Here is a 72089-nt window from a genome sequence, read left to right as displayed (position 1 = left end):
ACATGTGTATGAAGTTCGAAAGGTGCCGAATAGGAGCAGCATCCGGATCACAGTGTTAGAACTGTACAGGAAGTGTAAGCGAAATATGCCTAAATACACTACAAAATCCTTGTTTGGCAAGCGAACCGTAGATGTGGCAAACATTCAGTCGTTCATCACAACTAGGACAGTCAATGGAAAAATCTGTGATGATATTTTAGTAAAATCCCAAAAAAAGTTGAGTAGTGTGATTGAAATCGTTTACGCAAATCGACCCTTTCTTTAAATCTTTAAACCTGAATAAAGGAATCAAGAAAATTGTTCGTGCCTTCAAGGATATTCGAAATTTGGTGGGATAAACTGTGTGTACAAGTTTTTGTTCGATTGGTCCCAACATTTTTGCCACGAAATGTTTCTGAGGATATTCTTATATTATGGAGTGTTCCCACTCAAAGCATGGTCAATTAGAATGTGAGAGAAAAAAGGTTTTTGCGGTTAAAAAAATTGTTTTCGCGATTTATTTTTGCAATGCCATGTGAATCAGTCAATTTCCATAAAATAATGCAATATTTGTATAACATTATCCTAAATTTTCATGGCGAAATAATTAAAATTGGGCGAGTTACACTGAATTTCAGAAGACACATCGGAAAGATGCCGTACACCGCATCATATGTCAAAATCTATTATTGTGTTTTCTATTTCGACTGTTTTACCTGACTGGTAATAGAATTGATTTTACCGTTCCCATATATAGGCTCGAATAATTTCATTGTTTCACTATGAAAGCATTTTAAACTAACTTTACCTAACCATTAAGGTATTGATCTTTTGTACTTTCGAATTCACAGTGTTTCAAAACGCGGTTTTCACGATCAAAATTAATTAACTCCATTGGTTTTGGAGATTGGACTTCTTCGAATAAGTTTCTAGGTATATATAGACGTATATTTTAATATAATGAATTGAGTGATTAATTCCCCTAAAAGTGAGAAAGAAAATTTATTTCCCAAACTAGTTTAGCTAGAAGCTCGCGGTCTTCAGCAAAGTTCTAGAAAATATTATTGTGAAGAACTTTGCTAAAGATACCAAAGTTCTACATGGCAACAGTTGTGAAATATGTAGGGTTACTTGCGATAGACCCCTTAAAAACAATTTTTATTATGTAACTTTTTATGATAATTTTTTTTTCTTCTATAAAGTTGTACAGGACGATAAAATACACATTTTGTTTACAGGTTTAATGAAAACTGCAATATCACAAATATCGTTGTGCAAGACCATTTTAATATAAAAATAATTGTAAAAAGTTTTATGAGAAAAACTGTTTTTAAGAGGTCTATCGAAGTAACCCTACATATCTCACTACTGTTGCTATGTAGAACTTTGATATCTTTAGCAAAGTTCTTTACAATAATATTTTCTAGAACTTTACTGAAAACCGTGAGCTTCTAGCTAAATTATTTGGGGAAATAAATTTTCTATCTCACTTTTAGGGGAATTAAATATGCGTCTATTTATATCTAGAAATTTCTTCGAAGAAGTCCAATCTCTACTATTGATTTATTTCATAGGCTGTAACATTTAGCCATATGTAAACGAAGTGGAATATTGATTGGAAGAACAAATGTGGCTTATTTCAAAGCTGGAAATCGACTGTTTCCCAATTTTATCATATCAGAACATTAAGAAATTGGAAACAATACCGTAAATATTGCATGTCCCATGATTGAAATTCATAGGTTTCAGGGCATTATCATGTTTGGATCGCAAACAAAACATCTTGCTACTTGTTTTTTGTAGATTGCATAATACCAGGATGGATTTAGTGGTTTAGTTAACAGAACCCTCGACATTGTTGTGGTTTGTAACGCTAAAGAAATCGGCGCCAAACACGATCGGGGCTGATAAAATCGGATCGTTACTATATTGACAACATAAATGGTTCAAAGAAAGGATTCTCATGTTTGAAATAATTATCATCAACTGAAATTCGGTCTCCCAGACCCGAAATAAGAAAATAATTAAACAGATTGTTTTAACATACTCCTTTAGAAAATTGGAATTTTTCTATGGAGGAGTGGATAGGCACTATCCATGGTTTATCTATTGCGTTATAGGCAGCTCGTCTGGATTCGACTTAAACCCCCTCACATAGAGAGGTTTAAGTTTTTTCAAACTCGAAAAACAAATGAATTATTCCAACGATAAAACTTCAAGAAACGTTTTTAATCCACCTAACAGTGTGATGAGACATTTCTTATAACTCTTATCACTCTCTTCTGATATTATATCGATTGAGAATATTTAGAACTTTGTTTCGCGATGTTTTTGATAACACATGCAGAGAGCTAAAAACTGAAATTGTAGCTAACCTCTGAAGTGCATGCGTGCATAGTTCAAATTTTACTTCGATTTCGACTTTTTCTAAAAGTGACTTCCCAGTAGTATCTTTAATTTGAATTATTATGCCAAAAAACAAATAAAAAACTCTCGAAACCCGTTAAAGAAAATCATCATCACTGGAATTTTCGTTTCCACGAAACTTTTCAATAACCTTCCGTCACTTGGTGCACGCTGCTTTGAAAATCTAACGAAATCGTCTTAGGGCACCAGCGGGTCTCATTCCGAGGAATTTGCGTGATTTTCGGCGGGTTAAATCTGTAAAGAATTCTAAAAACTATCCTCTATTCCATAATTTTCAGATCAGTAAATCGAGAAATCGTGCTCACCGCAATTCATGAAAAATAAACAGCGTTGTGGAGCGACGGCCACTACCCCGTTTACTAAAGCTATTAATAATTCTCAAATTCTTTTTAATTTTTACAACCTTATTAGGGAAAGTTGTTTAATAAGCTTTTGTAATATAGTGTAGGGAAAAAAAGCTGAAAATTTCTGTATTTTCTCAATCCGCAACATATAAGACCTTAAGTATACCAATTAATTTAGGGAGCCATTTTAACATAAACTATCGCACTAATAAGAATAGGTTCACCAAAATGTTGGAAGAAATCGATCAAATAACCCCTTCAAAACTACCAAAAAATTGGTGTAGTTTGATACAATTGAAATAAAATAACCTCAGAAAAAGGGATGTACCTATTAATGTGGGACACAGTGCATAATAAATACAGTAAAGACCCGTTTTTATCAGCTTCATTGTGTGTTTTAAGCTGACATTGATTCAATCGGGACATATTTCATTCCTTCTTTATAATAAACTGAAGCTGTTATAATATTCTTCCCTTCCCTTGGTCTAGTTTGATAGCTATTTCTGATTATGTAATATAAATTTCTCTTTAAGGGGCCTTCTAGTGCAAATTTAAAAAAATATGAATTTTTTATTTTTTCATATTTGCATCTTCAAGGTAAGAAAAAATGCTCAAGAAAGCGTTTACTCAAATTCAGCCTTGTTCGTCTGCTAGAGCCTATCAAACATATTTTCATATGAGACTGACAAAATCGGGGGCTAATCAAATGGGGTCTTCACTGTTTTGTAATAAATAGGCAGTATTCGATGAAGTTTCTTGTGGACGAATGTAGAACGACTTTGTTTCTACTTACTTAGGGTCAGGGGCAGAGCTAAAAATTTGGTTTGGTGGGGGTGTGGTGAAAATCTAACTTAATCTCGAAATGGCATAATAATAGTAACAGAGTTCGTTTCTTTAGCGAATTTGTTGAGACTATTTACGAAATGTTCCTTTATCTATTTTTTTATCTTAAGTAATTATTTATTGTGAGCTTCACAAACTCAAGCTTTGGATAAAATGAAAAATTTATTGTTTATCAGTGGCGGATCCAGGGGGAGGGTCCTGGGGATCAGGACCCCCTCCGAAATTATTTTACTTGCTGAGAAATTTTAAATGAGTTTCAATTTTATATTAGTTTCAAACTCAAAATTATTCGAAACCATATTTGCCCGACAAAACTGATATTCATTACATAAGATTATTATGTTTTACGAATTGTACAATCTTCATTTTAAAATCGAAATTTCGGACCCCTCCCCGAAATTTTTTTCTGGATCCACCCCTGTTGTTTATAAATAGATGAGGATCTTAAACAGTAAAATCATAATAATTTATTTTAAAGGTACAAATAGCCTAACACATGTTGATACCCTGAACACACGGAGCCTTTATGTCTTCAACAAAGTAGTTTGTAATACCATTCCCAAAATTTTGCTAAGGACATTAAGTCTCGAACTAGATTTGTTTGAATAGTAAATTCTCCATAAATACTTCTTAAAGGATATAACGCCAAAGTTATTTTATCAGATGATGTGCTGTTTAACGTTTGTACAATTCATCGAAGATACTAAACCTCCGGAATTGGCGGTTGCAAAATAATGTAATCTTGACCTTAAATTACTGTCTGCAAACATTTATTTTACCTATTCATATAATTGGTAATATAACAAAAATTAAAAGCTCATCAAAATTGATCTAGAGTCGAACGGAAAACGCCATTTATCATAAGTTTTACTCATTTTACACATTACATATAATTTTAATATAATTTTGTTATTATATATTGAAACTAAAGGAATTTTACAGCCAACTTATACATATACAAGAGGGGATAATATAAATTTCGTAAGATTAGGGGGGGGGGGTCATTTTGTGTGTTCTTTGTATAGCAATGCACTTTATGATTTTTAGAAGGGAGATTGTTGGAGCAATTAACTATTAACTAAGCGGGACATTTTACAAGCTTTTTAACTAGGAGTGGTTCAAATTTATTAAGATTGGGGGGATTAATTATGGCTATTTTTAAGTATTGGTACTGTTGGGCGTTTCTTAACGAGATTAAATATTGATCAACTGAAACTAGGAGATAGGGGGGCACCTAAGTTTTGGGAAGATATTCAAGGGTGAAGTCCTACATATGTGTATCAGAGACATGGGAGAGAGGGTGGACAAGGCTGACAGAGGGGGGGAATATAAACTTTCAGTTGCCTATCAAATAAACGAAATGAATAAAAAAAAATAAACTTTCAGTTTCCGGCATCTTGAATCAACGGCCAGGATTACAGATTCGGACGGATGCATCATGTATTGGGACGCCGGGCGGTCTTCCTCGAGCCGGCAGGGGTTCCTCCAGACGATTTCGTAGTACGGCTCAGATTGGCAACACACCGAATATTCCACGCTCTCGTTAGTACTGTTTCGGTTTCGTAAACGCCGGGCCGTACTCCAAAGAGTGCTCATCGATGTTTCTCTCGATAGTCCGTCGACGAACCGGCGCCAGTAGCTACGTTTTTTGGCTTTCATCAAACTCTTCATGCGCGTTTCCGCCCTCGCGTACTGTCGGTAGCTAGCTGGCAGCCCGTCGTCCCGGAAGGTCTTATACGCAGCGGCCTTCTCCGCGTACACGTCTGAGCACTCTTTGTCCCATCATGGATTGGGAGGACGCCCGCGTGAGTTCGCGTCTGGTACGCGTTTAGTCTGAGCTTGAATCGCGGTATCGATTATCGTCATGAAGACAACCCCATGCCGTACCGTGGGAGTTGAAGTCACCTAAAACTAGCCTCGGTGCGGGGAGGAGTTCCGCAATATCGCAAAGCCGTCGGTGGCTAACTGAGGCTCTAGAGGGGATGTAGGTGGAAGCAATGCAAAGGTCTTTGCCTTTAATTCTGGTTTGGCAAGCGACAACTTCAATGCCTGGTGCCGAGGGTAGGTCGATTCGATTGAAAGAATAGCACTTTTTGATCCCCAAAAGTACTCCTCCATAAGAATCTTCTCGATCTAAGCGAATAATATTAAAATCGTGGAAGTCTAGGGTTATTTCTGAAGTGAGCCATGTCTCGCATAGGGCAAATGCATCGCATTTCAAATTATTTAGTAAAATTTTAAACGAATCGATTTTCGGGATAATGCTTCTGCAATTCCACTGTAGAACAGTGATTAAATCCGTGACCTCGTTCGATGAATTAGCCATCGAAGGATACAATCGCTGAAAGAAGGGGCCATTTCGCAGTGAACTGCATCAAGAATGTTTTTACTGCGGGGAGAAAGCTTATCAGGATACTTTTAAGGGATTCAGAAATATTTAAAGCTGTAAGAATCCGGTCCAAATGTCAGAGAAATTTATTAAGCCAGCGCTGTTTTCTTTCTCTGGCTGAGATATGGGAACACTTGGGGTTTTTGATGTTCCTGGAAGTGCTGGGAACTCCTTTTCTGAGCACAGGTTACTGAGACCGGGAGCGACTTGCTTCGGTTTTGCACCAGTACTTCCTTGAGTAGTTATTTTAGGGGGCCATGAAGAAACACCTTCTGGCCTTTACGACGAAGCTTGGGAGAGGAAATGTTCCTCCTTTTTCTATTGCTTCTAGGCATAGCAGAAGATGTTCCCTCCTGGGGTTCATCACAGTCGCCTTCGTCAGTAGACAAGTTGGTATAGATGTTCGTAGAGACAGGTTGCGTAGCTATCTTAAGCATTTCCGCAAAAAATCGCTTAGAGCGTCCCTGAAGGGAATGCGTAAGATTCTCCTCGCGCTGTTTGTACGCGGGACATGAAGCAAGATCATGTGGTTTCCCCCACAGTAGAGAAACTTTTCGAGATCTCTTCCACAGGAATCATCCGCATGATTCCCACCACATTTCCCACAACGGGTTTTATTGCTACAATGGGAGGCTGTGTGTCCCAGTTGTTTGCAATTGATACAGTTCATGACCCGCGGCACAAAGCGGCGAACAGGTTGACGAACCTTGTCAAAGAGGAGGTAGTTGGGTAGGGCAGAGCCGGCGAAGGTCATCCGATAAGAGTCTGAGTTGACGTATATTTTCTTGGCGTCAGCTGCGACTGATGCTGAATGCAAACGTTTGCATTCCACTATCTTCACTGCCTGAAGCAAGGGGTCTTTGAAACAGCCATTCCCATATTTTAGCTGGTCCTCGCAATTCAGACTCGGAAACGACCCCGCTGACTTCAACCTTGCTAGCTGGAATATACACCCTGTACTCCTTCGTAAAGGGCCCGTAGCCAGCAATATCGTTTGCCTGAGTCAAACTGTTAACAACCACCCGATGCTTATCAGGGCGAATTTTCGATATTTCTGTCACGGCCGAATACCGATCCGTCAGAACTCGAGAAATCTGCAACTGATTCAAACACTTTTTATCTTTGGTCCGAAAGAAGATCACGAATGGCCCGGTGGCCGAGCTTGGATATACTTTGAGCCGGGGAGCCGATTTTGTTTCGACGTCCATCTCACCTTAAGATGAACCACCGTCAGGGGAAGTCATTTTTGCACGGACCTAATTTTTGCACGTTGGTATAAGAACCAAGAAGGGGAAACGTAACGGTATCCAGACGGCTTACTAGAAGAACGCTGCTTCACTGGTCACTAACTGGTTAACGGTACTCAGAAACAGAAACACAAATGAAAGGAAAAAGTACTGAAACCTCGACTAGGCGTAGAGTGTGTGAAATAACCGTGATCGCGGATTAGCACAATTTGTCGCTATAGAGTGTACGGACCGACAATAAAAGACTTCTATCTCGACTGAGTGCTCGATAACGAATGGAGTTATTTTTATAGCTTTTCATTTTCTAAGATATGTTTCGGATCAATCCGATATTGGTAACTTAGAAACTTTGCAGTCATCAGGTTCGCGCAAATGAAAATGTTTGCATCGATAAGTGATCGAGTTCCATGTAGACAACTTGGAATTGTTTGGCGGTTGTTTCTAGCGACTGAAGATAGAAAAAGGAAATACGAAATTCGTTTTAACGAAATAATAATTGACTAATTTAAATGCTTTACTACTGTACTGAACAATAAGTAGGCGACAAAGGGTAATCCACAAACAACAAGCTCTAACTTTTAAAGTATTCAAAATAGATATTTGATGTCTTCAGTAAAGTTATTCGCAAAAGTAGGAGCTACAAATTTGCTGAAGACATTATTTCAATACAATCACTTCCAAGAAAATTTATGAAAATATCTCACTCGTAGGTGGATAAATCAGCAAAAAAATAATATCAAACGAAAGGCCATATTACATCCATCTAATTCTCCGGAGATACTATTAACCTAAAATTAGCCGTTTTGACGTTAAAAATAGATTGCCTGTTTTGATCTTATTTGTTGTCTATGGGAAATGATAAAAATCTTTCGTCCATATTTAATGATAAAAATCTCTTTTGATAATACACCGATTTCAACAATCTATAGCTCGTTCGAAAGGTATTCGTATAGGCTGTCCAAAGATAAGTGTTTATCTATGTCGACAATTTCGGCAGATAATTTCAAAAAACTGCAAAAAACACCAAACACTTTCAAACATTCATATCTTGGAAAGTAAACATCAGACTCAAAAACCATTTAATAGCATTCTGTATGGGTCATAGGCCTTTGATTTAAAATTGGTTTGGCTAAGATCGGTTCAGCCATTGCTAAGAAACATGAATGAGAGTTTGTCCGTTACATACACACACAGACACACACACAGACATTTTCCCAAATCGTCGAGCTGAGTCGATTGGTATATAAGACTCGGCCCTCCGGGCCTCGAAATTTTTTTTGAAAGTTTGAGCGAATTCTATACATTTCTTTTCTAAGAAATGTAAAAAGTTTTGGGTCGTATAATGCTGCGTTGCCTAATACGAAACAAATTGTGTTTTTTTACATTATTGTCGTTGAGCGATACTGACAGCAATCTCTTTAATTTTCATGTAACAAGACAATCACTTTCTTACTACTGCACTGATTTATCAAAATATTTTAAGTTCCTTGCATGCAAATGTTCTGGAAATGAAAATTGATTATATTTTAGTCATGGCTAAAGTACATGCACTCGCATTAATTTATATCATCTTTCATTGGATGTTGTTGTACCAAGACAGATTGTCACATTATGCTGTTGAGACGCTGAACACTCCATCAGCGCAGACGTTTATCGTCAAATGAGACAACGTAGGTTTCCAGAGTAAATCTTTTCCCATCTTCATCCGTATCGTGAGGGGTTCTTTAAAGTATACTTTGTATGCCATATTTAATATAATTCGCCTTGCTGAAGAATACATTAACGAAGAAAAAAAAACCCGCAACGAAAGGTTAAGAAATCTCATAAGCTTTCTACGTTCGTGCAAGTGTGCATGGTCGACACTGCCGTGGAAGGGCAAAATGGTGAAAGTAAGGATGGGAAAAGTCAAACAATAATCGCTGAAGAATAGATGCGAAACATTTCCCAGTGAAGCGAAAACCACATGCAATGCTTTTGAAAGAGATTTTCCCATCAAAAATTTTTGCTAGAGAAATCCGGCGGCTTTGTCGATGTTTGACTAATTTCCGACAAGTTGTTTCATTGGGCTTATCTTACGAATTAAGAATACATTTCTAGAGATTCGTGCTCTCGGAAGATTTGAGTTTTGCCATTGTTTCCTTGAGTTTCCCTTCAAGCGGTTGCCATTAGGCAGAGCAGATTAGTCTCGTTCTATTGTAATTGAACGATAGCATCGAGAAATTTTGTGCCCGACTTTTTATTCAATTAAAAGTACAGTGCTACTGCAATGATTCTTCTGACATTATGTATCCTGAAAGGACCATGCCTTACCGCCAAAGTAAAACGATGAGATAAAATGCTTATTTAAAAATTCATCAAACTTACTTTGCTGTGTTATGTGTGTTTTGAAAAAAATAGCTGGCATTTCAAGAAAAATTTGAAAACTTCCATTGAAAATAAATTCCAACCAGTTTACATTTAACCAATTCCTATCTTAAACGAACATCCAGAAAGTTCCTGCAACTTTTCATACAAATATTTTACACTTGGAAAAAAACATTCTCCAAGTACTACGATTAAACGTTCAAAATTAGTAGCTAGTATCTTATTCTAAGAAGCAACCTTTGAAGGCAAATGGCATAGCAATCTAATTAAGCTACTTAATCTTTAATTTTTGGAAATCCGCTCCGAGCTCGCCCGCTCTGTCAGTGCCATTTCTACGACACGAACCGCTCACAGTCTATAGAAAATAAAAAAAAGCTAATTTGAATAAAGTTAATGAGAAAATTCTCCAACTTTCTTGCTCTTTTCACCACCCACCACCACCCCACTCAACAGTCAAAGCTCACTTTCGCCAAACGGGGCTGAGATTGCAGATGGATATTTCAATCTTTATGGCGGAATGCGTGCTCCGCCGGTAGAACCAGCAGTATGTTAATAACACACGCAGGTGTGATTTATTTCGGTGTTTTCCGTGACAAGATGAACCTACGGAAAATGCGGAAATCGTGTGTAGCGATGGCACGTCGCGATCATAGCATCATCAGGAGTTTTATTAGTTTTTGTTGGTGTTTCCGTAGGGCTGTACTGGGTGATATAATCAAAGTCATGAGACATTTTCAGTTGGGTTTTACTATGACGTTGGTATGTACCGATATCGTATATTTTTTTTTTTCAATTCGTTTATTTGATAAGGCAGGTTTGCGTTAGCTTAAAGGTGCCAATTTTGTTTTGTTTTACATTTTAAATTACTTAAAACTAGGGGCTTACATATTGATTTTTGAAATTAAACTAAGGCTAATTTATAGCTATACATATACACAAGGGGGTAGTATAATTTTCGTAAGATTAGAGGGGTCATTTAGTTTTTATGGCAATATGGTTTGACATTTTTAGCAATGAGATTATTGGAGCAAATAATGTTTAACTAAGGGGGAAAATTTTTACGACTATCTTAAAAGTAGAAATAATTAGAGGGCGTGATTAAATTTTGTAAAGATTCGGAGACATTAATTAGAGTTATTTTATGTGGTAGTAGAGTTGGGCATTTTCAACGAGATCATATAATATAATAGTTAAAACTAGAAAAGGCAAGAAGAGCTAAATGCTTCATGAAGATATTTGGGGGGGGGGGGGGGGGGAAGGGGTGTTACTTCTGTGTATAAGAGTCAGGGGAAGTAGGGTGGACAAACATGGCAGGGGGAGAACATTATTTCAGTTTCAGACTTCGGGAGATCAACGGATGGATTACAGAATCAGGGTGGTCTTCATCAGGAAGAATCATGTACTGGGACGCCGGGTGGTCGTTCTCGAGATGGCAGGGGTTTCTCCAGACGATTTCGTAGTGCGGCTCAGATGTTGATCGGCTACATTTCGAGTTGTGCGTGTGATGTTCGTGCTTTATGTCCCGTGTTTGTTGGCTCATTCGACAGGGATGTTTTGTGTCGCCTTGGAGTCGCATCAAACCATCGTGGGTGTATGGTACAGGTGGAAGAGAGCGCTTCTGAGAATGATAAGGAAAAAGGGGCAGTTAAAGTTGGATATTGATGGTTTTTATGAAGGTGTATATAAGGGACATATAGAGGACATCGCGGTTTGCCAACACATCTCGAACCGGGACGTTGGGTGGTCTTCCTCGGGCCCGGAGGGTGTCCATAAGCCGAGACCTGGCGGAACTGTACTCGGTGCACGCCCAGACTATGTGCTCTATATCGTGATAACCGTCGCCACAAGCGCAGATACCACTCTCCACGAGCCCAATACGTCGGAGATGTGCATCCAGCGTGTAATGGTTCGCCATGAGTCGGGACATCACACGAATGAAGTCACGACCCACATCCATCCCCTTGAACCAAGGTTTCGTCGATACCTTAGGGACTATCGAATGTAGCCACCTTCCTAGCTCCCCATTGCTCCACGAGGTTTGCCAACTTTCGAGGGTTCTCTGATGAGTAATACTGAAAAATTCGTGGAAGCAAATTGGTCTTTCAAAAACGTCACCTTCAATGGCACCCACCTTAGCTAAGGAGTCCGCCTTCTCATTGCCCGGAATGGAGCAATGAGAAGGGACCCACACCAAGGTAATCTGGAAAGATTTGTCAGATAAAGCACTCAGTAGCTCCCGTATTTTCCCCAAAAAATACGAGGAATGCTTTCCATGTTTCATCGAGCGAATAGCGTCAATAGAACTCAGACTATCCGAAACGATGAAGTAATGGTCTGCGGGTAATGTGTCAATGACTCCAAGGGTATACTGAATAGCAGCTAGTTCTGCGGCGTAAACTGAAGCAGGGTCACTGAGTTTGTAGGAGGCGGTGAACTTTTGATTGAAAATACCGAAGCCAGTGGACCCTTCGAGGTTTGATCCGTCAGTATAAAACATCTTAGAACAGTCGACTTCTCGGAATTTATTATAAAAAATATTTCGAACCACTTGTGGGCGTATATGGTCCGGAATTCCAATAATCTCATCTTTCATGGATGTGTCGAAGAAAACAGTAGATTCAGAAGTATCTATGAAATGCACACGGTTGGGATTGTAAGAAGAAGGATTAATATTTTGCGCCATGTAGTCAAAGTACAGGGACATAAAACGGGTCTGAGAATTGAGCTCAACAAGCCTTTCGAAATTTTCAATCACCAACGGGTTCAAGATATCGCATCGAATGAGCAATCGATATGAGAGTTCCCAAAATCGATTTTTCAGCGGGAGAACGCCCGACAGGACTTCGAGACTCATCGTATGGGTCGACTGCATGCACCCTACGGCGATACGCAAACAACGATACTGAATTCTTTCGAGTTTGATGAAATGTATGTTCGCGGCGGATCGAAAGCAGAAGCATCCGTATTCCAGTACCGACAGTATCGTTGTTTGATACAACCTAATTAGGTCTCCTGGGTGGGCACCCCACCACGTTCCGGTTATTGTACGAAGAAAGTTGATCCTTTGCTGGCATTTCTGTTTCAGATACCGAATATGGCATCCCCAAGTACCTTTCGAGTCGAACCAGACCCCTAGATATTTTACTGTGAAGACCTGAGCTATAGTTTGACCCATTAATAGAAGCTGTAGTTGTGCTGGTTCACGCTTCCTAGAAAATACAACTAGCTCCGTTTTCTCCGTGGAGAATTCGATACCCAGCTTAATAGCCCATGCAGACAAATTGTCCAAGGTATTCTGTAATGGTCCTTGTAGATCGACAGCTTTGGGTCCCGTAACAGACACCACGCCATCGTCTGCAAGTTGTCTTAACGTGCAGGAATTGTCAAGACATTCATCAATGTCGTTGACGTAGAAATTGTATAACAGGGGGCTTAGACATGAGCCCTGGGGAAGGCCCATGTAGCTAAATCGTGATGTCGATAAGTCACCATGCGAAAAATGCATGTGCTTTTCCGACAACAAGTTTAGTAAAAAGTTGTTTAAAGTCGCTGAAAGACCATGCTGGTGCAGCTTCTCTGAAAGAATGTTGATAGAAACTGAATCAAAAGCCCCCTTTATATCTAGGAACACTGATGCCATCTGCTCTTTACTAGCATAGGCCATTTGAATTTCGGTTGAGAGCAACGCAAGACAATCATTCGTCCCTTTGCCTTTGCGAAAGCCAAATTGTGTATCTGACAGTAAGCCATTTGCTTCGACCCAATTGTCGAGGCGGGATAGGATCATTTTCTCGAACAACTTCCGGATACAAGATAGCATTGCGATCGGTCGATACGAATTGTGGTCGGAGGCTGGTTTTCCTGGTTTTTGGATGGCGATGACCTTCACTTGCCTCCAATCGTGTGGGACAATGTTAGCCTCAAGAAACTTATTAAATAAGTTCAACAAGCGTCTCTTGGCAGAGTCTGGCAGATTCTTCAACAAGTTGAATTTGATTCTGTCTGGCCCTGGAGCTTTATTGTTACACGACAAGAGAGCAAGTGAGAACTCCACCATCGAAAAAGGTGTTTCGTTCGCGTTATCGTGACGGGACGCGGCGCGGTAGATCTTCTGTGCCGGAGCGGAATCCGGACAAACCTTCTTGGCGAAATCGAATATCCAACGGTTTGAATATTCCACGCTCTCATTAGTACTGTTTCGATTTCGCATACGTCGGGCTGTTCCCCAAAGAGTGCTCATCGATGTTTCTCTCGTTAATCCGTCGACGAACCGGCGCCAATAACCGCGTTTTTTGACTTTCATCAAACTCTTCATTCGCTTGTCTAACGTCGCGTACTGTCGAAAACTAGCGGGTAACCCGTCGTTCCGGAAGGTCTTAAACGCGGCGGCCTTCTCTGCGTACACGTCTGAGCACTCTTTATCCTACCAGGGATTGGGAGAACGTTTTTGTATGTTCGCGCCGGGTACTGGCTTAGTCTGAGCTTGATTCGCGCTGTCGAGAATCAAGCCAGCCAAAAAGCTGTACTCTTCCTCCGGAGGAAGTTCTTGAGTAGATTCGATGTTGTCGGATATCGCGGCAGCATAGCTCTTCCAATCGATATTTCGTGTGAGGTCATACGAAATATTGATTGTTTCCAATGGCCTTGAGCCGTTATTGATTGAGACTACGATCGGCAGATGGTCGCTACCGTGGGGATCAGGGATTACCTTCCACGCGCATTCTAACTTTAGCGAGGTCGAGCAAAGGGATAAATCTAATGCGCTTGGGCGCGCTGGTGGGGGAGGAATCCGTGTCATTTCACCCGTGTTTAGAATTGTCATGTTGAAGTTGTCGCAAATATTGTGAATTAAAGAGGAACGGTTATCATCATAAAGGCAACCCCATTCCGTACCGTGAGAGTTAAAGTCGCCTAAAACTAGTCGCGGTGCAGGCAGGGATTCTATGATGTCATGTAGCCGGCGATGCCCAATCGCGGTGTTGGGGGGAATATATATGGAAGCTATGCAAAGATCTTTGCCTTTGATTGTTACTTGACAAGCGACAACTTCAATACCTGTTATCGAGGGAAGGTTAATTCTGTAGAAGGAATAACGCTTTTTGATCCCCAAAAGCACTCCTCCATAGGGGGTGTCTCGATCCAGGCGAATAATATTAAAGTCGTGGAAGTTGAGATCTATGTCGGAAGTTAACCAAGTTTCACATAATGCAAATGCATCGCAACTCAAATTATTTATTAAAATTTTGAAGGAATCGATTTTCGGGATGATACTTCTGCAATTCCACTGTAGAACAGTGATCAAATCCGTGACCTCGTTCGATGAGTTAGCCATCGAAGGATACAATCGCTGAAAGGAGGGGCCATTTAGCAGTCAACTGCTTCAAAAATGTTCTTACTGTAGGGAGAAAAGCTAACATAAGACTTTTAATAGGATCAGTTATATTGAAAGTTTTTATTATCCAGTCCACAATGTCCGAGAGTTTGATAATTCCAGTGCCGCGATTATTCTCGAACTGAAACAGAGGAACACTTGGGATTTTTGATGTTCCGGGAAGTGCTGGGAACTCCTTCTCTGAGTTTAATCCTCCGAGACCAGGAGCTAATTGCTTCGGTTTGGTTGCAACACTTCCAATAGATGTGACTTTCTGAGTCCCGTCAAGGGATACCTTCTGGCCTTTACAACGAACTTTAGGAGAGGAAATGTTCCTCCTCTTCCTATAACTTCTAGGCGCCCTAGTAGATGTTCCCTCTTGTGGGTCATCAGCCTCGCCCTCGTTAGGAGGCAAGTGAGCATAGATGTTTGTTGAGGTTGGTGGTGTAGCTTTCTTTAGCATTTCTGCAAAAGAACGTTCGGATCGTCCAGCAAGGGAACGTTTTAGTTTATCCCCGCGTAGTTTGTACGCGGGACATGCCGAGATATCATGCAGATTCTCTGCACAGTAAGGACACTTCTCAGCATTCTTACTGCACGAATCATCTAGATGATTCTCCCCGCATTTTCCACAGCGGGCCTTATTGCTACAATGGGTGGCTGTGTGACCCAATTGTTTACACTTTGTGCAATTCATGACCCGCGGCACAAACAGACGCACAGGCAGACGAACCTTGTGCAAGAGGACGTAATTTGGCAAAGCGGTACCAGCGAAGGTCAACCGATAAGAGTTTGATTGGGGGTACGTTTTTGAACCATCCCCCGCAACTACTACTGAGTGCAAACGCTTGCACTCGAGTATTTTCACTGGCTGAAGTAAGCGGTCTCTGAAACGGCCAACCCCGTACTGCAGCAGATCCTCGCATGTCAAGCTGTCATCGGTGACAACGCCTTCAGACTGTACTTTCACAGCTGTAATATACACGTGATAGTCCTTCGTAAAGTGCTCGCAGCAAGCAATATCGTTTGCCTGCTTTGAGTTAGTCAGCACGACCCTCAGCCTGTCTGAGCGGACCTTTTTTATTTCGATCACAGCCGAGAACCGTTCCGTCAGGTCTTTTGAAATCTGTAATAGATTCAGCGATTTTGTTTTGGGCCGAAAGAAGACCACAAAGGGACCGGTCGAGAGCTCTGGATATTGTTTGGGTCGGGGGAGAGCCTTAGGAGTCGACTCGATCTCCATTTGGCCATCCGGGGAGGAAGCCATCGACACCGTCAACGCACGGGGTCAGCACCCGCGCAGACGGGAAAAAGCCGTAAATGTATCAAAAAGGTAGATTTCACTTATCTGTATACTCGTTTCCCACGACGCACCAGTCCAGCTTAAATAGCTGGTTATTGTTCAATCCTCGCTTTACGAACAAAAGGTTGAGGAATGTGGCCTAACGGTTAACACACGCACAAAAGAAAATAAAAGTCCAAACCGAAGAGGCAGAGAATGGCAAAATAACCTTGAACGCGGATTACTGCACTGTTCTTTTTCCAACAGACCGAAAACAAAACACTTCTATCTCGATCGAGCGATGCGTAGAGACTGTGAGATATCGTATATATTGAATATTAACGATCCGATGAATTTAAATTTTTCTGAAGGTAATGAAACTAAGCATCGTCTGATTTTTTAGCTAACCGGAGTCTATCATTCATCTTCGTATGGATCGTTACATTCAGAAAAATTAGCAAAACAATAAATAGATGAAGTATCTAACACCAATCAAAATTTCACACAATTTTAAATTTTTGAATCAAAATTTATCTACAGCCTGGAAATGAATGAGTTTAGAAGCTACGGACTACGGCATATGCTATTGTTACAGATTCCCGTGCTTTGGGTAAGCTTTAAAGAGGAACGAATTTCATTTTACCTACGGCCGCGTTCGAGGCCAAATATCGGTTGTTTCTAATAAAATCCCTACTGATTTATCTGACGCATGAATAGTTGGGAAGATTGACTGATGATGAATCTTGCAGGAAAACACAATAATTTTGTCAGTCTTAATCTGTCAGTTACTCTCAAATGCCGAACACAACGGTCACAATACTCAGAACCAGTTTCTTTTTCCGCCTGCCTCAGCGCAAAGCGAAAAACATGGAACGCTCACTGAGATATAGTTTGTTCTCTGACGAACAAAGGATATTGTGGTGGTGATCTGTCGAATTGAGTGAATCTCAAAATAAATAATTGTAACTCTGGATAAATGCCAAGTCAGTAGTATTTTTCGATGACAGTAGATTTTTCGGTACACGACCAGCTACTCGAGGTGGACCATTTACTGAAGGTGAAATTAAAGGTTGAATGGATAATTATTACGAAACTTTAGATTTATTGGTAAAGCGGCTTTAGTTATTGAAATAAAACCAAAGTTTTACAATAATTTAGTATATGTATTCAATTCAGTTTGCAAACGTCGGTTAAACTATAGGATGAATTTGTCACGCTCCGAATCATTTTCTTAATTTTTTTTTAATAAAATATAAGTAAATCAGTAAGGACGAATTTCAGTAAAATTCTCGGTATTTGAGTTCGACGCCCTCCATCATACTATGTACAGTCATTTCCAGTACATTTTCTCAGTTTTTTCCACTTCTTAATAATTTCCTTTATTTATTTATTTCGTCAATCGATGTTGACAACAGTTTTTCCTTAATTAGTAATGTGTATATTCCGTAAATTTAATATAAATGAAGCAATTTCGGCTTTTACAGAATCTTACGCGTTTTTTTCGTTTGTGTACAAAATATTGTTTTAGTTTCAGTTCAGACATTGCAAAATCAATTGAGTCGCAATAGTGATAATAAATTGGCATCATTCGATTAATGGGGCTATATTTTGCATAATTTGTGCGAAAAGGAGTTATTGAAAATATACTTCGATTTCGTAGCTGTCGTGAGGGTGCAAGTTCAATTTGGATGAAATTTCAGCTGAATCGACACGATGCAAAACGGCATTATTAGGGAACAAAAACATTGAAAATTCGCGACGCTCCCTTAATGTTTGTATATTGATAGCTGGGCAGCGTGCTTCATAAGATGGCAGAGGGAATGCTGTCCATCCTAGTTTACGAAGGGCAAATAATAAAAACTGTTTTTGTACCGATTCTATTCGTTCTTCATGTCTGCTTGAAGAAGGGCACCAAATAATACTGCAATATTCCAATATCGACCTAACATATGCAATATATAATGTTTTCATTGTATAAGGATCTTCAAAATGATAGCTAAAGCGTTTTATAAAACTGAGCATGTTGTTAGCTTTATGAATAATTGTGTTATAATGATCAATAAAATTTAACTTAGAATCTAATATAACTCCTAAATCCCTAATTCATTCACATTTTACTACAATCTGATTTCCTAAGGTTAATCTTGACATTCGGTGTTTGTCGTTTTCAACTAAAGGTTATTGAATAACATTTTTTTACGTTCAGTTGTAAGAGAATTTTTTGACACCACGTATGGAAAATTTGTATTTCGTTTTGAAATGTATTAATATCCACGGCGTTTCTTATCTCCAAGTTTCATATTGTCCGCATAAATTAATATTTTGAGTTTTTGGTGAATGAAGGAGATATCGTTCACGTATAAAATAAACAACAGAGGGCCTTAAAGGAGCCTTGTGGAACTTTTTAGGTGACTTTAATTGGTTTAGATTGCTTTCCTTTAAATTTAATTATTTGCTGACGGTCGGAGGGATATGGTTCTAACCATGTAAGTAGCCAAGGCTCAATGCGATCTTCATCAATTTATAAAGTAACATTGGAATGTCTTTACGATCAAAGTCTGTATAAAGTGCCTACACGTAGTTTTCATTATCCATTGCAATCAGTGAATAGTTAATAAATTCTAGTAAGTTTGTTGAGGTCGAACGACCGTTGAAGGATACTGGAGGTTAGTAATTCTGTTTTTTTTTATTTGAAGAAATATTTTTTCGTTAATGATTGATTCGAAAAGTTTCGGAATGCAGGAGATTATGGCTATTTCACGAAGATTACGTACGTCAGATTTTTGCCAGATTTATATATAGGCACTAACAAAGATTTTTTCCATATTTTGGGGAACTGTCCAGATTACAACAACATATTAAAAAGCCAGAACAATGGAGCAGTTAACTCGGTTGCTTTTCATAAATAACTAGCTAATACCCATTGTGCGTTGCTGCGACTTTCAACGAAATAGGAGGAAAACACAATTTGTTCCGAAGCGCCATCTGGCGGGCAGATAATCCCCAACCAATAACGCACAAACACGCTCCATTACAAATGCCTATGTATAAATTTTTATGGAAATCGGTTAAGCCGTTTGGGAGTCCATAAATCATATACATACAAACATTGACTTTTATATGTATAGATAGATACAGATAGATAGCCTGCCGTTTTTTATTAGCTTGACAATATCCGCTCCTTTATATACTTGGAATAACTCTTGATTCATGCGACGCCGCCAGATGCCAGTTTCTTCTTTACCGCCGAGTATTGTTTGCAGCACCTTACGTTCGAAGACACCGAGCGCTCTAAGATCAACTTCCTTTCACGTCCACGTTTCATGGCCGTACAAAACAGCCGGAACTATCAATGTCTTGTACAACACGAATTTTGTCTTCGTCTGCAAACTACGGGACTTCAGCTGGCTACGAAGTCCGTAAAAAGCCCTATTTGCAGCTGCAAGACGCCTTTTCACCTCGCGGGTAACATCACGCACGTCACTAGAGTTCCAAGGTACACAATTTCTTCCACTACCTCAAATTTATCACCATCTAACACCACTTCACCACCAACATCACTATTGTACCCACGTATTCTTCCAGCTATCGTGTACTTCGTCTTGCTTGTGTTGATTGTGAGACCAATTCTTTCTGTCTCCCTTTTAAAAGGTACGAATGCCTTTTCCACGGCTCGGCAGTCGATTCCAATGATACCAATATCGTCCGCAAATCCTAGGAGCATATGGGACCGAGTGACGATGGTACCGTTCCTTTGCACGCCTGCTCTCCTGATGGCACCTTCAAGATGTTGATGTTGAACAGCAAGTTTGACAGCGCATCACCCGTCTTCAATCCGTCTAAGGTTACGAAGGACGTCGAAATCTCATCCGCAACCCGAACACATGATTTCGATCCATCTAGCGTTGCACGAATCAGCCCAATCAGTATCGTCAGAAAACCATGTTCTACCATTATCTGCCATAACTCGTTTCTTTTTACTGAATCGTACGCCGCTTTGAAATCAATAAACAGATGGTGTGTCTGCAAGTTGTATTCCCGGAATTTATCTAGGATCTGTCGCAGGGTAAATATTTGATCCGTTGTTGATCGGTCTTCATGAAAACCATCTTGGTATTCGCCGACGAAAGACTCCTCCAACGGTCTCAATCTGTTGAACAGAATACGTGACATAATTTTGTGCGCCGAATTGAGGAGCGATATTCCTCGATAATAGCCAGTCAGCAGGTAGTTTTTCTTCCCATACCTTCAAAAGAGTACGGTGAAGTATATCGTGCAGCTGCTCATTAGCGTGTTTGAAAAGTTCGGTCGGGAGCTCGTCCTTTCCAGCAGCCTTACAGTTTTTCAGCTCTTTGATTGCCTTTTTCACCTCTTCTAGCGTCGGAGGCTCCACAGCTTGTCCATCGTCACTTATCCTTATTCTTTTCGTTGATCTTTGTGAATCCGATGACGGAGCATCATATCATTTGGTATGCAATTGCCCTGTAGTAATGCAATTACGTATCCGGATTTTTGGTTCTCTGTACATAGATGAACCTATGCACAGAGAGCTGAAAATGAAGGATATGTTATTGTTCCTAACCAAGTATGGTAAAGAGCTATAGTTTTAGCCCTATTTGAATGACAATATCTCTTCGGGGGTGTTATCGTTCTGTTATCTCAATATCCCCTCGGGAGTGTTGATATATCCGCTTACTGCTTAAATAAAAATTCTAAATCCCCCGGGGGTTGCAAGTTTATTACTGCTATTGTAGCACCTGCAAATCGTTCAGCATCCCAGAATGATCTGTTTTAATTGTTCTGTGACGTTATTTTCCTTACTCCTAACCTTACCACTTCCCCAATCCTTCCCCTCAGGAAATGCTGAGAAGACGATTTTTGGCAAGGCACAAATATCCGATCAACATGGGGAACGTGCCATTTGAGCCAGACGCTACTGATTCCTGATTCCTTTGAAGTTATTTAGCAAATTTTTAAAAGTAATAACTTTTGACCGGGGAAAAACAGGCAGCCAGACGTAGCAATTAAAAATGCTATATCAAAACATTAAAACTCAATAGAGTTTATTTGTCCCTCGTTATTTCCAGTAGAGTTATAGATGATTTGAAAAAAAAAAACAATCCGCTAGATGGCATTGTATGCATCGTATTATGTATGTTAAAATAAAGCTGTGAAAATAATAAAAAAGATAATTTATGTGTCTACAACTTTGCCGAAGGCTGCTAGTCAATCCGATGTTAAAATAAGTTATTAAACTTTTAGCGAAGTGATGTCTGAGTCAGCTTTGCATGGGGCCTAGCTGTGTATGGTTGTGTATTAGTACACGAACTAAATATTACTAATGTGAATTAATGGCAAGTATTAGCCCAATAGCATGTTTAGAAGAAATATAGTAATTACTACGAGTCATGTTTAGGTTAAAACATTTTAGTTCCACATGTTACCGCATAGAGGGCGCCATCAATATCTTTTCAACGTTAGGTGTGTCCTACAAAGTTATAGGAAAGGTATTTTTCAGTAATTCTTCCTAACATTTTTAAATTCTTTCTCTCTTCTATGAAAAGTTAGCGTTGGCGCCCTCTACATGGTTACAGCTCGAACTAAAATTTTCTAACCAAAACATAACTCGTTATTTGTACTACAATTCTTCTGAACAAACTATTCAGCTAAATCAAACTATTATTTCACAAAAAAGGTTTAGTTCTTAAAATTCGAGTACTCATACACAACCTTGCACTGCTAGGTCCCATGCAAAACTGACTCAGACATCAATTCGCTCAAAGTTTAATAACATATTTTAACAAAGTCGGATTTACAAGCAGTCTTCGACAAAGTTGTAGTCAATTAAATTATCTTTCTTATTTTCACTTACAAAGGCCAATTTCACCGCTAGGTGGCACTGTATACAGCGATGAAAATGTAAATTGTCGAAAAATCCCATACAAACTTCAGATACGTTGGTCCGGTAGCTAGATTTATCCGATTTGCTTCAAATTTGGAACAAGTACTTCTGGTCGGACTAGGAATCGACTCAGGGGTGGGCCGATTGAGTTTTCAAAAATTCATTATTTTTCTGGGCAGTCTAATGAACATAGTAGTTCTCTCTACTTTGATTGATTTCGGTAAGGTGTGCATTTTGGCTAGTTTGCTGTCTTTTCGTGTGATGTGCGTCTTGAATCAAAACCAATAATAATTTTCAATAACTAGTATTATTTTTTAATCTAAATATTTATTTAAAACGGCTTTTAATTTTTTTACAATAAGTAAAAATAAAAAGTAATTAAGATTCTCTATCTGTCAGATCTTTTTTTTATTCGTTTATTTGACACGGCTCAATGCGTTAGCTTAGAGGAGCCATGGGTCTTTTATATATTTACAAGAAGTAAAAAATAAAAATAATAAATTTTAGTTTTGAGCCTGTAAGATCCCGTGCGCGCAACTTGCTATTGCGAGCGGAGATCTTTTTTCGCGTCGGGAAGATGTTCCTTCTCTCGCCAATTTCGGGGTTATCCATGTCTCTCTCGTTGTCGTTTACGCCCGTATCAGCATTTTGATTGCTGCCTTGATACTCGCGATCAGATGTTCTTCCTGGCTTCTTGCCCTTGCGGGTCACGAATGTGAAAACTCCATCCTTGGTGGTAGTTTCTTCACTGGTGGTATTAGTTGTTAAGTTTGAAGTACTTGACGCAGCTTTTACAGTTGTCATTATTGCCTGAACAGCGGCCACAAATTTGGCAACCGTTTGCAGTTCAGGTGAAGATATTGGAGCTTGGGTGTTGGCATTTCTTTCTGCAGGTGAGCTTTCCTCAGCGGTTTCTGGGCATGGTTGTCCGTAGTGTGCCGTTTGTTCACAGAACTGGCACGTATTAGTTTGTCCTTGATATGTACAAAGAGTTCGCTGTGTAATGGTATCACCCTCTTCTGTGTTGTACTGCAGGGTAAGATAGGAGGGAATGGGTTGATCTACCCGCATTCTCACCACAAAGACACCATTTGAAATACCTGGGAAGTAGTTTCTCCATGTGTCCTCCGTAATAGATTCCACTGCTCCGAAATGCGACATGAATCTTTTAATAGCCACTTTGCAAGTAAGTGGAGATAAATCATGTAATTTAACTTCAATATTCGCTTTATCCATGTATATAGGGATCTTGATTTCAGCGTTGTCACAAACAAGCACGTGTTTTAAGTTGTTCCGCGAAATGATTTTTTTCGCCTGGGCGAATTTGTTGAAGGTTATCAGCACCGCATGCCTGACGTGTTCAAGCTGTATGGAGGCGACTTCTGAAAAGCGAAGCTGCATTTTCACCTTCAGCAGATGTTCCACGTCACGAATACTTGGTCTTATGCGAAAAGGCCTGAAGTCAATGGCCACTGTGTTAGGCCGAATAATCACGTTTTGTTGATGAGACTCAGTCATCTTGATAGATCATGCAAGAATAAAAATAACGGTATCCTTTATTCTTCAGACAATGCGCACAAGTAACTGTTTTTCTTTTCGTTCGCTTTGTACTGGCTCGGACAGAAGCAGGAGCAGATTGAGTATCGTGATCGATGCCTTTGATGGTTGAAAATAGACTGATCTGTCAGATCTTGTTGACGCAGTTTGCTGAGATCCTTTTCCTTGGCGGTGAAGCCGCTTGGGAGTCATTCAGTCTGCCTTCTCTCGCGTTATCGTTCCCGTCCATGTCATCATCGGTACTGCTTTCTTGTTGTGCACGATCAAAGGTTCTTATTTGTTTCTTGTACTTACAGGTCGCTGTTGTATATCCGTCTTCATCGGTATTTTCTTCTTTATTGGCGATGCTAGTTGTTGGTTTGGGAGCGGTTGTCGTGGTCGTTGTACCTGCATTATTGGTTAATTTGATCGTTGTTTTTGGTTTATCTGAAGGTGTCGGTGGCAGCTTGTTAGGCATGTTGGTTGTAGTAGATGAGTTTTGACTAGTTTCTTAGGCGCATGTTTTTCCGTAGTGGGCTATATGGTTACAGAATTAGCATGTTGGGGTCTGCCCGGGATATGTGTAACCCAAGTAACAATTTAAATTTTTGTAGCGTGCTAAGTTTTATCAGTGCTTATAAAACTATCATAAAACTACAATTGTTACTAGGGTAGCGTTGTTTGCTTATAGGTCACGCCATCCTTTGGTGATTTGCATTCGATATTCATGTAAGAAGGTATTGGTTTAGTCACTCGCATCCTCACAATACGAACGCCGTTGGGAATGCCGTTGATAAAATTTCTCCAAGTGTCATTTGAAGGGTTCGTCGCGGTGCGGATGTGGGCGGTAAATGGATTATCCGCACCGCAACCGCAAAAAAATAATAAAACCGCACCGCTTACCGCAACCGCACTTTATTTACCGCACCGCACCGCGCGGTAATGCGGTAAATGCGGTAAAAATTTTGTATTTTTAAAAATAGTGTTGAAAAATTGTTCATTTGTATAACCAATGTTATTCTTATTCACACGAAATTTAACTTTAAGAGACTACTCAGAATGTAGAGTTTAAGAAAAAAAATCAACTTTTGCATTTTCTATTAATAAAATTCCGTACATTTTAACGCAAACATTATACGTTCTACTGCAGTAATAGGAAAACTTTTATTTTAGCAACCCTTCAGTTAATTGAAAAAATGGAATAAAAATGTAATAAGAAATGAAGTTGAATATTTTTTTCTTTAAATTTTCATATTTTCAATGTTTTTGACTAATTGCTCTATACATTACATCCAATCAGGAGTCCAGTTTCAACTGGAGAAAAACTGCAAAAAATGCATGATACAGCATACAGCAGAAATGCTACTAAAAATAGGGGGTTTTATAGACAAAATATCCCAAAACTCTAACTTCCGTATTTTTCAAGAAACAGATGTATTCTCATTCAAATACTAGATCTCTAGAAATGTATGAACTGTAATTTTCTAAAGGCTAGTTCGAAAGTTCTAGCATTTATTGTATTTTCCTCTAATATTTTCCCAAAGAGCTAATGGCAAAAACTTCAATTGAAGTGGACGGGAGTCAAACTATGTGGTATTTGGCATCTGAGCTAACTTTCACACTTGTCACAATATGAAGGGGAGCTTCGAGAATGACAAAAAATGCAATACCCTACACTATAAAAACATTAACTTCGAATAACTTCACCCCAAAAAAGCGCCAAATAGTCTTAATTGAAAAATATTAGGACTTATTTGGTAGGAAATTAACGTAAATTTGAATGGAAGTTATGTAGCAAACTTTTGAGGAAAAGTCCAATAAAATTGACTGCAGAAAACTTCACATTGAATTTACACAGCAATCGTAGAAGATAGAAATACGATGTTGATGAACGAATGATAGAGTAATCAGCCTAATTTAGACCCCTCCTTATTTTGGACGCTTTTCATAAATTTGTCTCTTTTACTGCCAAATACTCCGAATTCGAATTTTTAAATGATCTAATAATTGTGTCTCTATTTGGATCTTGTATTTTATGTGTTTGAAATGGTTAGTGTGTGAAGTTTTACTTAGAAGTATAAAATAACTAGTGTCCAAAATATGTCGTAAAAATAATAGCGTCAAATTATTTCGGACACAGCTAGATTTTCTTTCGTAATAACAGTCTGTTTATCAATTTAGAATAACCAAAAATTGAGAAATAAAGTAGCGATAACCCGAATATTTATTAGATTTCGATTTCTACTCCAATCATTAGCAAGTCAATGAACATTATTTCAAGTCAAAGTTTTTTCATGTTTCTCTATTGAAGGGTGAAAAGTTAAAATCGAACGTTCTGACAGAGGGTTTTCCTAACAATGCCTTTGATAAGGAAATAATTTTTCAAATGGTTAAAGTCCTAGTTTTAATCTACTTTTTAATGCAAACGTGAGATTTTTTTGCGGTGCGGTTGCGGTAAAACCGCGCGGTAAGTAGTCTTTCCCGCACCGCATCTGCGGGAAAAAGTGTCTCACCGCACCGCAGATTTTGCGGTGCGGGTGCGGTAAATACCGCGCGGTTGCGGTAATTACCGCAACCGCGACGAACCCTAGTCATTTGTAATAGATTCTACTGCTCCCTATTGCGACATGATTCGTTTGATGTAATTTTCCCTAGTGCGCGGGGCCAAATCACAGATCATCCACCATGTCGTTTTCCATATGCACGGGGATCTTGATTCTGGTGTTATTAAATTCGACCTCGTGTTGCATGTTGTTCTTTGCAATGAAGTTCTCTGCCAGTAATAAACTTCTAAACGTGATCAAAACACAGTTTTTAACGTGGTGCAACTGAATGTACGTAACTTCAGCGAAATTAAGCTCCATTTTAACCTTAACTAACTGTTCCACATCCTGAACTGTGGGTCTAACACGAATTTTATCAAAATTCGATCGAAATTATGTTATCCCGTAGCACGGGCAGTTTTGTTTCATTTGGGAAACTCATTTCACTCCGCAGCCGGGGACAACGATACAATGTAGAACAAAAGCTGGCTTGATTCAATGGTGCCTATAGCCTGCTATAGAGTAGCGATTTTTTTTCTTCTGCTTTGGGTGAGGTCAGAAGATAGACTGAACTAGTATTTGATAATCTCGCAAATTTATAGGAAAACTTTGTAACATTCTATATTTATCTGTTGAAATCAACTAATTAGGAAAACAACAATTTGTTTTGTTATTTTTCATCGTCGAATGGTTTTCAGTGTAGTCACGACACTACGGTTATATCACAGAGATTACCCACCCATCTTTTTAAACTAAATTTTTTGTGTTTCGAATTTTCCTCTCCAGTACCTAACAGCGTGACACTAAATCAAAATCTCGACAAACATATGATTAGGGCTCAAAGGACAACTGTCAAAATTCAGCTTCGAGGGAAATTGCGGACGAACCGATTATCACCCAGTACAGCTAAAAAAAGAAAAAAGGTTTGTCGAGAAATATTGTAATTTATACTGATTAGGACCGAACTGACTCAAAACTTTTGTGAAATCTGAAGCACAGATATTCGACCTTATTTAACTTAGATTTGGGTTACCCTGATAACTTGAACTTTTGGGTTACCCTGATTTTGGATTTCTAGAGAATATAAGTGCAACCCCTTGTATACTACTCGTATCGAAACAACTCTTTCGCCACTTAAATACGTGTGCTTTCAAAACAATTCGTTGCCAAAAACATCAAGCCCGATCACTAGAAACAACGAAATAGAATGAATAATATGTCTAGATTCTAAAAGGACCATACTTTATCTGTCGAAATGGATTAAATCTTGAATCAGATTAACATATTTTGGTACAAATACTGTGTGCTATCCTACAATAAACTTTCTACTAGCCTAAATGAGCAATTCTCTGCTTTCTCCTAAAATGAATTCGCTCTTTTAGACATGTTACCCTCATTGCTGGGTAAACAAAAACTTGTACTAAAATCTACATTCTAGTGAGTAAAGCCATGTCAAGTGATCCTCGAATTTTTCGCAAAATCACCGATCTTCATGAGGTATAATTTATTGTATAGGGATTATGGTGATTAGCTTTTGGTATAAATATTTCGTTACAATTCCTTTTTTTCTTTAAGTTATTAACCCTTAAACTTTATTGCATGATAAAATTGAAACTTTTATATCTCAAAAACTACTGAAGATAATTCAATGAATTTTTGCACACTTATGGTATGATATTTGCACTATCTTATAAAAATATTTTTACTTTATAATTGCGTGAATAACGGTACTTTACATCTATTTAAAATTTTCAATTGTATTTCTTCTTGTGTTCTTCACGCTAAAAAATTTCAAAACTTATGTCAAATTATGCGAAAATCTTTCACCTTCAATAATCTGTATTGATAATTTTTCATTTTTGTTGCTATCGAGAGTTATAGAGGATTTTGTAACTGTGCGCTGTTTCAACGCACGGCCCACTTTGATGCAACCCGCGAGAACGTACATATTGGCAACGCCGCACGTCGCAACGTCGTAATGCGCATCGCTTTGAAGGAGCGTATCTCATGTTTAAAATTGGCATCTCTGAGATTAAAGCAAAAAGACAAGCTTTTCTTTATGGATAATTGAAAGTGATGTTTTCTGAGTAATTTGCATGCTCTTTAGCGTTATTATATTGTTCAAGAGTTATTTAATTTTCTGTCACTCAATACCTCGGACAAGTGCGCTCGGTTGTTGCCAGCCGATGAGCAAAGTTGAGCAGTGGGCATGTTTTAATCTGCGTTGGCATATTTTTCGCAAATTGACATACTTCACCACGTTTTATTTTCAGTTGGTTCTGTCTAAGCGGTAGCATGCTATATTGTGCATCTTTTCTTAAATCCACATAGCGACTTTTCAGCCATGCGTCATCGGGTCGTGCTTTAATTACGCGCTCATTTAATTTGCATCAGTGCGAGTGAGAAAACGTTTTGACGTTTGTTTTTGTTTCGATCGCACTTGGGTGTTTCCCATATAGAGAGAACTCGACGAAATGCTATATTATCTCAAGATATACAATATTTGCTCAAAAAACATTCGATTGATTTATGTTATAAATATGGGTCGATCACACGAATGATGTATTCCGTTAAAAAAAATAATAAATATGTTCGTCGTATCTTGTTTTTATGGCATCCATGTGGAGTGATAAATTTAAAAATTATATTGGTCAACACATGTGTAGGGCGTAATGGGCGCAAAAAATGCAACGAAAATAAATATGGACATGAACAAAACACAATTTTCCTTAAATTTTCAATTTTACATCCCGTGTTTATAGTAATGGGTTCCGCGTTTAAAATATAGGAAAATTTACACGTTTAATTTTTCTTCTTATAGTGGTTGCCAAAGTAATGGAACTGGAATATTCGATGAATCATTAGGTACATGCGGAAAACTGTAACGATAATTTTGAAATAAAGATCGTTGATGATTAATTGAAATTTGACAAAAATAAATAACATCTTACCAGAACTTGGAGAACCACCAATTAACAGAATTAACAGAAGCAACAGTGATATAAAACCCCAACATCGATGCGATTGAACAACAGATTTTATGTAAACTTTTTTCAATATACACATCGTTGTTTAAAGGTGAAAATAAAATGCTGTTGGAATAAGATTTTCCATTTTCATGTATTAATGTTGTAGACTAAAAAAGAATTTGGATATAACGTAGATGTATTTTGACTAACAAAAGTGTATTTAAAGATGTTGATTGTTAGTAACGTTAAATTATAATAATAAAAAATATATTGAACAACTATAATTTTTGTTGTGCACTTCAGTCAAAAAAATTTAACGCATCTCAAAATATCCGGACAAAATCATAATTCGATAATTCGTATTGAAAAGTTTGCCCTTTTGCGCTAATCAAGAGATATGGTTTCTTTTAGTCATGCGATGCGCACTTCCCACACGATGCGCTTTCTGACGTAGTGACGTGCGACGTTGCCAATATGAACGTTCTCGCGGGCTGCATCAAAGTGGACCGTGCGTTGAAACAGCGCACTGTTACAAAATCCTCCATAACTCTCGATAGCAACAAAAATGAAAAATTATCAATACAGATTATTGAAGGTCAAAGATTGCCGCATAACTTAACATACGTTTTGAAAATTTTTAGCGTGAAGAACACAAGAAAAAAAACAATTGAAAATTTTAAATAGATGCAAAGTACCGTTATTCACGCAATTATAAAGTAAAAATATTTTTATAAGATAGTGCAAATATCATACCATAAGTGTGCAAAAATTCATTGAATTATCTTCAGTAGTTTTTGAGATATAAAATTTTCAATTTTATCATGCAATAAAGTTTAAGGGTTAATATCTTAAAGAAAAAAAGGAATTGTAACGAAATATTTATACCAAAAGCTAATCACCATAATCCCTATACAATAAATTATACCTCATGAAGATCGGTGATTTTGCGAAAAATTCGAGGATCACTTGACATGGCTTTACTCAGTATCTTACGTACACAAAACAACGGCAGCAACAGATGTCATTGTTCGCAATCTTTACGACGCTTGTTTTTGCCTAATATTTGCATTCTTTTGCAATTTGCAAACCTTTGCAAAATATACAACGGATCCCGGGATAGGTCTCCAAAGGAAGTATGCTCTCAGAAGCCTCTATCCTAATTCATTACACTATAACTCAATGTTTATGTCTTATTGGACGGTCATCGTGTTGGAAACGGAGAAAAAATATCCAAAAGCTTTCACACCAAAATGTTTTTTTGTTGTTGGGAAACCAGTCTCCGTGTTCCACACCGGTTGGACAGAGGAGCCATCGTTCGGTCGGAAGCTTTAATGCTATCGGACTTTTATTATCATTGTTTATTTTGGTACGGTACAAATGCCATTTGGTGGCACGATTGGCTGCCCGAAAGTGGGAAAGTTTTAAGCTGTGCACTGTATGGTGATTTGGGAGAAAAAGTGTTTATTGAATTTATGTTTGTTTATTTTTTCTTGCGATTGAGGAAACAAAAACACTGTGACACTGTAGCAGCAATACGGGTAATAATATCCGGGAAAAGTTTTGCGAAATTGAGCCCTGTTATAAGGGGCGGACGAAAAGTAATACCAAGTAGGTAGCACAAATGAAAGTTTTTTTGTCTAATGGAAATGGTGTATGCCTGGGTTCACCTTTTATTGGTCACACACATAAAGAAGTCACAAGTTTGTCGATTATATCGGCGATAAGAAGCAGAACATGCTAAGCTACTTATTCGTTCTTACAAGGAACACTGTTGGGAACTATACCGAAGCCCAACCTTTGATTCCCGAAAAAAAATTGATTCATCAAAACTATTTTTGAATTACATTGTTGAAACGCCCTTATATTATCGTTAAAACTATAAGTTTTGTAGGAAATGTCGCTCTCGATAAGTGCTATAAAAATATCTTATTATCATGGAGGCGCACTGCACTGTTCAAATAATCAAGGTATCCTGCGTGAGAAAGTATAAAATGTATATTTGTGTAAATCCCCAATAAGTAAATTAAAATCCTTTCAACACGATTTTGTTAGCGTAGCACCAACGTTCGAACATGTTTCAATTCTTACGGCAAATACTTAATTTTCTCAAGCTCACAGTTTACATTCTTCCTAACACTTAATTACCAAGTACACAATCAGCAATAAATCACTAGCAGCAGCCGTCCGATTCTGGCTATGTTTTGGTAAATCGCGGTAAATTGCCTAGCTTACGATCCAATTAGTCAACTCGGTTTTTCCTAGCGAATGCACTTATTGGAGAGCTTCGTTTCAGATCCGATTGCTGCACCGTATTCTAAGTGCTTCAGCAGTTTGGCAAATATCGGTTTCGGCTGGTCCTGTTCGAGTGGCCGGTATTTGAGTGCTTCCGTCTTCTGGTGGTGGTGGTGGCTCTAGTGGAAAATACTGCCCTATTTTACGAGTACCTCACGATGTGGACTATTTCCGAGTCGTAAAATCGAAGTACCGCGGGATATTGTGAGTACAAACATTTGCGCCCTTTTGTTAATACTGGTGAATCCAATAAGCTGTAAATATATTGATTGCATTTTTGATTAACCCGTGAGCACCCGTAAGTCCTTCTCGAGACACGGCACTTGACCAATGGCCACCAACGATTGCACGGGCACTGTTCATAATGTCATCATCGTCCTCGTCATCGCCAACGATATCGAATTACAACCTACGAAAAGTGGCCGCAGCAGCAAAGCGGATGTTCGTATCTCTACAGTTGACTCTCTCGACAGCACGGATCAGGCTGAATAGAGTTTAAATATCCCTCGGCAGAGCGTATTTTGCGAGTCATGTCTGTATGTGTGCGAGCCGGAAATCGAAGGGAGAAAGGATTCCATCACGAGAGGACAAAAGGTAATGAAACGAGAATATTGTTACAATTTTCCGGTTTCTCACTCGAGGTCACGAGGAGTTTTATGCGCTTCATTTTTCCGGTTGAACGGCCATTGATCTGATAATAAAAATGGGATTTTTTTGTTAACATACTGCTGTTGAGGGGCAGTTTTATAACATTGTAAAACTTATTCAAGTTGATGATAGAATATATAAAAAATAAAAATGCACCGGAAAATCGGGCCCGGTATATTGGGTTCCTTTTTTTTCTGATATCCACATAATGCTGAATTATTTAGCTTACGGAAGAAAATGAAGATTAACGAAGCCATTCATTATCGCCCTGTTATTGGGAGTTTTTTGTGTGAGTGATGTGTACGTAGCACGCGACGAGGTATTTCGAAATGAGCCGGATGATGTAATATCAAATTTAGTTAAAATTAAGTCAGAAGAAAAGCTTAAACTGTGTAATTTTTTAAAATGTATATAGGATTATTGGTGGTGAAGTGGAATGCGGAGCATCTATCGTATTTGACTGGAACTCGATCGTGGCCTAGAATTTGTGACATACATGAAGATTATGTGGTTTTTGTTCTACCAATTTGCAAACACATTAGCGAAAATAAATTTTAAATTTAAATATTCAATTTAAATAACGTAGACTCAATGTTTGTTCTTGTAGTTTTGTAACTTACTGTTCCGGTTGAGTGCAAAGTGGTATATACAGAGTAGCTCAAACAAGAACAGTACCTATAACTAGCAATAACGAGAATGACTACTTGCAAACTAGCATTAAGAAGACATTAGTTTGATTGAGTGTGGAAGTCATCTCACTTATCCCTCTCCCTAGAATGGAAGTATAAGATAATACCGTGACCAAGTCAATTGATGGCCTGTTCTTTGGGCACGAAAAACTACGTTCACAAAATGCCATGAATTCTGGAACGAAACACATTTTTCGTTACGGAAAGAGGACCATGAACAAAAATTATGTTTTATAATTGTTTAATTTCCCTTCAGTAACGCCTGCATAGCACTTTTATTAGGAGTGATATTCGTTTCAAATTCGAAGCTCATGAAATAGTTACCTAAGTCATTAAAAATTATTCTTGAATTTGTGAACTGGTTCATGAATCCTTGGAAATTAGTCACGACTAACAATTCGTACTCGTGAAATAGCTCACAAAATCAAAAAAATATCATTCATATACTCGAGAACTTCTTCTTGATTAATATTAATTTATTTACGATCTATTTTGCGTGCTTGTGGTATTTAGAAGATATTTCTTAACATTTTCACTTTCATGCAACTCTGCCATGGTCTTGAAATTTTTTCACGAAAGTTGGAATATTGTTCATGAAATTACTTTTGTTTTACGAAATATAATATAGTAATATCCAGTTTCTAATGAACAGTCGTAGTTACGAGAAATTGATATTATACCTACAACCATTAGAACATTAGGACATCAAACATCGTTATTCATTTGATAATTATAATCCCGGAAGATTTATGTAATTCATGAATGGTCGTGGTCGTGATGTATTATTTTTGGGTTCGGATGTTTTATTCGGAGTAACTTGACAATCGATTCGCGGTATCAAGTTTTTAGAACTAGGTGTGATGCCTGGGCAGAAAACGAAAACTGCACCAAAAATATATTATAGAGTCACAAATTGAGTTCGTGGAATAGTTCTAAAAACTTGATATCGCGAATCGATTGTCACGTTACTCCGAATAAAACAAAAATAACACATCACGACCACGACCATTTATGCATTACATAAATCTTCCGGAAGGTCTGGAACATCCGAATAACTGGTCAATTCATGAAACTAGTCCTAAAACCTCAAAAAAAATTTTAAAATATTTTCCGTGGCTACTTTAAAAAATACTTTCTAAATATCCAATGAGCTATAAGTTCCAGTTTATGCGTTGCGGTCTACTGGGGTCCCCATCCCAGCCACAAGTAGGAATTTATGCGAATGATACTTGCAATTTGCAAATATATTTTTGAAAAAATCTCAGAGCTCTACGACAATGTTCCTGAATATGCCAGTTCCATGGATGTTCCAGTTCTTCCCGAAGGTCGATATATAGCCAAAAAACTTGTTTAGGTCAAGTATAAACCCATTCAAAAAAGGCTATGGAAAACCAGCTAATTATAAAACCAACTTTAGTCATTAATCAGCTCATGCTCCGGATTACCTGGATTTTCTGGATTATCTGGATTTTTCGGATGCTCACTATATGACCAATACACAGTGGTTTTTTTGCCAAAAACACGCGATTAATTATTTACACAAAAACGGTCAAGTTTAGATCAATTATGTCTTCTGAAAGTTTTATTAGTATTTCAAGACTTTTCTTCTGGTTTAGTACATTTAGTGATTAATATCCCTAAAAGTGAGATATTTTTATAATTTTTTTTAAAATGTATAGATAATGAGATCATATGTTCTGCAATGTTGTAGAACTACTTTTTACGAACAACTTTGCTTAAGAGTCCAAAATTGTATATTCAATACTTGTGAAGTTATAGTGCCTTGTTTGTGGATGACCCCTTAAAATCATTTTTTTAATATAACTTTTTTGGTATCGTACCTATGAATTTAGAATGTTCTACAAAGTTATTTGCGTCAATGCCACCCGCAACTCTTTAGAAGAACGTTTTGTTCTAGCTCTTCTATCTTCGAAGTTATTTTTTTTCTCTTTCTCTCTATCAAACCAGAAGAAAGGTCTTGAAATACTAATAAAACTTTCAGAAGACATTATTGATCTAAACTTGACCGTTTTTGTGTAAATAATTAATCGCGTGTTTTTGGCAAAAAAAACCACTGTGCAATAGGGTCCATTTCTTAAACTTGAACAAATGTTTTCAAAAGAACATCAGAATTCTAGAACACGATTCATGAAATGACCAGTTATACGGATGTTCCCGATCTTTCGAAAGATTTTCACGTCATTTGAATCTGTTGTGGTGCAGATACTGAAGCAGTTAGTTCCATGAGACTCGATTTTTTAAATTAGTTTGCTTGGCACAGTGCCAAAGGTTAGCTTGACTGAACCTTTAGTTTTATATATTGTATAATATGTTGAAAATAACAAATAAACCAAATTCAATTCCAGTTTGATTTTTCTTCTCGGTGAAATATTAGTTCTTTTGCACACCACAACTTCATTAGCTTGCCTTTTAATGCATTATAGTACACATCCACGGTGTTGCTGTTAGTTGAATTGAAGACACTAGACGCAATCGTTGTTACTACATAGTTGATACTGGCAGTAGGTTTCGAGATACAAAATGATGGGTTTGCTCAGGAACACAAATTGTCTCCGTTTTTGGAGCTAGTGTCAATCCGGTGCTATCTTAGTCCTGTCACTGAGATAATGACGGATTCTGATGAGACGAAGTCGGAATGCAAATTCCATAACTAATTTAGTTAAAGCTTTTGTGCTCTTCACTTCGCCGCCAATTCTCAGTGTGCAGGGCTAGTGCTACTGATCACAACAAATCCTGGATGAGTTCCGCACATACGACGAATGGTTTATGAGACCTTTCACCTTACCCTCTGAGACCTTTTACCTTACCCTCTGAACCGCCAAAGCAGAAATCATTTCTAGGTTCCCTAAAATTAGTAGACCTGTGCGCCGCCACGCCACGCCGCCACGCCACGCCGCCGCCGCCGGTAAATTTTAACAAGCGCCGACGCCGAAGGGTAGACCGGCGGCGCGCCGCCGACGCCTTTTTCCCACGCCGACAAGTCGTGAACTCGAAAATCGTTGACTCATAATTTTATCCACAGATCTAGTAACATTGTCTATGGTCTGAATATACGACATTAACTGATTTATTATTTATCACATATTGATCTTTATTTGGTATTAGTGGTTGTGAATTAGATCACAAAATTAACAAAGTCTTGATATTTTCTCGAAAATCATTACACGACACTCGGAATATAATTGATGGATCCATTCTTGATTCGTCAACTGGTTATGATTGCGAGCATATAAGTTACAATTCACCATTCGTGCGCGTGGAATGTTCCACAAATTCCCAAAAAAAAACACTTCCACATTCAAGATATAGTTAATGAAATTTACGATTATGTGCCTGATCTTAATCTTTGCACGTAGCCAATTTCACTGGAACGTAGTGTATTATTCATCGATTTTTTAACCGAATCATGATTCCTAATATACTAGACACGATTCACCAGTCGAGCTCGTGAAACTGTTCATGATATAGTTCATGAAGTAATTAATTTTCCACATAATCTTAATATACTTACGTAAACAATTACAAGGAACTCAGACTATTATTCATGGATTATTCGCTCTGCTCTTTGGTTTTGAAATTTCTATGTGTGCTATTGTGTACAACTGCTAGCAACCAGCCTCAAAGGCGCGAGCATTAGATACGAGGAAACTACTAGGACATGTAACCCTGCTATTCTTTTGTTAAGATTCAGTGTAATGTTCGGAATTAAATGAAATTGCGCTGAGCACCAAAAATACATTACCTAGCCACAATCCATGTCCGTGAAATAATTAAGAAAACTATAAGACACGTGACTCTGTGTAAAAAATCCGACGGTAAGCTCAAGACTAAAATATCACAATAACACGACGAGAATTTACAAAAATCGTTGCACATCGTTCAATTTTTGACTTTTTTAGTCAATAAAGTTGATACAAATCAATGTATCATCAAGTTATGAACTAGAATCATAAAAATATTAAACATATTCAGACATAACCATCTACTAAACATTTGAGTATAATGTCATCTTTTTTGTTGCGTGAACTAGTTTTGTAAAAACACAATAATTATTTTCAATATGAGATTCATTTATCATTGATTGACTAGTGATCTATTTTGAAATTATTCTCGAAGAATAGTTGAGCAGAGTGATCTTGACTTTTCGCAATGCTGGTGTACTGATGTGGCGATGCGGAGGGTAAGAATTTTACCCCCAAATACTCACAGCAAAATAATTTTGTCACACGAAAATATGCTCACACCGCATCTACCATAGTTTGGTTGTTGCGGTGGCTAACAAAAACAATCTTTAACGCATTCTCTAGGATTATGCATAAGATGTTTGGTTTGTTTATTTGCTGTCCGCCATGCAGTTTAACGTGAGAATATTTATTTTGCTGCTTTAAAAATGTGCACGTAAGTCTATCTACAGATGAAACGGACAATAAATTATTCATCGTGTGATCTAGCCTCACTCTGGAAAGATTTTCAGTGTCAGTTGCATCAGCCCGGTATCACAGACAAATAAGACGTAACACGAAATGAATTTCCATCACTCGTAGAAAAAATGGTCGATTTAAATTACAAAAAATGCACCATATCAACGAGCGTGGCGTTAGTGAAGAGAATTCGACACAGAGCTAAATGCGTTACATGGTTTCCGCACCCACCCGAAAACGTTACCGTCTTTTTAATCTCAAAACAAACAAAATAGGCCGGAAATGTGAAATTCATTCTTGTCGAAGTGCCCAAGGCGGGAGTTGTTCACAATCATTTCTTAAGTTAGATGCCGATCGGTGACTAAGCCCATGATAGGTTGTTAGTAATTTAATTGATTCGGTGTATCGAATCTAACTAGATGTATGCAATGATAATTGGCGGGGTGCAGGTGCTACGAAAACTAGAGATACGCTCGGACCATTTTCAATCAGGCTTGTTTAGTGATCAGTTTCAACCCAACAGGAGATAAAACATCAAGTTGTGTAGGGCCACAGAATCGTATGCCTTATCATCGCGGCGATTTGGTACTTACAAGAAATAAAAGTAAACGTCAGCCTGGAAAATAAAGTCAAGTGTCTACCTTGAAAGGTGTCCACGATCATTAAAAGTGACATTTCTGCGCAGTAATACCATTAATAACGCCTCGTGTTAGGGTACCTGATATCTGCGGGATGCTAAAAGAGCGACGGCAAAGAAGACTAAATAGAAACAAAAAACAATGAAGCGACAAAAATTAATTTCCTCAAGCAAAACAAAAACTGTTTTACCGTTGCTTAAATTTTCAAATATAGAACAATAAATAATTATTATGGGTCATTGAAATACAGTCGTTACTCTGCATTCTTCAAATTTGTCCATTGCAACCATTATTTCATGCGAAGTCGTAGTATTCGACATCGATAATTATTCTATTTCGTTCTTCAAATTCTACAACTGTAAAAATAGTTCCATCTTTCATTTATTATCTTGCATTTGGCATGCAGGGTGGGCACTATTGGAGCTTCAGTTGAAACAAAAATTATTTGATCTGGTTGCAAGAATTACATTTTGTGCAATGTGTTCAACAGATGTCGGTAGTACATCGTAGGCAATGATTTTTTTTAGAATTTTCTTCAAGCTGTAACGTCTGTTTGTAAGTGCTGCAAAGTCTGTTACAAGAGAAATTCCTGCCAAGAAGTTTTTGTGGTTACATAGGCGTTAATATTCGTCACGCCGACACACGCCGGCGCGCCGCCGCCGATAGGGTCCAACGGCGTGACGCCGACAACGCCGCCGGTCAAATATGTCGCGTACGCCGCCGCCGATTAAAAATGCATCGGCGCACACCTCTAAAAATTAGCTAATATTTGAAAGGTTTTTGGTGGGGTTGAAAACACAAAATCGTGTATTCTACAGCGATTCTGCTGAACCCCGCCAAACGACGGGGTCGGGCAGTAGAGGGTTAAGGGAGTTGTAGTTTAATTTAAAAACTACAAGGGGCAGCCCTATGGGGTTGCACAAACTGTAGACGTAGAACTATACCACTTAATGTAAAATATTTATTATCTTAGTACTTAGTGTGTGGGAAAAAACACCCGGACCGGTGAAGAAAAATCAAATTTTAGACAATATAATCACATCTCTTGTATAGACCAAACTTTCTAGTTGCTCTCAAACAGATCCTAAAAGTTCAAACACCCATGGATAACCCCAAGTTTGTAGATGTGTTTCAATGCCACAGGATTGTAAAATGGTTAATATTACGTCATGAAAATTCAATTCTTCCGTAACAATTTTTTTTCTGCAAAATGCCCTGTGCCCTGCAAAGCTCATGATTTGTTGGGATATTAGCATTGATCGGAAAATGCTTTCCAACGCTGCGCATTGCATACATACAGGACATTTTGCAGGTCACCAGAAGCTGTTCATTTTACCACCGCCACATGTTCATTTTACTCACTCGCTAATATGTCTCATTTTTGGATATGTTTAGAAATCACGAATCATGTTTGAAAAAATGTGTTTATGACGAAGTATTTTTACCAGATATGTACAAAACATGTCTAACAAGAAACATATAAGGTGATTGTAATATCTCATTCACTTATTAGTTAGAAAATAATAACTTTGCTTAACGTGTTCATTTTACCGCCAGTTCCCCTATCTACCAACACATTCGCCACAAACATTGAACCCAAGCGCACAATGCAAAATGAGTCAACGCTGATGATGATGGGTAGAGCGAAAGAGACAACTAGTACCACCACGACACTATTAGCGCATTTCACCAAAATTCCACGCGGCCTTTCCCGATTGAAAGGAACGGCCGCGCTTAGCCCTTCTGTCATAATATCGTGATTTTGCATAGCGAAGGGCTGAATGATAACACATTTTGTTCCAAAAACAGCCCTGCGTTATGCCACACTTTGTGCAGGTTGATTATACCAGTTGCAAGTGGGGCCAAATTCACCAAGCTCCATAAAATTCCTTTTAAATTACAGAATTGATAAAATTGCTTAGATGAGCTAAACTAGTTAATCAAATCCTGTTTTTAAAACTGTCCTTGCGTTTAAACCAAAATGGGAAGCTTATTACTACCACTATATTACTTAATTACAAGCGCAAATAGCAAATACATGTGGTAGTTAAACCAAAAATTTACTGGCAACATTACAGCGGCATTTAGGAAGCAGTTGGAGCGGTCGCCTGTTGGACGACACAGGGTAGCGTCCCTCCGCAGCCAGTGTAACGGACTTCTAACTCAGCTACACTGGCTGTAAAAAACACAGCGCAGTGATCTGCTTCGCCAGCCGTTCAACAGGGAACTGAGCGTGTCTGGCCAAGTCCGTTCTTTAAATAGTCGATGATGACGTCATTCATAGAAGCGTAGTGCGCTAGGTACACCAATCTGTCGTACAGGGCTTGGGAAGCGATATCTTCTGTGTGTTAATTTTGACAAGGTTGTATATTATTTAATTTTTTAATGCCATGATATCAAAAATCTTTGGGTTTATCTATTGGAATCTATTCTTAGAAGTATTTCGGGGCGATTTGTGCAAAAAATTTGAAAATTTATCGTGAGATGGCTGAATTATATGCGTTTAAAATTGGACCACTTTTCGTTACATACCATTTTTGTAGAATTTGCAGAGTGCACCCCCATATCGAAAACAAAGACGTAGTCCTACGTCAAAAAATATGATGTGCCAACAAAGGAGAGAGAAGGAATATCCAATCAACACTTTTCATGTAAATACAATGGTTGTCCTAAGCAGGATCGGTTTTTTCTCGCCATTGTTGTTTTGCCTTTTTCTTTGTTGAAATTTAATTCTTTTCCGTTTTATTTGGCAGCGGAATGATATGGATGTTAGGCAAAACACCATCCTGGGAAATGGTAACGCCGGAGAGCAATTTGTTCTCAACTCCGTCAATCCGAATGGTCAGCTACAACTGACGGGGGTAATCCTGGTCTTTTCGTTTCCACGGGCTGCGTTTCCTGCTAGCAGTAATTTTTCGGTGGCGAGATATTCCATTACGTTTGCACGACCCCCGGCTCTGTACTCGGTTTAGTTTAGTCAAATAGGCTGGCCATCGAATGAAATCAGTTCACTTCCATCGTCAAAGAGGTGGCACATTGAAAAAATAAATTCAAGGCTTGCGGTATGTATTTAGCGGAATCCAACCAAGAATGAGCTTCAGTCAGATGATTTAAAATCGGTTGAAACAACAAATTTTCAAATCTAATTCTTGGTTGATGGTTTGATAGCGCTAATAAGAGCTAATTTGATTTTCAAAGAAAATGTTCTCTGGGTAGGAGATTTTGGTTCCAATTGGCCCCCGTTACTAGCACGGAGCTGTACAAACTAATTATTACAGTCAGTCCACGGAGCCGACTGAATCCTCATAATCATCTTTTTCTACCGATGTTGAAATCTAGTCTCCGGTCATTCAACTAAATCTAATCATCAGAAATGAAAATAATTGTCTCTGCTAGTAGTAGGTAGCGACACAAACTGATTCATCCATCATGTGCAACTCACAAATATTTCATTTTCGGTATTGTACAGCCCTTTGAGAAGACTCCCTGTCCCGACCAGGAGAAAATAACTGGGCAATAACCCGAGCATATTTTTTGGTATTCATACCAAAACTTGGTATTAATTGATTATTATACCTCATTGAGGTATTAAGCAGTTATTGAAGAAACATTTTTCAATACCTGCTCAATACCTCAATGAGGTATAATACTTTATTTTAGTATTATTTAAATATACCAAATCAATACCTTATTGAATACCTCCATAGAGTGAATTTTGTTACTGGAAGGTTGAAAAATGTTTTATTATTATTCAGGTATTATAATAACTCGTTTTATTATCAAACAGTTATTTGCAGAACATATTTGTGTTATTTGTTTTGGTGTTTTACCTCTTATGTAGAGCTCATTAATACCATATTGTGGTAAACAGTCATTGGTATTGATACCTAAATTTATTATTCCGCAGTTATTTTCTTCTGCTCGGGGTACGCTCAAAATAGCTCAAAACGAATGGTAATGAAACAAATCTGTAGCGGACCTATATGCAAAACTTTTCATCATTTAAGTGTTCGGATGGTGCACTATATTGGCGGCTCTGACCGCGATGAGCTGAAATTTTTCACCATTTCCGAGTTGTTTTCGAAAGATTTTTTCAAAATGGTTTTTCGTTATTGATGCATGTCATATACATCTCAAAATTTTATATAACTTTGTTGAATTTATTTTCGACAAAATGTAAAATCAATTGATTCAATCCATGCAGTACAGCAATGCGTAATAAATAAAAATAAGCGTTCCAAACCTTACACAAATTTCCTTTCGTATATTGAAAAGTAAGTCGTTAGAAGCGACAAAAGTGGAGCGGAACTATTTAAAGGGTTACGCCGCGGTACAATTTTCGAAGTCAATTTTTATTGGCCTACTTTGGGGTTCTAAATTAATGTCACTGGCACTGGCGGCTCCAGGGAGGGGTACGGGGGGCACGTGCCCCTCTATTCGACCAGAAACTATTTTAAAAGAAAAAAAAAAAGATACAAGGTGATCAATTTGTTTTGTTCCTTGTAACACTTTTTTTAACCAAGTAAAAGACAATTAAATTTGGTAACAAACGTAATTTCGAATTTTTTCTAGTAACAAGAAAATTATAGTTCTACTAGGGTTGTGGTATCGGTAATACCGGTAACGACAATCCGGGAATCCCGACGGGCTCGTTGTTGTCCCGTTTCGCGTACGTCGCGTTTCTATAGCATATTACTAACGTAGAGTTAAAACTTGACAAAAATCAAAATGCCATTGCCTCCAGAAACTGATGCCGAAAAAAGAAGTGTAACCGAAATAGTGGGCGTTCCACAGGGTTCAATACTCGGCCCAACTCTTTGGAATCTCCTATATACGACGGAGTGCTGAAGCTGAGCTTCCCCACGGCCGTAAAGATTATCGGTTTTGCGGACGACCGACCTGGTGCTCCAAGTGATCGGCGAATCACTAAAGGAAGTAGAAATACTCGCAACGGAGGCAATAGATGTTGTGGAAGATTGAGTGCGCGAGAAGAAGCTGACGTTTGCTCACCACTAGGGTTCGTAGTACCGATCCATTTTGACGAGAAACAGTACTGCGGTACTGAAGCCCCCAGTACCGGTAGTACCAGTAAAGTACCGCTACTCGAATATTTTTTTCAAAAGATTCGAGAAATGCTTCTAAGTGAATTTCAATATGCAAACTGATGTATCATTGCAGCAGAAGATATTTTTCGAATGCGGCACCTTCTTTTATTTCGAGATCTAATTCACTTTGAATTCAATAACAATTCGTCGACTTCAACCGATGGTAAATGTAAGAAACTCTATTATCAACAGTAATCTCGGCGTTGTCGCTTTACTGTAAATTGGTGTCGACTTTTACGCAGACCAAGGCTCCTAATTTCATAGAAACTATGGAGCATTGCTGATTTTACCGATCACCAAAAAATACGAATCGTTCCATTCGAAGCAGTTCGCCAACTCTAAAATTGTAAGCTACTAAATAAATGTTCGTTCTTTTACAAATAAAGATTTATGCGCAAACGTAAACGCGCTAACCAATCAGAATGTCGCCAGCTGTGAAATTTAGTGAAATATAGTTGAAATTTCATTTCGACCAAATAGTGGAATTTAAACATATCGTTCAGTACAACGGGAGTTAATAATATCTTCTAGAATTATTATGATGATGGCTCCGCCTCAACTCCTTACAAAGGCATAAGCTGAGTGATTTATCTAGAAGATAATTAAATATAATTAAAAGCCACCTTGCACACCGATATTTGGACACAGGTCCCGCTATAGAGTCTACATATTTTTCATAAAAATTTTTGTATGGTATAGAAAATACCGGTACTGGCTTTTGTTCAGTACCGGTATGTATTATGGTACCAATAATGGGTCGGTATTCCCGAGATTTTCGATGCCGGTATTACCGGTACCACAACCCTACTCACCACAAAACCGAGATGATGTTGATAAGCAACCGCAAGGCAGTGCAGCAGGGTTCGGTCGGAGAGTGTACCATAAACTCAACACGGAAAGTTAGACAACTGGGAGTAATGATAGACGACCGGCTAAGCTTCAATAGGCACATCGACCGCGCATGCGGAAGGGCCGTAAAAGTGATCTCGTCACTATCACGGATCATGCCCAACAATTGGGCGGTCAGCAGCAGTAAAAAGCGACTACTGGCAGGACCTGCATGGGTGACGGCCCTGCAGACGAAGAGGAACACATCTCGACTGAACAGCACGTTCAGGCTCATGGCCATGCGGGTGTCTAGCGCGTGTCGAACTATTTCAGCAGCCTACGTGATAGTTGGAACGATTCCCACAAACCTTCTATTCGAAGAAGATAGCGAGTGTTATAGGGATCGAGGTACGAGAGGAGTCCGTAAACAAGCTCGAGCTGATACCTTAAGCAAATGGCAACTTCAGTGGGATAACGCAGTAAAGGGTTGATTGATACATTGACTAAGTCCATGCCTATTGGTGTTTATGAGCAGAGCGCATGGTGAAGTAAACTTTCACATGACACAGTTCTTGTCTGGGCATGGCTGTTTCAAGAAATAGGTTCTGCCACGCGAGATCGCCGTACTGCATCGCGGGCGGTGATGCAGAGAAAACGCCTGAGCACGTGGTCTTCCAATGCCCGCGATTCAAGCACGAGCAAAACGAAATGGGAACCATTGTCGGAGAGGTCGCTAACATGAACAATATTGTCCAAAGAATGTGCGCGTACAAAGAAAAATGGGAACGGTGAACAGAAGACTGTTCTGTTCACCGTTCCCATTTTTTTTGTACGCGCGCAGCGTGTCAGCGTTGTAACGAAGCTGTCAAGAGGAGCAACGACCAGCACCGTTGCAGTACATAGTTTCGTGTCATTGAGACACCGATGCACCGAAAGTTACACTTCAACCGGACTCGCCGGAGTAGATCGTGAAGTAGCACCAGCAAAAGGTCGTCGGTGCACCTGTGAACTGGAAATCAACCCTCCACCCAGAATTGCAAGACCGACCTTTTCATACGCCCGGGTAACATCGGCTTCGGAAGTTCTTCCGCGATCCGGGAACTCTTCGTCGGAGTAGATAAGATCCATTTTCGGGGACTAATCCGAGTAATCCGTAGCGAATCACCGCAATCCTCCACCCAGAATCGCCGAACAGACATCGGCATTCTGTCGGACTGCCTCGAAGCAAGAATAACGCATTCGTCAACGGTTGCGGGAGTCATTCTTTCGTCGGGAAACTCTCCGTCGAGGCTAGCTCCATCACCGAACACGACAAACCACCAGTATAGAGTCGGGGTAAAAGTGAACCTGAAGCCACACTCAAACCGGAATCTCGGCATCGACCATGGCATCCAATTGGTCAACGTAGAGAAGAGCGCATGAATAATACCATACCCTGCAGGACTGATATGGCAGTTATGAGACCAGCGCATTAGCACGACCAACTAGACCTGGATGGGCATGGGCACTGCCTACCCCGAAGTAGTCCTATCAAATGGAATCCGGGGGATCAGGCAAATGTCAGACTCCTTGGTGGAGGTTTGAGGAGTAGGCTTCAGAGTTATATTTTCCGTTCAGAGTCCCTCACTCTGGCACAAAATGGACGAAATCGGTAGTATGGTCTAACTATTGAACGTGTGCTGGGTCGGCGTAAGAGTTTTACCACGAAGTAAGAAAAACCCATAAACACACAACTGGATCCCATTGTCGATCATTGAAGCAAGTCCTTGCTGTTATGACAGCTGGCTAGATTTGGCCATTAAGATGGATTCGCCATAATTGCATAGATTTTTAACAAATAAACCAAAAATAAATTGTCCTAGGTGACTTTCTTGTGTGAAACCTATAGGCATTTCAACTGAGATTGACCGAGTTACTCTAACCCTTCAAAGGCTGCATTAAGATATTGGATTTTAATCAGTTAAGGTCAACGAGTGAGAAACGACACTTCTAAACAGACTGACCTTTATTGACTGTGGTTGAATCGACACTTGTACTTCGACTTATGCTATTTGGTCTCTGATTTCATTTTGTGCGGTTTTTGTGAAAATACTAGCTCCAATATTAATGCTGGGACGATGTTGGTTAGAAAAATTGCCCCATGACATCAAACAGAATTTCTATTTGTGCAATCAACAAAAGTAAATTGAAAACTCATTGATATGTTGAAATTTGATTATGATATGTTGAAAGTATTCAATTTTATGTTTTGCCGAGGAAAAATAAATAAAGAAAAGGGCACGGACATAGCATACATGGTAAAACGATTGCTTCGTACGCAGCACGCCTGGGTTCGAGTCCCAACTCCGCACATGGGGTTAAAGATTTTTCCTAAAGAGATTTTTTTAAACCTAAAAAGGCGAATGACCCTAAAGTTAAAACCTCGATAATAAAAATAAACAAACAAAACAAGCGCAACAAAATTTAAATTTGGAGCTGATATTAAAATACTATTTCGTTTTTCTTAAATGCTTTCTGAGTTTGTATTGCTAACAGAGGAAAAAGTCACTAATCGGCCACTACCCAATAAGTTCACACCTATCACCAAAATATCAACCCAGTAACCGTGCAGCCAATGCCAGTTCAATTGGATTTACATCGCATTGGGTACGCTTTTTCTGAGAGAGGTAATCAACGTGCACTGACACGCGGCACTATACACCACGCCTCTTCACAGCACAGTGGCACGACTTAGAACAAAAGGTGGACTAAAGTCCAAACTTTGCCGTATCGGTTAAAATAGGACGATTTTATGTAATTTTGGTACGCTGAATTCGTTCTTGATATTAAAACATTTCAAAAATAAGCGTTTACTAATCATTAGGGTGTCTCAAAAATATTTTTTTCCGAAATCGTTCTTAAAATTTGTGTATATTAATTTTTGTGTGCTAAATTGTTTTTGATATTAACACATGCAAAAAAAAATTCATTATACGTTAGGGTGGCTCAAAAATTATTTTTTGTGGAGGTTCAAAAATTTGTTAAAAGAAGTTTTTGTGCGCTAAATTTCTATTTTAATTATAAAAATAGAAATTAACTTTACTACTTTTTAGAGTGGCTCAAAAGTCAATATTTTGTCTTTTATAATGATTTTTTCAATAGTTATTTTGGAATTTATTTTCCATATTGAAACGAATTAATGGACATCTCATTATGGGGCTTCAGAAATGACTATTTTGTTTTTACGGATCAAGTAAGATGTGTTCGACTAATTTTGGAACATTTAATTCATTAGTGGGTTACTTGATATGAAAGCTACATTTTCTATCATTTTCAAAACAAGCATTTTGAGCGTCTTAGTGGAATGTTTTATTGCATTCACTAATCAACAAGATGGTCGTCGATTTTTTTTTTTCGTAAGTGTGTTTTAAGTTACTTAGAATGCTTATTTCATATCTTAAATGAAAATAAATCCAAAACCCTATAACCCTATTAAGCTATATCAGTGCTATACAAATTCGGATCAAAATACTCTCACCAAACGACTAGAGCTCAACTGTATTCACTCTGTTTTACAGTTATTGCGCAAGTTAGCAAGAAATAGTTCCAAAAACATTTTATAACCTATTTCAGATGGTTGAATTTTTTTACTGATTTTCAAACATTCTTAATGCTTCTACCATTTAAAAAACATACTTCCCACTCGGCTCCTTACCCTTGTTCGTCATGCTCTCAATACTATTTGACAGTTGTGCCTATATTCGTGTCATTATTCTAGCTATAAAGTGATTATTCAAATTCAATATCAGTAATAACCATGTGTCTCCATTCACCGTTTTTTTAAATTTGGACTGCTTATCGCAAGTTTTTTGCAAAACTAACATATACTCATTTTAAAGAGAAAATTAAAAGCTTTCGAATGAGTATAGTGTGATCGTGGGAATTCACGGGCGTCGTTGTTGTTATCGTATTAGAAGTTCGAATTCAATAAAAATTTATGACAAACAGCTATCAAAACACTAACTAAACCAACTAGTGACTTATTTTTGGCGATTTTATGATGTAATTTTATCACACGGATAATTTTGGTGAAGTAATGCAATGCATAAAATCAACCATTTCTTTGAAAAACAAAAATAACCAAATGTAGTTCCTATGGTCAATTATGCAAAAAACACCTGAATTACGCCCTTAAAAAAGTTGCCAAAAATTCATTTTACGTTCAAATAACTTAAAATCTCTCAAAAATGTCTCTGATGGCTCAGGTGATAGGAAAAAAATACTAGCGAGAATACCGCATAACATTCGACGAGCCCGGACTTATATATTCATATAAGTCCGGGCTCGTCCCACTGTGCACAGGGGTCGGAAACGTGTACATAATTCACTAGAGGCCAAACCATCGAATATGTTCACAGGATTTCTTTGGAGGAATTGTTCGTATGAATATTTCCCACAATCTGTTAACAATTGAAATTAAGCACGGCTTGCTTTGATCGAACTAAAACAATTAACTTTTTATATTGTCGAGGTAGAAAGTTGGTGTCTTCGACAAAGTTTTAAAAATGCTCATGCTGAAGAATTTTGTAAAAGAACTTGAGCTTGTAGGACTAAAGGCTATCGATTTACAAGGCGTTTAGAAAACGCCTTATAGATCAATAACCTTTAGTCCTACAAGCTCAAGTTCTTCATCAAAATTCTTCACTATGAGCATTTCTAAAACTTTATCGAAGAAACCAACTTCCAACCTCGTCAGTATAAAAAGTTAATTTTTTTAGTTCGATCATAGTAAGCCATACCTAATTTCAATTGTTAGCGGGTTATGGGGAATATTCATACGAACAATTCCTCCAAAGACACCATGTCAATATATTCGATGGTTTGGCCTCTAGTGAATTAAGTTCACGTTTTTGGCGTTTCCGACTAAAGTGACTGTGCGGGGGTGTCTTATCAAGATTCCTTCTCGATAACATACATGATACCAATCTACAATGTTTGGTGGGGGTTTCTATATCTTTTTTGAATAAGGAACAAAAAAATCAAAACCCCTTGAGAATTTAATGCGCACGGACCTGCGTTTATTAATATTTTTGCGTGGCATAATTTATAAATTTTACCCAAAGTGTCCCCATTTCCGCAGTGTCCATTCAATTGATTACAATACTTTTCTTTCACAAAATTTCACGAAAGACTAATAATGCTGAGAATCAGCTCAGGAACCAATTGAGTGTAATTATCGATTGTTTGAGAATCGTTTCCACTACAGCTCACCCTAAACTTCAAAAAATGAAAAAAAAAATCTTTCGTAGCCCCATCCAAAAATACAGTCGAAGTATCAACGAGTACTAAAATCGAATGATACATGGAAGACATGATTTTTGTTATTGTTGAAAGCTTGTTTTGCTTGCAAGCTAAAAACACATTAATCGCCACCCATGACCAGTGGGTAACACATAAATAAGGGTCACGGGGTGGAAAAATGCTCTAGAGGGAGACACTTTCCCACAGTTTTGCGGAAAACTTTAGGAAGAGATGGTTTCAATTTGGCAAACAGTCTTTTCGGGTATTACGTAAGCAGCCATTGCCGCCACCCTTCCACTCGTGTCCATTATGGGGGGGAAAAAAATTTCAGGTTCGCCCGGATCTGTTGCTAGAACTACTCGGGGTCAAATTGTTGGAAAAAGCACCACTTACTCTCTACACTGCGAGCCGGAAAACATGTCCTTTTTCTCATTTTGGCCGCTTTCGAATCATTTGCGGGCTCCGGTGGGCGATGGGTGTTGGATGCGATCTGGTAGGAGTTCAATTCCAACGTTGCACAGAAAAAGCGTGTACCACGAAGAACAAAAGTGCAAAACCGAATCCGGTGAAGATGAAAACATCCTCCTCTCTGTCACTAGCAGCAGAGGCGGCAATTCTGGAAACAGCTTAAACAGCACCGTGAACAAAAATCACTCGGTTTTTTGTACTAGTTCTTTTGGGTTCCACTAATTGGGACAAAACAAGGGGCTGCTGGATGGTGAATGAAAATGTTTTTGTTCCTTTTGAAAAACATCACGGTTTTTCGCGTTTAGCGCTTTACAATATCCGCACAAAAAAATTGATTGCGAATCTCTGAAACAATGCCTTATTTTTATTAATATTTTTGTCAAAGCCCCCCTGCTTCGTTCTAATCAGGTCAACCGATGCTGCAGCGTTTGGTTTTTTCATCGCTTCTAGTGCGCTCGCAGATTCTGAAATTTTCGATTTTTTTTTCAGATGCCTTTAACTGTCTACTACCGTGCAAAGAGAGCTCAAATATAATCAAGTGCATATAGTCAGTAATACAGCAAACGGCCCAGATTACAATTTTTTATTAACCGCAAATGACTTCCATTATTGGAAGCAATTTCGTACTTCTCTGAGCTTCGGTCCCATGCCAGGATTGGGCACAAAACGATTTTAGTGAGGTAATCCGAGATGGTGGATTTGGATCCAGCCAGTGTGTTAGGATGGTGGTAAGGGAGCTACATAGCTGCCATGCCGGACGACTGCTGCTTTGGACGAGAACGATTTACCCAGTAGCTCTGAAACAAAGAACCTTCTTCGGAACATTCAATCCGGTCCCGCCCGAGGCAATTTCGATGGTAACCGACAGCAATTTGTCTTACTATTGTTGCAATAAATTTGACCACAGCTAAGCAATTTACTTATTGGCTATCGGTAGTCTGACAGCTGTTCGGCGTACTTGGAAGCAAAGCAGGTCCAAATTGTCTGAGTTGGCCAATGAGGAATGTAGTCTAACAAGACTCACTTGGACTGGTACGTGGAAGAAAGCTCTTTGGAGCAATATCGTTTTGGGGCTGTACGTGCAATAGCTCTTCACTAAAACCAATACCCAATCATCCTTACTGAAAATTGTTTTGGAATTAAACTATCTTCGAAGATCTTTTATATACTGGAAGTCTGAAACTCGTTCGGGGATTTTTAAATTGAATCTATTCGTTATCGTCCTGTAAAAAGAAAATGGTGCGTAAAAAAGGCTTTGTAAACGGAGTTACTAATTCTTGCGTATTTTTTGAGAAGGACCAATAAGCATGCTGTCAAAATTCACTTTGACTGAAAATTGCGGACAAACCGTAACTCGCCGTGAATGGATGTCAACATTTTATGAAAGAGAAAAGTTTTTTCTTTCGTCTGTTGCTGTGATTTATAATCGACGATTAATGGTTTGTGCAGAATTTCTTCTCAAAGTGAATTTTGACAGTTTGCTTATTGACCCTTCTCAAAAAACACGCGAGAATTCTTAGTCGTACACTTATGCACACGTACACTGTTGTTAAAAATCGATGAAAAATGTATGAACGATGTTACTATGTTAAATTGAAGCTTTCAGTCCCTATTTGATTGAAAATTTTAAAGATTGCTTATAGCGACAGCGCACATAGGGGTAACTGGGGTCGAATCCTGACCAACATTATTTGCTGCTGCTATTGCTGTTTTATGTCTTAAAACGAACTAAAAATAGACAATAACTAGTTTTTGGACAGGTCCGTAGCCAGGATTTTGTTTCGCGAGGGGCTAAAAAACACAATATATAATTTTAATATTGTTTACGACTTGAGATGACCGAAGACATAGTCCCAAAAAACCTAGTGATATTTCAAAATTTCTCTAAATGGAAACAATACTTGTTTACAAGTTGCAACCCAAAATGATGTGCAGGAGACAACAAACCGAATCGTCATCGCAAAAGTTCGTTTTCGGAAATTAAATACTCTACAATTCGATTCACGTCGTGATTGATGATAAAATTTACGTAAAAATTTACTTCAGTTTACTTCGTAGTGTAAAAAGTAGTCAAAAAACCTGTTTTAATCCACCTAGAGGTGCAATTGTGCCTTTCTCATTTCTCCAAACTATGATTTAATAGCTGGTTTGTACAATATAACTTTATGGAAATGTCTTTCATTCTTATTACACTTGGTAAGTATATATAAGAGCACCTTTTTGCATTCATCGCGGTATCGGTTTGAATCGGAGTTTTCTATGTGATCGACCTCCACAACCCGTAACTCCGGTGCTGGAAGTCGGATGGAGATGGAATTTAATATCAGTTTCTGGGGACGCAACACCTTTCATTTGAGACTAAGTTGAGCAAATCTAGCCATTTTCGAGAAACCAATATAACCGTTATTCTGACTTTGGATGCTTCCGGATACGTCGATGGTGGCCAGTGTGGCCAAAGAGACTTTGAATGACTGTTGGGGACCTAGATCTACAAATTCAACAGTTGTGTTTACATTTTGGAAAAAAATCACCTTTTTACATTCATCGCAGAATTCGTTAGAATCGGGATTTGCTGCGTGATCGTACGTATCACCCTGTAATTCAGGAACCAGAACTCGGATCCACACAAAATTCAACAGCAGCTGATGGACCTTTCATTTAAAATTAAGTTTGTCAAAATCGGTTCAGAAAATTCCGAGAAACCGATTTGGAAAAATCAACAAATTTTGTTTTGTAACCATACTCTTCAACTCGTAATTCGGAACAAGATGTCGGTTGAAAATGAAATTCAATAGCAACCTATGGGAATATTATACCTTTCATTTGAATCTTAGTTTGTAAAAATCGGTTCAGCCATCTCCGAGTAACCGATGTGGACATTTTGTTAACAAATCCGCACATACACACACATACATACACACATACACATACACACATACATACACACATACATTCAATAGTAGCACGTCTGTAATAACATACGTACATGGAACTATTGAGAACCAGAGCTACAGGTCCAAAGCCCTGGTAAAGGAGGATGGTTGTGATGATCCGGGCCGAGATCACCACGTAAAGCAAGGTAGGGCATAACCCCAATTCCAAGGCGTGAAGCGACCCGTGCCGAGGGATGAGTGATCGAGGGGGTGAAAAAGATGCTCGATCGTTAACGGAGCCTGTGGGGTACCTGGGCAACCCCCACAGTAAGCGTCCCTTACCACGCTAATGCGGAGCTCTGGCGTGGCGGACATATATTTCTCGCGCTACTCGTGGGACTATACATGGAGGCAAATAAAAATAAAAACAAACAGACGGAGGTGCCAAACCCCTTCGCAAGAGGTGGTTTGGCGAGGTCTCCCCCCCGTGGGGAGAGTAGTGGAGCGATGAGTGCTGCACCCGAAAGCACCAGTGACCCCCCAGCAGCGGTAGGCAATACCCCTACCAATGCATCGGAGGGGCCAATAGCTGCGATGCGCAAAGTAGCGAAGCAACTCGATTCTATAATCGACTTCGCTAGCGCAAAGCAGAACATAGCCAAGGAGTTGAAGTTGAGCCTTCTGGAGCTCCGGAAAGCTGTTCGTGTCGCAAGACAGGAACAGCAGGCATATGTTGAGAGGGTGGAATGTCGGGAGAGGCCCGACAGAGAAACCCAGACAGTGGCCTCCAATAGGGAGGAAAGAGAGAAGGTCAATAGAGGTTCACAGACAGTGGCCTTTACCTTCTACGGAGCAGCCACGTCGATCGGAGCGGCGACCGAGTTCCCCTCGAAGGGAAAAGGAAAGGGCAATCGCAAGACGGCATCGAACGCGAAGCGCCCTAGGAAGTCGCCAGGAGAGGGTGCCAAAACCGACACCACTCGGCGTGCAACCGTCAAGGTCAAACGCCGCCTGGGTGAGGTAAGCGAGGGCGAGAGTGACCTCGCTGTGGAGAGCGATGGTACCAGCAACCCGGCACGACCGGGGCAGGGGGGCTCAAACCCCTGGACGCTGGTCACCAAGAAAAAGCCGGCACCGAAACCGGAGGTACCGCGGCCTGCGAGGAAGGCCAAGGACAGAGGCGAAGCCTTGTGGTTAAAAACCGACAAGGACAAATACGCCGATGTCCTTAAATCGATGAAGGCGGCCGAAAGCCTCTCGGCCCTTGGGCAGGATGTGCGTAGCGTAAGACGCACCAACACGGGAGAGATGCTCCTGGTGCTGAAGCGAGGCGCACAATCAAGTGCAGTATATAAGGCCTTGGCCCAAGAGGTCCTTGGTGAGGGCGCCCAAATCAGGTCGCTAGGTGCGGAAACAACTCTCCAGTGCAAGCACTTGGACGAGTTCACGACCGCAGAAGACGTCGTCGCAGCCGTCAAAGAGCAATGCGGCGTCACAATCGAGCGGGCCTCTGTGCGATTGAGGGACGGACCCTCTGGCACCCAAGTAGCCTACCTCAGGCTACTGAATGCGGATGCCAAAAAGGTAACCGAGAAAGGGAAGCTGAAGATCGGCTGGTCGGTATGCCCTATTAGTATACCCCAGCCGCCTTCAGTGGATAGGTGCTATCGGTGCCTAGAATCCGGCCATAAAGCTTACGAATGCAAAGGCATAGACAGGAGCAAGCTATGTCGTAGATGCGGCGAGGAGGGGCATAAAGAGCGGGGGTGCACTAAGGCATATAAGTGCCTTATCTGCACCGCTAAGAAGCAAGCCCATAAACATGCTATGGGCGGACCTTCGTGTCCCTTCGGCGAGTTAAATAAGAAGAAGCCGTGAGAGTCACACAGCTAAATCTTAACCATTGTGCAGCAGCCCAACAGCTGCTGTGGCAGTCGGTCTCGGAGTCGAGGACAGATGTCGCCCTCTTATCAGACCCGTACAGCATCCCTGCCGGCAACGGCAATTGGGTGTCGGACGGGTCTGGAATGGTGGCAATCTGTACAACGGGAAGGTTCCCGGTTCAAGAGGTAATACACCCCTCCGCCGAGGGTGTGGCGATTGCCAAGATCAATGGTGTGTTCTATTGCAGCTGCTACGCCCCACCAAGGTGGCCAATAGAACAGTTCTACCAGATGATCGACAGGCTCTCGTCGGACCTCGTGGGCCGGAAACCGGTAGTAATAGCGGGAGACTTCAACGCTTGGGCAGTGGAGTGGGGCAGCCGCTGTACAAATAGCAGGGGTCAAGCGCTAATGGAAGCGTTTGCGAAACTCGATACTGTGCTAGCTAATGATGGCTCCGCTAGTACATTCCGTAGAAACGGAGTGGAGGCGTGGATTGATTTGACCTTTGCCAGCCCGAGTCTGGCTCCAGGCATGGAATGGAGGGTAGACGAAGGCTACACCCATAGCGATCATTTAGCAATCCGCTTTAAGATCAACTATGGTGTGCAGCATCCGAGGGCGGGAGATCCCTGTCAGGTACGCGGGTGGAAGTCCAATCACTTCGACAGCGAAGCTTTCACCGCGGCCCTGGGACTGGAGGCCAACACCGACAGTCTAAGCGGGGATGCGCTGGTAGCTGTTCTATCACGCGCGTGCGACGCCACTATGCCGAGAAAAACACTGCCAAGAAACGGTAGATGCCCGGTATACTGGTGGAGTGCCGAGATTGCAGCTCTACGGTCAGCCTGCCTCAGAGCTAGACGTAGGATGCAAAGAGCTCGCACCGAGGATGCAAGAGAGAACCGCCGTGAAGTGTTTCGAGCTGCGAAATTAGCCCTTAACAAGGCTATTAAAAGCAGCAAGAGAGCGTGTTTCGACAACCTGTGCGAGAGTGCCAACGCGAATCCGTGGGGTGACGCCTACCGGATTGTGATGGCCAAGACCAAAGGGGGCTCCTCACCCCCAGAACGGTCTCCGGACCGGTTGGCAACGATTATCGAAGTACTCTTCCCGTCTCGAGCCACAAGCCCCTGGCCACCTGCACTACGAGACAGTGCGGGCACGGTCGAAATGGTGGCTCCAGTGACGAATGAAGAACTACTCGCAGTGGCTAAATCCCTAGCAATGAACAAAGCTCCAGGGCCGGATGGAGTTCCAAACAACGCTCTTAAGGCAGCGATCATAGCGAACCCGAACATGTTCAGGCTAGCTATGCAGAGATGCCTTGATGAGTGCCGTTTCCCCGATAGATGGAAAAGGCAGAAACTGGTGCTGTTGCCGAAGCCCGGGAAGCCGCCAGGCGACCCATCGGCGTACAGACCAATCTGTCTGATAGACACGACTGGCAAACTGCTTGAGAGGATCATCCTCAACAGGCTCACCCCGTACGCGGAAGGTACGGACGGTCTGTCAAGCAACCAGTTTGGCTTTCGGAAGGGTAAGTCCACAGTGGACGCTCTCAAATCAGTGATAAATACTGCCGAGATAGCGATCCAACGAAAAAGGCGAGGTATTCGATACTGTGCGTTAGTGACACTTGACGTGAAGAACGCATTTAACAGCGCAAGCTGGGATGCCATCGCGCTCTCGTTACACCGGCTTAGCCTACCGGTGGGTCTGTACCGGATCCTGGAAAGTTACTTCCAAAACCGCGTACTGATATACGAGACCGATGCCGGTCAGAAAAGGGTTCCGATTACCGCCGGAGTCCCGCAGGGCTCGATCCTAGGCCCGGTGCTATGGAACCTCATGTATGACGGGGTTCTGAGACTGAAGTTCCCTCCTGGGGTCAAGATCGTCGGCTTTGCTGACGACGTAACCTTGGAGGTCTACGGGGAGTCAATTTCTGAGGTAGAACTAACCGCAGAACACGCGATTAGCACGGTGCACAGGGGTCCCAAAGAGCAAAAAAGGGGGTTTTTTAGATTGCGTCAAAACGGTTAACTTTAGCAATATGGTGTCTTTGAGAAAGTTTCTTGGAGTAGAACCATCCTTCTTTCTGTCTTATCAGATTAATGATTAATCCCCCTAATAGTGAGTTACGAAATTTATTTTCTTCAATAATTCAGATAGACAAATACCTACTTCAGCAAAGTTGTAGAGAAACTCGTTACAAACATTTTATCCGAAGACTTCAACTCTCTATCTTTTAAGGTTTTTGAGATATGGGACATTATTTGTAAAAGGCCCCTTAAAAACAGTTTTTTCATCATAAGTTTTCTTCTAGATTTTTTCCATTATATAAATGTTCTAGAACATTGTTTGGACTATTAAACTGCATTAATTTGCCGAAGACGGAAACTTGCTATCGCTAGTATGTGTGGAGATATTCACATTTTTTGATTGAAAATAGCTCTTTTTCCAATGCCGATAACTTTTAAACGGGCAAAAACGGGCAAACCACTTCGTAAACAAATTAAAGTGCAAGAAAAGCACAACAAATGCTAGAAAAATCAGATCTCCCCAAGGCGGCCCTCTATGGAAATACTTGAGCTGAAGTTTGTCTCATTCCGTCATCAAATGCAATTGATTACTCGCCGTTTGGTTGCACTTGCGCCATTGTTATGAAGTAGGCGCAAGGGAATTGTCAGTTTCCGATATCAGGCGTATGCATTGAGTTTTTGAACAACTGTAACTTTTGACCCAAGCAAACAGAAGTTCGGATAATACTTAAAAAGCACACTTTAAAATTCACAAAAAGTTCTTAGCGAACTTTCAAGCTGCTCAAGCTTTAATAGAACTGCTTAACCTGCTATTAGAACATAAAACGTATTGCAAAATTACTTAAAACGAGAAGCTTATGTAGTTCCTTTATATCAACTTTCGGTTGCTTGGGTATTTACTCAAGACGTGCTTACAAAAGTAAGAAAGCATAATTATTACGACTTTAACCCTTTATTTCAGAACTAACAGTAGGGGATGGGTGTAGCGTAGTTGGTAAATGGATTGCCTTGTACGCAGCGCACCTGGTTCGAGTCCCGACCCCGCACATAGGGTTAGAAATTTTTCATGAGATTTTTCTAACCCGAAGAGGCGAATGACCTTAAGGTGAAAACCTCTATAATCGAAATAAAAAAAAACTAATAGTAATATATGGTGATGTATTTAATGCCGGAACAGCTCTAGTATGGACAAACTTAGGCTCTAGTATTTCACTAGAGGGCCGCCTTGGGGAGATCTGATTTTTCCAGCATTTGTTGTGCTTTTCTTGCACTTTAATTTGATTACAAAGTGGTTTGCCCGTTTTTGCCCGTTTAAAAGTTATCGGCATTGGAAAAAGAGCTATTTTCAATCAAAAAACGTGAATATCTCCACACATACTAGCGATAGCAAGTTTCCGTCTTCGGCAAATTAATGCAGTTTAATAGTCCAAACAATGTTCTAGAACATTTATATAATGGAAAAAATCTAGAAGAAAACATATGATGAAAAAACTGTTTTTAAGGGGCCTTTTACAAATAATGTCCCATATCTCAAAAACCTTAAAAGATAGAGAGTTGAAGTCTTCGGATAAAATGTTTGTAACGAGTTTCTCTACAACTTTGCTGAAGTAAGTATTTGTCTATCTGAATTATTGAAGAAAATAAATTTCGTAACTCACTATTAGGGGGATTAATCATTAATCTGATAAGACAGAAAGAAGAGGGGTTCTACTCCAAGAAACTTTCTCAAAGACACCATATTGCTAAAGTCAACCGTTTTGACGCAATCTAAAAAAACCCCTTTTTTGCTCTTTGGGACCACTGTGCGGTGGAGGAATGGATGAGCGCGAGAGGCCTGGAGCTCGCTCATCATAAGACGGAGGTAGTTATCGTCAACAACCGCAAGTCGGCACAACATGCAGTTATCCATGTGGGAGAAGTCGCGATCACTTCACAGCGAAGTCTGAAGTCTCTCGGAGTCATTATAGACGACAAGCTGACCTTCGGCAGCCATGTCGACTATACGTGCAAGAGAGCGTCGACTGCTGTTGCGGCACTATCGAGAATGATGTCCAACAGCTCAAAGGTGTGCGCCAGTAGACGTAGGTTACTGGCAGGCGTTGCCGTATCTATCCTCAGGTACGGCGGCCCGTCATGGTCAAGAGCACTGAGGGTAACCAGTTACCTACAGAAACTGGAGAGCACCTACCGCGTGATGTGCCTCAGAGTGATATCTGCCTACCGCACGGTATCACACGATGCATCCTGCGTGATAGCGAGCATGATGCCAGTCGGGCTGGTCATTCGGGAAGATGAGGAGTGCTTTGAGCTACGTGGAAATAGGGGAGCCCGCGAGCGCACCAGGGTGACCTCGGTCGCCAGATGGCAGCGTGAGTGGGATAACTCCTCGAAAGGTAGGTGGACCCACCGGCTGATACCTAGCATATCGAGCTGGGTGGGAAGACCCCATGGGGAAGTTCACTTCCACCTGACACAAATCCTGTCAGGCCATGGCTGTTTCCGTCAGTACCTCCACAGGTTCGGGCACGCGGAGGTCCCAGTCTGCCCGGACTGCCCAGGTGTAGATGAAACTGCCGAACACATACTGTTCGTATGTCATCGGTTCGACGTCGAAAGAAGAGCAATGCTTGACGTCTGTGGCTGGGACACAACCCCGGATACCCTTATCCAGCGGATGTGTCAAACGGTGGAGAAGTGGAACGCAGTCTCGGCTGCTACCATCCAGATTGCCAGTAGGCTACAGGTAATCTGGCGAACCGAGCAACAGACGGCGGGCACGGCTAACTAGTGATTGGTTAGCTGGAGCGAAAAAGGCCAAGCGCAAAATAAGAGAGTGAATGGTCTGTTCATGCCGAGGTAGGTTGGCGCAGCGAATGGCAACCGCGTAAGGGGTAAACCCAGCCACCCCGAAGCAAGACAGAAGAGCGAGTGAATAGGCGTATAAGTGGACTGCCTCATGCCAAGACGGGAGGGTCGTGGCGTAGTATGTTGGAACTAAGCTATCGATGCCTCATGGCGTGGCAGAGGAGTGAAAGGGTGAGCATCCAAGTCAGTCTCACACTGCATGTTAAGGGTGAGCATAAAAGTCAGCCTCACAGGTTGGTAGAGGCTAGCACAAAAGTCAGCCTAGCAAGGAATGAAAAAGGTGAGCACAAAAGTCAGCCTCGCATGGTATGTCAGAAGTGGGGCCTAAGGAAAATGTCCCACATGGGATGTCAGAGGGAGTGACAAAGGTACAATAGAGTGGCACGATTGAGAGTGAATCAGGTGATAGGGTGAGCACCCAAGTCAGCCTCACATGGATGGGTAGGGCGAGCACAAAAGTAAGCCTAGCAAGGAATGAGTAAGGTGAGCAGTGAGCACACAAGTCAGCCTCGCATGGAACGTAAAAGGTGAGCACAAAAGTCAGCCTCATGTGGGAGTGTTTGAGAGTGAATCAAAGTGTGATTGGGAGAGCACCCAAGTAAGCCTCATACAGGATGTATGATCGCGTGAATGAGAGTGAATGAGTATACTTAGTACAGCCATCCCCCCAGAAGTAATACCGAGAGGTAGTTCCTGGAAGGAATGATGGCGGAGCCCAATGGAGTTTAGTCGGTATTAATGGCTGGTCACCATTCGAGTCCGACACGCCCCCAGTGCACCCCGTGTGGTAGATTGGACCCTACCGTTAGCACGTGTACTGGGCTAGGACATAAAGGTCTTCTCCATTGTAAAAAAAAAAAAACATACATACATACATACATACACACATACATACACACATACATATACACAGATATTTTGCGATCTCGGCGAACTGAGTCGAATGTTATATGAGACTCGGCTCTCCGGGCCTCGGTTAGAAAGTCGGTTTTTGGAGCAATTGCATAACCTTTCTATATGAGAAAGGCAAAAGAATAATTTTTAATTAGCTTAATCAGCATGAGTTCAATGTTATCTTCATATGATTAGATTTTGAAATGTTGGTGGAATGGGTTTGAAAGTGTAGGGAATGGGGGGTTAGTAGAGTGGGAGTGGAGGATGCGTCAGAAATCCTTCATCTTATTTCGGTATACGGGGTGGATGAAGGAATGCGGGCATGAGGGTGGTCCAAGGGGAGGGGGGTGATGAAGGAAGGAGGTGTAAGGGCAAGGCGGGGGGGAGGAGGGGCGGCGACGGTATACGCAACTGCATATTTTGCCTTCCATTTGAGACTTGGTTTGAGAAAATCGGTTCAGTCATCACCGATGAACCGATGTGACTTTAATTGTGGAATATGCCCGGAATTCCGGACTTCCGGAATCGTCGATAGTGGACAATATATTCAAAGAATGTTTGATTGGCAATCAGTGATCTAGATCTACGATTAGAAGTAATTTGGTGACCATTTCAATAGTTTTTAGCCTCTGAGGTATTACGATTGTACCGATTTATATGGGAAATTCCAGTGTATCCTTACTAACACCCCTGTAACTCCGGAAGCAAGAGTCAGAACCGAATGAAATTCAGCAGCAGTCAATGGCATTACTGTATCTTTCATTTGAAATTAAGTTCGTAAAAATCGGTAGAGAATTCGTTGTGGAATGGGTGTGATATTAGCTTAGAAACTTGGCGGGTTCCCCGAGGGCGTCATGAACCGTCATAGGTGGCCAATGTGGTCAAAGCTGCTTTGATTGATCATTAGTGATCAAGACCCGCAAACTAGAGTAATGTTACATCAATTTTAATATGTTTTACATCATTTGAACATTATGGTGGTACCAGTTTATATGGGAATTTGCTGTGTGACCGCACTCTTCAACCCGTAACTCCGGAATCGGAAGTCGGATCAACTAAAAATTCAATAGCAGCTTATGGGAGCGTTATACCTTTCAGATGAAACTAAGTTTGCGAAAATCGGTTCAGCCATCTCTGAGAAAATTGTGTGAGTTTAAATGACACACACACATACATACACACACAGACATTTGCCGATCTCGACGAACTGAATCGAATGGTGTATGATACTCGGCCCTCCGGGCCTCGGTTAAAAAGTCGATTTTTACAGTGATTGCATAGCCTTTCTTTATATGAGAAAGGCAAAACGAAAAAAATCAAAATTTCCCAAAGAAAATTTCATCTGGCAGGCGATTTATAGGTGTGGTAAAACTGACATTGAATTCTACTTGTCACAACTAATGCAGAAGAACTATTTGCATTCCCATTACGAGGATAATTCCTGCAGTTTTTTTAAATTTTGCGTGGTTCAAAATAAGTATGTGTTAATTATCGCCTGGACCGATAGAGTATCCAGCTCAATTCATTCGCTGATTTTAAAATTGGGGGTGGGAAATACTAAAACATAAATGAAACTAATATGCTCAGTAAACTCACGTTATACATATTCGATACCTCTTGGTTTATGATTTTTGCCTTTCTCATATAAAGAAAGGCTATGCAATCACTATAAAAATCGACTTTCTAACCGAGGCCCCGAGGGCCGAGTGTCATACACCATTCGATTCAGTTCGTCGAGATCGGTAAATGTCTGTGTGTGTATGTGTGTGTGTCATTTAAACTCAAACAAATTTCTCAGAGATGGCTAAACCGATTTTCGCAAACTTAGTTTCATCTGAAAGGTATAATGTTCCCATAAGCTGCTATTGAATTTTTAGTTGATCCGATTTCCGGTTCCGGAGTTACGGGTTGAAGAGTGCGGTCACACAGCAAATTCCCATATAAACTGGTACCACCATGATGTTAAAATGATGTAAAACATATTAAAATTGATGTAACATTACTCTAGTTTGCGGGTCTAGATCACTAATGATCAATCAAAGCAGCTTTGACCACATTGGCCACCTATGACGGTTCATGACGCCCTCGGGGAACCCGCCAAGTTCCTGAGCTAATATCACACCCATTCCCCAACGAATTCTCTACCGATTTTTACAAACTTGATTTCAAATGTAAGATACAGTAATACCATTGACTGCTGCTGAATTTCATTCGGTTCTGACTGTTGCTTCCGTAGTTACAGGGGTATAAGTAAGGATACACTGGAATTTCCAATATAAATCGGTACAATCGTAATGCCTCAGAGGTTAAAAACTATTGAAATGGTCACCAAATTACTTCTAATCGCAGATCTAGATAACTGATTGCCAATCAAACATTCTTTGAATATATTGTCCACTATCGACGATTCCGGAATTCCGGGCATATTCTACAATTAAAGTCACATCGGTTCTTCGGTGATGACTGAATCGATTTTCTCAAACCAAGTCTCAAATGGAAGGCAAAATATGCAGTTGCGTATACCGTCGCCGCCCCTCCTCCCCCCCGCCTTGCCCTTACACCTCCTTCCTTCATCACCCCCCTCCCCTTGGACCACCCTCATGCCCGCATTCCTTCATCCACCCCGTATACCGAAATAAGATGAAGGATTTCTGACGCATCCTCCACTCCCACTCTACTAACCCCCCATTCCCTACACTTTCAAACCCATTCCACCAACATTTCAAAATCTAATCATATGAAGATAACATTGAACTCATGCTGATTAAGCTAATTAAAAATTATTCTTTTGCCTTTCTCATATAGAAAGGTTATGCAATTGCTCCAAAAACCGACTTTCTAACCGAGGCCCGGAGAGCCGAGTCTCATATAACATTCGACTCAGTTCGCCGAGATCGCAAAATATCTGTGTATATGTATGTGTGTATGTATGTGTGTATGTATGTATGTATGTATGTTTTTTTTTTTTACAATGGAGAAGACCTTTATGTCCTAGCCCAGTACACGTGCTAACGGTAGGGTCCAATCTACCACACGGGGTGCACTGGGGGCGTGTCGGACTCGAATGGTGACCAGCCATTAATACCGACTAAACTCCATTGGGCTCCGCCATCATTCCTTCCAGGAACTACCTCTCGGTATTACTTCTGGGGGGATGGCTGTACTAAGTGTACTCATTCACTCTCATTCACGCGATCATACATCCTGTATGAGGCTTACTTGGGTGCTCTCCCAATCACACTTTGATTCACTCTCAAACACTCCCACATGAGGCTGACTTTTGTGCTCACCTTTTACGTTCCATGCGAGGCTGACTTGTGTGCTCACTGCTCACCTTACTCATTCCTTGCTAGGCTTACTTTTGTGCTCGCCCTACCCATCCATGTGAGGCTGACTTGGGTGCTCACCCTATCACCTGATTCACTCTCAATCGTGCCACTCTATTGTACCTTTGTCACTCCCTCTGGCATCCCATGTGGGACATTTTTCTTAGGCCCCACTTCTGACATACCATGCGAGGCTGACTTTTGTGCTCACCTTTTTCATTCCTTGCTAGGCTGACTTTTGTGCTAGCCTCTACCAACCTGTGAGGCTGACTTTTATGCTCACCCTTAACATGCAATGTGAGACTGACTTTGATGCTCACCCTTTCACTCCTCTGCCACGCCATGAGGCATCGATAGCTTAGTTCCAACATACTACGCTACGACCCTCCCGTCTTGGCATGAGGCAGTCCACTTATACGCCTATACACTCACTCTTCTGTCTTGCTTCAGGGTGGCTGGGTTTACCCCTTACGCGGTTGCCATTCGCTGCGCCAACCTACCTCGGCATGAACAGACCATTCACTCTCTTATTTTGCGCTTGGCCTTTTTCGCTCCAGCTAACCAATCACTAGTTAGCCGTGCCCGCCATCTGTTGCTCGGTTCGCCAGATTACCTGTAGCCTACTGGCAATCTGGATGGTAGCAGCCGAGACTGCGTTCCACTTCTCCACCGTTTGACACATCCGCTGAATAAGGGTATCCGGGGTTGTGTCCCAGCCACAGACGTCAAGCATTGCTCTTTTTTCGACGTCGAACCGATGACATACGAACAGTATGTGTTCGGCAGTTTCATCTACACCTGGGCAGTCCGGGCAGACTGGGACCTCCGCGTGCCCGAACCTGTGGAGGTACTGACGGAAACAGCCATGGCCTGACAGGATTTGTGTCAGGTGGAAGTGAACTTCCCCATGGGGTCTTCCCACCCAGCTCGATATGCTAGGTATCAGCCGGTGGGTCCACCTACCTTTCGAGGAGTTATCCCACTCACGCTGCCATCTGGCGACCGAGGTCACCCTGGTGCGCTCGCGGGCTCCCCTATTTCCACGTAGCTCAAAGCACTCCTCATCTTCCCGAATGACCAGCCCGACTGGCATCATGCTCGCTATCACGCAGGATGCATCGTGTGATACCGTGCGGTAGGCAGATATCACTCTGAGGCACATCACGCGGTAGGTGCTCTCCAGTTTCTGTAGGTAACTGGTTACCCTCAGTGCTCTTGACCATGACGGGCCGCCGTACCTGAGGATAGATACGGCAACGCCTGCCAGTAACCTACGTCTACTGGCGCACACCTTTGAGCTGTTGGACATCATTCTCGATAGTGCCGCAACAGCAGTCGACGCTCTCTTGCACGTATAGTCGACATGGCTGCCGAAGGTCAGCTTGTCGTCTATAATGACTCCGAGAGACTTCAGACTTCGCTGTGAAGTGATCGCGACTTCTCCCACATGGATAACTGCATGTTGTGCCGACTTGCGGTTGTTGACGATAACTACCTCCGTCTTATGATGAGCGAGCTCCAGGCCTCTCGCGCTCATCCATTCCTCCACCGCACAGTGGTCCCAAAGAGCAAAAAAGGGGGTTTTTTAGATTGCGTCAAAACGGTTGACTTTAGCAATATGGTGTCTTTGAGAAAGTTTCTTGGAGTAGAACCCCTCTTCTTTCTGTCTTATCAGATTAATGATTAATCCCCCTAATAGTGAGTTACGAAATTTATTTTCTTCAATAATTCAGATAGACAAATACTTACTTCAGCAAAGTTGTAGAGAAACTCGTTACAAACATTTTATCCGAAGACTTCAACTCTCTATCTTTTAAGGTTTTTGAGATATGGGACATTATTTGTAAAAGGCCCCTTAAAAACAGTTTTTTCATCATATGTTTTCTTCTAGATTTTTTCCATTATATAAATGTTCTAGAACATTGTTTGGACTATTAAACTGCATTAATTTGCCGAAGACGGAAACTTGCTATCGCTAGTATGTGTGGAGATATTCACGTTTTTTGATTGAAAATAGCTCTTTTTCCAATGCCGATAACTTTTAAACGGGCAAAAACGGGCAAACCACTTTGTAATCAAATTAAAGTGCAAGAAAAGCACAACAAATGCTGGAAAAATCAGATCTCCCCAAGGCGGCCCTCTAGTGAAATACTAGAGCCTAAGTTTGTCCATACTAGAGCTGTTCCGGCATTAAATACATCACCATATATTACTATTAGTTTTTTTTTATTTCGATTATAGAGGTTTTCACCTTAAGGTCATTCGCCTCTTCGGGTTAGAAAAATCTCATGAAAAATTTCTAACCCTATGTGCGGGGTCGGGACTCGAACCAGGTGCGCTGCGTACAAGGCAATCCATTTACCAACTACGCTACACCCATCCCCTACTGTTAGTTCTGAAATAAAGGGTTAAAGTCGTAATAATTATGCTTTCTTACTTTTGTAAGCACGTCTTGAGTAAATACCCAAGCAACCGAAAGTTGATATAAAGGAACTACATAAGCTTCTCGTTTTAAGTAATTTTGCAATACGTTTTATGTTCTAATAGCAGGTTAAGCAGTTCTATTAAAGCTTGAGCAGCTTGAAAGTTCGCTAAGAACTTTTTGTGAATTTTAAAGTGTGCTTTTTAAGTATTATCCGAACTTCTGTTTGCTTGGGTCAAAAGTTACAGTTGTTCAAAAACTCAATGCATACGCCTGATATCGGAAACTGACAATTCCCTTGCGCCTACTTCATAACAATGGCGCAAGTGCAACCAAACGGCGAGTAATCAATTGCATTTGATGACGGAATGAGACAAACTTCAGCTCAAGTATTTCCATAGAGGGCCGCCTTGGGGAGATCTGATTTTTCTAGCATTTGTTGTGCTTTTCTTGCACTTTAATTTGTTTACGAAGTGGTTTGCCCGTTTTTGCCCGTTTAAAAGTTATCGGCATTGGAAAAAGAGCTATTTTCAATCAAAAAATGTGAATATCTCCACACATACTAGCGATAGCAAGTTTCCGTCTTCGGCAAATTAATGCAGTTTAATAGTCCAAACAATGTTCTAGAACATTTATATAATGGAAAAAATCTAGAAGAAAACTTATGATGAAAAAACTGTTTTTAAGGGGCCTTTTACAAATAATGTCCCATATCTCAAAAACCTTAAAAGATAAAGAGTTGAAGTCTTCGGATAAAATGTTTGTAACGAGTTTCTCTACAACTTTGCTGAAGTAGGTATTTGTCTATCTGAATTATTGAAGAAAATAAATTTCGTAACTCACTATTAGAGGGATTAATCATTAATCTGATAAGACAGAAAGAAGGATGGTTCTACTCCAAGAAACTTTCTCAAAGACACCATATTGCTAAAGTTAACCGTTTTGACGCAATCTAAAAAACCCCCTTTTTTGCTCTTTGGGACCCCTGTGCACCGTGCTAATCGCGTGTTCTGCGGTTAGTTCTACCTCAGAAATTGACTCCCCGTAGACCTCCAAGGTTACGTCGTCAGCAAAGCCGACGATCTTGACCCCAGGAGGGAACTTCAGTCTCAGAACCCCGTCATACATGAGGTTCCATAGCACCGGGCCTAGGATCGAGCCCTGCGGGACTCCGGCGGTAATCGGAACCCTTTTCTGACCGGCATCGGTCTCGTATATCAGTACGCGGTTTTGGAAGTAACTTTCCAGGATCCGGTACAGACCCACCGGTAGGCTAAGCCGGTGTAACGAGAGCGCGATGGCATCCCAGCTTGCGCTGTTAAATGCGTTCTTCACGTCAAGTGTCACTAACGCACAGTATCGAATACCTCGCCTTTTTCGTTGGATCGCTATCTCGGCAGTATTTATCACTGATTTGAGAGCGTCCACTGTGGACTTACCCTTCCGAAAGCCAAACTGGTTGCTTGACAGACCGTCCGTACCTTCCGCGTACGGGGTGAGCCTGTTGAGGATGATCCTCTCAAGCAGTTTGCCAGTCGTGTCTATCAGACAGATTGGTCTGTCGGCCCTGGAGCTTTGTTCATTGCTAGGGATTTAGCCATTGCGAGTAGTTCTTCATTCGTCACTGGAGCCACCATTTCGACCGTGCCCGCACTGTCTCGTAGTGCAGGTGGCCAGGGGCTTGTGGCTCGAGACGGGAAGAGTACTTCGATAATCGTTGCCAACCGGTCCGGAGACCGTTCTGGGGGTGAGGAGCCCCCTTTGGTCTTGGCCATCACAATCCGGTAGGCGTCACCCCACGGATTTGCGTTGGCACTCTCACACAGGTTGTCGAAACACGCTCTCTTGCTGCTTTTAATAGCCTTGTTAAGGGCTAATTTCGCAGCTCGAAACACTTCACGGCGGTTCTCTCTTGCATCCTCGGTGCGAGCTCTTTGCATCCTACGTCTAGCTCTGAGACAGGCTGACCGTAGAGCTGCAATCTCGGCACTCCACCAGTATACCGGGCATCTACCGTTTCTTGGCAGTGTTTTTCTCGGCATAGTGGCGTCGCACGCGCGTGATAGAACAGCTACCAGCGCATCCCCGCTTAGACTGTCGGTGTTGGCCTCCAGTCCCAGGGCCGCGGTGAAAGCTTCGCTGTCGAAGTGATTGGACTTCCACCCGCGTACCTGACAGGGATCTCCCGCCCTCGGATGCTGCACACCATAGTTGATCTTAAAGCGGATTGCTAAATGATCGCTATGGGTGTAGCCTTCGTCTACCCTCCATTCCATGCCTGGAGCCACACTCGGGCTGGCAAAGGTCAAATCAATCCACGCCTCCACTCCGTTTCTACGGAATGTACTAGCGGAGCCATCATTAGCTAGCACAGTATCGAGTTTCGCAAACGCTTCCATTAGCGCTTGACCCCTGCTATTTGTACAGCGGCTGCCCCACTCCACTGCCCAAGCGTTGAAGTCTCCCGCTATTACTACCGGTTTCCGGCCCACGAGGTCCGACGAGAGCCTGTCGATCATCTGGTAGAACTGTTCTATTGGCCACCTTGGTGGGTCGTAGCAGCTGCAATAGAACACACCATTGATCTTGGCAATCGCCACACCCTCGGCGGAGGGGTGTATTACCTCTTGAACCGGGAACCTTCCCGTTGTACAGATTGCCACCATTCCAGACCCGTCCGACACCCAATTGCCGTTGCCGGCAGGGATGCTGTACGGGTCTGATAAGAGGGCGACATCTGTCCTCGACTCCGAGACCGACTGCCACAGCAGCTGTTGGGCTGCTGCACAATGGTTAAGATTTAGCTGTGTGACTCTCACGGCTTCTTCTTATTTAACTCGCCGAAGGGACACGAAGGTCCGCCCATAGCATGTTTATGGGCTTGCTTCTTAGCGGTGCAGATAAGGCACTTATATGCCTTAGTGCACCCCCGCTCTTTATGCCCCTCCTCGCCGCATCGACGACATAGCTTGCTCCTGTCTATGCCTTTGCATTCGTAAGCTTTATGGCCGGATTCTAGGCACCGAGTATGTATGTATGTATGTATGTATGTATGTATGTATGTATGTATGTATGTGTGTGTATGTGCGGATTTGTTAACAAAATGTCCACATCGGTTACTCGGAGATGGCTGAACCGATTTTTACAAACTAAGATTCAAATTAAAGGTATAATATTCCCATAGGTTGCTATTGAATTTCATTTTCAACCGACATCTTGTTCCGAATTACGAGTTGAAGAGTATGGTTACAAAACAAAATTTGTTGATTTTTCCAAATCGGTTTCTCGGAATTTTCTGAACCGATTTTGACAAACTTAATTTTAAATGAAAGGTCCATCAGCTGCTGTTGAATTTTGTGTGGATCCGAGTTCTGGTTCCTGAATTACAGGGTGATACGTACGATCACGCAGCAAATCCCGATTCTAACGAATTCTGCGATGAATGTAAAAAGGTGAATTTTTTTCCAAAATGTACACAACTGTTGAATTTGTAGATCTAGGTCACCAACAGTTATTCTAAGTCTCTTTGGCCACACTGGCCATCATCGACGGATCCGCATCCAAATTCAGAATAACAGTTCTATTGGTTTCTCGAAAATGGCTAGACCGATTTGGTCAACTTAGTCTCAAATGAAATGTGTTGCGTCCCCGGAAACTGATATTAAATTCCATCTCCATCCGACTTCCGGCTCCGGAGATACGGGTTGTGGAGTGTGATCACACAGAAAACGATGAATGCAAAAAGGTGCTCTTATATATACTTACCAAGTGTAATAAGAATGAAAGACATTTCCATAATGTTATATTGTACGAACCAGCTATTAAATCATAGTTGAAATGAGAAAGGCACAATTGCACCTCTAGGTGGATTAAAACAGGTTTTTTATTACTACAATACTAACAATGCGCAACCGCAGCTAAAAATAAACGGTTTATTGCTAAATACACTAAATTGTAAATAGTATTTTAGTCGGATGATTCTGAATCGGTTAGTGCATGAAAGAACACAATCAATCGGCAACTTTCGAATTTAAATGAATCATAGCTGCCTAAGACTATGTATTTGCGAGCAACTTTAAGCTTTAACCACTCACAATACAGGTCAATGCGCTAGCTTAACGAAGCCATGGATCTATATATATTTACAATGTGTAAAACTGAAAACAAAAAAAACAAAAATAACTGGTTGTCCGACAGATCACGCCTACGCAACCTGCTATTTGGCGTAGAGATCTTCTTTCATCTGAGAGAAACAAGGCCTTCTTCGTCTACTGTATCGTGGTGGACATCCAAATCACTCTCGGTGCCGATATCGTTATCGTTAATGCTGTGATGGTGTTCGTGCTCAGATGTTCTTCCTTGTATCAACTTCCGGATTACAGCCGTCTCTGGTATTAGCTTTCTGCTGGCTGTTTATTTGGGGGAACCGGACGCAGCTTTTGACTAATATGTTTGTCCTGGATATGGGCACCGCTGGTTCTGGACTGATTACATTCTGGAGTCTTTGCTGTTTTATCATACATTGCGCCTTTATGTCTATAAACAATTATGTAAAGCTACTGATAGCAACTTTAAGTTCCTCATGATAAAATTACCTAAGGGCGAATGATGGAAGCAAAAATTGATACATATTGATGTGACAAATAAACCTGTATGTGATCGGCATCCGACCAAAAGAGAAGACTGAATCACGTAGGTTACACACAAAAAAATAATGAAAACTAAACGACATGTAAATCAATACAAGTGTAAATATACAAAGCTTGAATAAAAAATTTGATTGAAAATTAAGTAGAATTCGATGCACTCAATGAGAGCATCAGAAAGCCTGTGATTTTACACTTTCATTCGTGTAATATTACATGTTATTTATTTTACAGCAATATGGGATTAAAAATACGTTCAAGAGCTTTGGTTTGCCGTTTAATGAAACTTTAATTTCCAATCAACGTGTAAAATAACAAAATATATCGTTGAAAAAAGCACGACAAGTTTTGTGTATTTGTGCTGGAACTTGATTTTACATTTATATTCATGGTCCAAATATGTGCATGAAAATAAATTTAAAATTACAAAATATTTTTTCTGTGTACTTTAAGGGGAGGTTTTCATTCAACTTATTTATTTATTTATTCGTCAATCAATTGTAGACTATATTATACAAATCACGGTGTCTTTGTCGAACAACTTTATTCAAAAAAAATCGGCATCTATAAAACTTCGGGATATGAAAGAATGGACTTTTCCCTTTCATTTGAAAGTAAAATTAAAATATTCTATCGGAGGGTCTAGAACAACTTTTTATTTTAAAGTTTTTTGATTGAAAACTTAAGTTTTTTAATGAAATTAATTCGCATTTTTGCTACGAATTGGTACTATATACATTCAAAAAATACTAAAAGTGAGAATCTGATGAACAATCCTACTGTCTACAACTTCGTAGAATGCTATAAATCGATATAAAATCACCCGAGAAAGTTATTAAAATTTTATCAGTTTTTAGGTGTGCGCGGGACCTATGGATTAAGAAGTCGATTAACAAGGACTTACAAAAAAATGTTGGGTTTAAATGAACAGTAAATTCAGATGAATTTCAATGTACACAAAGTCCCATTCTCAACAGAAAAAATATATTTTCAGATTTCTCCGGGTCTTGGGCGAAAATGACGCTTTATGAACAAGGAAGTGTGGAAAGGTGTTGACCAAATTTATTCGATAATCTTATACCTTTTCAAGATGTTGATTAATGTAGTAACGGATTTTATCATGCCTTTTTCATTTCTTTTCTCGCTCTAGAGGATAGCTAATGTAAACCAGAATGACCCTTCTTCCTGATCCTATCCTGCCTGGTAAAATACAATTAGCTTAAATTCAAAGCTTTATATTTGAATGAACCAAAGTAGACAGTTGTAATAAACGACGTATTTTATTGCAATTTTGGGTTGAGAATCCTGTTTGTCTTTATCAATATTAAAATAAAGATGATTGAAAAAGAAAAAAAAGCTCTTCGAGTTTTGGATCCATGTTTGCTATCTTTTGGGGTAGATTCATTTCATCAGAATTTATAGATGCAGATTTTTGCTTGTCCTCTAATTTTATTTCCAAATCTAACACACTTCACATAATCTTAGAAAAAAGAACAAAACCAAGTTTCTTGATTTCCTTTAAGAAGAAATTCCGGAGTCGTTGCTCGTT

General features: G+C 40.3%; 1 protein-coding gene across 1 annotated transcript; it reads left to right on the top strand.

Annotated features, from left to right (window-relative positions):
- Nucleotides 1-43762: 43762 nt before the first annotated feature.
- LOC131687197 (uncharacterized) lies at nucleotides 43763-44329 on the top strand. The gene has a single exon (XM_058971249.1). The coding sequence runs from the start codon at nucleotides 43763-43765 to the stop codon at nucleotides 44327-44329; it is 567 nt and encodes a 188-aa protein (XP_058827232.1).
- Nucleotides 44330-72089: the final 27760 nt, after the last annotated feature.

Source organism: Topomyia yanbarensis, chromosome 3 (assembly GCF_030247195.1).
Source record: "Topomyia yanbarensis strain Yona2022 chromosome 3, ASM3024719v1, whole genome shotgun sequence".
Classification (NCBI taxonomy): domain Eukaryota; kingdom Metazoa; phylum Arthropoda; class Insecta; order Diptera; family Culicidae; genus Topomyia; species Topomyia yanbarensis.
The sequence above is the reverse complement of the archived record's forward strand: the minus strand, read 5'-3'. Positions and strand labels throughout refer to the sequence as shown.

Coding starts and splice junctions, on each gene's coding strand:
- LOC131687197 (XM_058971249.1), top strand. CDS start 43,763: ATGGGTCGGTATTCCCGAGATTTTCGATGCCGGTATTACCGGTACCAC.